Below are 72,089 nucleotides of genomic sequence, written 5' to 3' on the forward strand. Positions count from 1 at the left end.
TATTATTGTTTAGATTTGTTAGAATGAATCCAACGTGTTTTCGTCAATGCTAGAATAAGGTCTAATTACTCATTTATCCAAGTATTCAGAATTCGAGAGAAACAATATTTGCATAGCTTAACAATTAGCACGCCTATTTCCCCACGCATAATGATTTAAGAGGGAGCGGTGTCATACCGATGTTGCTTGAGAAGACGAATTTTTATAGACAACTCATGCATATGCTTAGCAACTCGATGATTCTGACATAACGTTTCGGAAAGCTTAAAAAGAAATTGTTGGAACGCATCCAATATACCTTCATCGGTGCTACGAATCAAGTGTACATACTTAATCGTCTAAGATTCAGATCTTAAAAGAAATAACATTTGGTTCTATATCATAATCAGAAAACAAAAACTAACTATTTCAACTACGATAGTGAACTCAACAACACAACACAACACAACACAACACAACACAACACAACACACATGTACAGGAAAATTTGAACAAAAGCATGTTATGAAGGCTTTAAAATTCTCATATATTTTACAGTATTGTTCTTGTCCCCACTAAAATGGGCACAAAATTACCTGTTTTTGACTTCAACCCCTTAGAATATTTATAAACTTTTTTCTTATAAAAATGTTGAATCAGGGTTCTAAAAGAATTGGCTAAAACACCCACATAAACAAAAAAAAAACATAACAGTTACCTTGCCTTCTTCATATGATGTTCAGAATGGAGTCGAGCACCCGCCACATGTCACGAAACTAGACACGCCATGTTGCAGTGACCATTAATTACAACCTATTACCATCCACCACTTAACAGTCATCTACATTGTCGCGGTCTAAAACTCTCATCCGACAAAAGTGAGTTCACAAGAATCTCGAGCCTCTTCGCCCCACTTGTAGGCTCAAACCGTGTAACATTCCCGACAACCGAGCACGGGTCCGAACCGTTTTCGCGGCTCCCGATGCACCACCCACCGGGAACAATCATACCCGGGCCTCGAAACAGTAGTTCAGAGTCGATCCGGTCAAGCACGGGTTCATCTTGGTGGAACTTACGTGCAAACGGCGCATTGCTGTCAACCATCTTTTGCATGTCTTCTAATGTGAGGTAATGAGGATGTTGTTTTGGAGGGTTGTCCCATGATATAAAGTGAAGGTCACTGTTTACAGTTGTATTTTTGAATTCTTTTGCGTTACATATGACGGTATGAAAATAGCCTTCAGGTGACGAGATGAAATTTGCGTAGTACATTAAGACCGTTCGAGGTAAATTGTCCCATCCCCATATGCAGAAGTCGATGAAAGAGCGGGATAATACCATCCAAGCCGATCCTGGGATAAAAATATAAATGCAAAAATACATTAAATGCAAATAAACTATGCATCATTATATCATAGGCATATCACAACAAGCCGATGTCTTAAAACATACGACAATTCATGTGAAAAATAAAAAGCATTTGCACAAAGTTGAAATTTTAAAGGTTTCTAAAGCTGGCAAGTTGAATGCGCAAGCACATATGTGGGAAAAGCCCTACAAATCCTATAAAAGATATGAAACCTGTGTTGACACACGGGTAAATCACATACCATAACCCTATCATAAGAATTATCTCATGAATGCAAATCTTGTGAGATGGGCTCTTACTGTTTCAATGGGTCAATGGGTTAGAGTGGGAAGTCATTGGTAGAATGGTAGCCCACCAGCAAAGGCTTGTGAAACTGAAAATGGGTTAGGGTGAGCATACCACAACCAATTAATCGATAACCGAACCGAAACCAACCCACTATTAAGCGATAACCAAATTAACCGATGGGTTGGTTTAAAAGCAAGTGATTAACCGAATAATCGGTATAGGTTATGGTTGCATTCCATAACCAATGTTAATAACCAAACCGAACTAAAGCTATTAAACACACATATAAAATGTCCATGTTCCATGCACGTATGCTCAAATTTGTATATCTTAAGCTGGTAGATGACGACAAAACTGTATTTATCTTCTAGCTTGTGTACTGTTGACTTGTTCATGATGTATGTGCTTGATTTTTTTGGTACTTCTGTATCTATATTCTTTGTAGCATTTTTCATCCATAGGTGAACACCATTATTAAACCAAAAGGCATGAACACAAAAAAGCATGACTAGTTAACCGATACCCTAAGCAGTTAATGCGGAAAAATATCGGATATCGGTCCTTGACCGATATCTGATATATCGGTTATCACAGTGAGATATCGGTGGGATATCGGTAGTTTTAATATCATGTAAAATTCATATACATAGCAATTTAACACTAATGATTCAGTATAGTCTCCTACCATTAACAAATTAACCTTTTGCAAATTGTAAAACACTAACAATCGTAACGAGTAAGAATTGATTAAGACTTAAACACACTAACATTGAACACTAAAAGTTGATAATGAAGACCTAAAACAACGATATCGGGAATATCAGTGATATATCAGTCAAATATTAGTCCAATAACGGTCACTATCGTTGATATTATCGGTGCCGATATTCTGAACCGATATTCTGACTTATATATCGCCAAGGGACCGATAACCGATATATCACTGATATATCGGCGATATCGGCTGCATAGCCAATACCATATCCAATTAACCGAATAACTGATCGGTTAAGAGAATGTCATAACCGAACCGCTCGGTTTCAACGGAGGGTCAAAACCGAACCGAGGTTTGCACACGCTAAGCGTGGAAAATTGGGCGGGTTCCAGTTACGGGTCAGAATGAGATCGGTTCAGAAATGGGTTTAGGACTTTAGGTTTCCAAGAGAACATAAATTCGGATCAATACAGGTTGTTTTGAAAAGTACCCATCCACCCCGGGTAAATATGAGACATTTAGAAAAAAAAAAAAAAACAGAAAGAAAAAGTACCTCTCCACCCACTCGCGGGTTAAAATGAGTCGTTTCAGAAAAAAAAAAATAAAAAAAAAGTACTCACCTGGGCCAGCCCTGACCCACCCAGGTGGTGGTGGCAGTTGGCGGGGAAGACGGCAGTGGTGGGTGTGCTGGTAGTAGTGGCAACAGAGGCTGCAGTAGTGGAGGGTCAGCTGCAGCGGCGTGGAGTGTCGGTGTCAGTGGCGATGGTGGCGAAAAACAGGTGAGGGTGGACAAATAATGGTCATGGGCGGTGCTAACACATTTGACATTTGGACTTTTTTAAGTTAAAAAGTTTTATAGTAGTTACCCGCTTGGGCCCAACGACTAATTTAAGGTGACCCATTTTGACCTGTTGACTAATTTAAGGTGACCCAAATGAACCCATATACAATTAGTTTTGCCCAAATTAACCCATGATTGCCACATATAATCACAACCAATAATAAAACCAGTGTTACAAACTAGCTCTACCCTTCCTTAAGATCCTAATTTTTTATTAAGGAAAACACTAGAGCTGGCAATTTCTGACACGGCCTGTTAACACGACACAATACCACACCTGGACTGGGTTTGAGCTTAATAGGTTTTGTGTCTTAAACACGTTCACCTGTTTAAATTCGTGTCCACAGGTTAAACATATGTTAACCTGTTAGTAGTTAGTACATAGACCCTGCTTATATTTTTAATTTAAAAATAATATTTAATTGTTTAAAGTATGCTATGTATTAATGAAGACTTTTGTGGATTTTTTTATTCAAATATGTTAAGGATTATTATCTGAAGTATTATGTAATTTACGTATTAACTAAAACTTTTATGAACTTTTGGCAATTTTTGTTTCAATACATATGTATAATTTATCATGTCCTTAAACAAGTTCCTAACACAGGCCGTGTCGTGTTAACGTATTTCTAAACAGGTTCGTGTTTGTGTTTGGAAAAAAATGGCACAATTGACTACCCTGTTCGTGTTTCTAAACTTGTTCGTGTTCTTTCAAAACACTACAGAATCTAAAAGTCAACATACCAAAGAGATGAACAAGGCTCAACCTTTAGGATCTAATATACCTCAGTAACATTCCATGATAAAAGACAGCATGCGCATGGTTTAGCAATTGGCTTACATCCACGATTTCACTGAAATTCTTACTATAATCTCATGAAAGTTGAATAATACTCTCAAATCAAAGAAAGACTAGTTCCATTTATATTGAAGAAAGCCAAACAATAAATGGAATAAGACAAACAAAATTCATCCCAAGTTAATAAACTATCGTAAACGTTCTCTTTCAAATTTCAAGCGTAGAATCCTAGACCTGAACTAGACCTCTAAAACATATATCAAATTGCCCATAAAGAATTAATAGATGCACATTTATAAGCATTTGACCTTTTTTTAAATTTTAACAAACTTCACATGCAAAACTGAATGATTTGGCAATGCCATACCTACATGTCAATATCCCAATGATTTATACTACCTCAATTGAACTAAACAACAAAGAGACAACCAATATGCACAGGCAATTACCATAATTGGCTAATAATAATAATAATGATAATAATAATAATAATGAATTAAGAGGCTCCTGTCACTAGAAAAATAAGCCAGAATCAGACAAACCTGTAAACAACTTAAAAGCTGTAGGCACACTTCTTCTCTGTGTTATCCAAAACACATCAGTCTTTTCAGTCATATACAATCCAGGATCCACTATCACAGGCTTAGCTCTTTGAAACCTGAATCAACCAACACACATTCAAATTCAATTACATAAACCACATTACAAATTAACATCAATCAATCAATCATGACATCTTACTCTTTCCACCCGATATTACTCGTATGATCAATAAAATTAAGATCCCTAGGTAACGAAGCAAACGTATGCAGCAGATCTGAAACAAACACAAATATTATCATTATTAACAAAATAATAATAATCAACAACTTTATCGTCTGCATCCGATGCTCTTATACCGTCTTGAGTAACGAGCGGATAATCCGAGGCGCTAAGATTAATAAACCAATCCCAATCTCCCCCGTCTCTCAACAAAATGGCGGCTGCGTGGAGCGTATTCGCCACCATAGTCGGTCCACGATACGTCACGAGATTCGCCTTGGTGATCATCACCACATTACCAAATCTCACAAACACCGGATGACTCTCCACAAACTTTTGCAACTCCATTCGCTCCTCGGTGGACGATTCGGCGTCCAAGTGGACAACGTATCGGTTATTCGGGTGGTACAGAGCAAGAAGGGTCCGCCGGAGCATCAGGCCGTCATGATTGGACCCGGAAATTAGGTAAGCAAACCTCGGTGGGTTTCTGGTTTGGGAGAATCCGATGGGTTTTAACTGATGTTCGACGAACACGGAGGTTTCCGGTGTCGGGTAGTAGAATATGTTACTTGGGTTGCCGTAGAGTGAAGTTAAGGTTAGGAAGAAGAGTAGGAAGAGAGATACGGTGGATCCGATTGCTAATGGGTAGATCCATTTTTTCTTAATTGTATGCGGGTGTCTCAGATGCATATAAAAGCTCTTTAATTTATTCATTATAATGTATGGATTTGAAGTGATTGAACTCCAGTCAGAATATTCCGGTGGCGGTGGAATGAATTGACGGCTGAATTGAGGAAGCGTGTGGTTGAATGAAGTGGATCAATGGCGGCGTTGAGAGTGGATTTGGAAGTAGAAGAATGAAGAAGAAGAAGAAGATGGAGGAGGTGAGTAAAGAAGGAAGTTGAGATTAGAATATTTTGTTATTAATTCAACCTGTCTGAAATTTGATATGACTCATTGTTTTATTTAAATATTACTAAAATAATTACTAATAACAATATTATTATACACTATTTTATAATTATAATTATGATTATAGGTAGGGTTGTTAACAGACTTTGAAAAATGATGGTTTGAGATCAACTGGTTAGAGTTGACCTGACTCGGTTTGTAAACAAGCTGAGGTCGAGTTAATGTAAACTTGAGTAACAAAAATTGTGTTGCGTAGGGTGGTAAGACTGTTAACAAGCTCTGATTGATGGACTTTATTATATCAAACTCACGTGATCATTGAAAATATGTTATCAGGGCGTCCGTGGTGAGAAGATAAAAACGTTTGTTACACCAACACCGCCCAGACGTTTTGTTTCATGTATTTTTTTTATTATTTCACGTATTAATTATTTTTTAAGTACATTTTCTTTTTAAGAATTTAATTTAATGTTACTTTATTACATTTAGTTTCTATATTAAAAAAATATTTAAAAATATAAATGATTAGAATGTACTTCAACCGAATGTACTTCAACCACTACGTATTAAATGTGGCATAAAATTATTTAATATGTATATGTAAATAATTGAAGTTTAAATAAAAAAATTAATAGATAGAATAAATTGATACAGATAATCGGGTCTTCTAGGACATCGACCCGTGCATTCGCCAGAGCCTACTCCTCCGTGCGTTTTTAGCTAGGGAATGGCGCACTAAGATGCCCTTACAGTCAAATTCACTTTGGTTGTCCAGGTGTTCAACGTCGTCCTTATTTCCCACTTGTCACCATTCATACAACTTCAAAGTGTATTAACATTTGATCCTTACTAATGATATTCTTATTCAAACTAGGGTGTAGAAAACAATAAAAATTGTAGTTTCTTTTTCATTCAACTTCAGACAAACTTCACTAGTTTCTTTGACGAAAATCGTATCATTTTCTTATGTCTTTGTTTCTATTCCAAAACAATTTTTCATAAATACAAACAAATCTTTAAATCCCATATGTATTCTTTAAAAGATGAATTGGATAGATTATATAGGAATTGAAACAATGCGATGATCATCACATGGATTCAACAAATTACATAACTGAACAAACGATATTATTTCAACCCTAATAGTCTTTTGGCGACGATATGAATTACTCGGCCTATTTGGTTGGCTTGTGACCCAGACCATATGTATTAGGTCTGAAATTTAACTAAATCAACCCATAAGAGGATTATAAATTACAGTCTCAGCTAGGTGAAAGACCATCAAATTGTTGGTTCTACATTTTTGTATTTCATTTATTCATTACCTCATTCTATAGATACAAGAGAAAGTTACATGTTTCTGTCAGCAAACTTGCCTACCCATGATCAATCATGATATGTCATAAATGTTTTATCTTTACTTGTTAGGCTAAGGGTATATATTCCTCAACACCATTTCTCTTATTTGACACGTCAGTTTTTTCCCATCATTCAACATCACCCTTCAACCTAAGGGTATACACCCTTAAACACCATTCTTCATCGTTCTTCTTTTCCTATATTTCTCTTTTATTTAATACAATTTTTATATTTAAAATATATATTTGAAATTATAATAATTATTAAATGTGTTTCCGGCACCCGTTCAAAAAAAATGTGTTACCGGCACCACCTCTTGAACATCGTCATCGGTATGAAGGATTTGAGTTGAACTGCCTTGTCGTTGGAGGTATTCGTTATACTTGATTCATTCGTCAAAAGCTAATGCCGCATCTTGCGTTACCTCCGGGGTAAAGTTGAGATTCATTTTGGGTAAAAATGTTTTTGAAATTAGTTGAAATATGGAAGATTGAAATGGGTTTAAATGGTTTGAAATGGGTTTAAATGGGTATTTAAAAAACTATTTTGTTTACTAAAACATGTATGGTTATTATCAGAAATCATATAATATCCGATATGAATTTGATTTTTGAATTCTTCAGACGTGTGTAGTATGCATATTATATATACTAGCTTTTGAACCCGTGTATTACACGAGATTTGTCAAATAATAAAAATAGAAAAATCTATTATCTAAAGGAAATGAACAGAATTATAGGTAAAAAGAAGAAAAAATATATAGTATAAACAATAAGAAGTCTAAAATCTCAAATTTACAAATTTAATTTTTTTATATACAACATTTAAATAAATTGTTTTGACCAATTACACGTGGATAACTATGACAAATGAGATGAAAGATTAGAGAATTAAAAGAGAAATTATAACCAATTTCTCAAAACTGCTTTGTCTCATGACCCATGGATATGTGGGATAAATAAGTTGAAAAATTAGATAATTGGAAATGAAATTATAACCCATTTGCCAGAATTATTTTGGCCCATGACCAATGAATAGGTGAGATAAATGAGATGATAAACTAGAGAATTAGAAATGAAATTATAACCCATTTGTTAATATGGTTTTGCTCCATAACCAATGGATCAATAAGATGAATGAGAAGAGAGATTAGGCCTAGAATAAATGTGGAATTGACACATCATCCTCATTATTTTCTTTTATTAATATAGTTAGATTCATTGTTTGATGATGTATACTTGGTCATTTTCCATCACTAAATAATAAAATTTCATTATTTATTAAATAAATCACACTAACATAATCATTAAGTTACATAATCACAAACCAACATGTATTAATGATTTAACATAACATCTACATATAGGTTTATCAAAATGATTTAAAAGTTTTCAATTTCAAAATCATATATATGATATCTTAACCAAACATTTCAATTTCAAAATTCTCGAAACAACATATAAGATAGAGTATTCCAAGACCCAAATTAACCAAAATCAACCAAATTAATTGTTTTGTTTAAAACCCTAAACTAATGACATACCATAACACCACAATATACGTACGTACAATCAACTGAACAAACTAACAAATTAAGTATTAAAATCACAATATCCAGGCCGGTTTTCGCCTCTTAAACAACAATTAACATAAACCAAACACGAAACTCACTGTTTAACTAGTGATCGAGGAGATCTCGAGCACTCGCACAAAGCCCTTTTATCATTTAATCACACAACGAATTGAAAACCCTGAAACAGTTTTTCATCAACTTACATGTTTCATCTCTCTAGGATCAATCAAATATGATGCAGCATTCAACGATGATGATGATGATGATTCCAAGCTGCAAACAAAAAATAATAATAAACCAACATTAAATCAAAATCAAGATCTTTCACAAAATAAATTAAAATAAAAAATAGGGTTTTTTTAGCTCAAATTACTTGAACTCATAAGCTTCTTTTGTTCCCAAAAAAGATTGCTGACCACCAACATTACAAAACTGTTGAAACTCATCAAACAACTGCGGCTGATTTGCGGTCATATCAACCGCGGTTTTCCCACGATCATCATCCCACACATAGCCAGCATCATGATCACTCGTTTGATTATAATAAAACCCTAAATCATGTCCTCCGTTAATCATCGAACTAGCCCAATCACTTGACCCTTCAACATAATGATCATCACCAACCACATTATTATGCGAACTTTGTCCCGAGTTCATACTCCTCTTATACGCGTCAAGAACGGCTCTAACGTGTCGAAGTTCTTGAACCGATTCCGCCATCTTTTGCTGCAAATGAATGATAACTCCATAACACCCATGAACACGATGAAACTGGCGTATGTTGGACTCGTACTGGATGGATTTCATGGCTTCTTCTTTCTGTGCATCGTTGGTCAGCTTGCTTAGAATCTTGAGGATGTGTCCAACGCCGTAAAGACTGTGGACGTTCTGGAAGAGTTTGGGTTGGTTGGCTGGGAAGAAGGGGGCGAGGGGGCAGTCGGGGGAGCAGCGGCGGCGTTGGAAGCGGCAGGCGGCGCAGGCGGGGCGAGAACCACCCTTGACTGTCATGGGGAATGGATGGAAGGGTTAAAGAAGATGATGTTATTAACTATAAGACTGAAAAGTAGGCTGAGAATATTGATGGTGATTAGTGAATTTGAATTCCACTTTTATAGGGATATTTCGTTTTTAATTCTTAATTATATTGGGGTTTAATAACTAATTGGATTGACTTCTTTAACTAACTTGTTGAGGTATTTGTTTAGTCAAGTATTTTAATTGGTGTTGAATCGAATACAACTGAAATGCTATTTAGTCAAAACTTAATTATCATCGTAGATTTAGGGTGCTGCTAAACGTACTCTTTTACACAATTTTTACTAAATATACACCCCTTAACTTATTAGATAAATTACTATTACCCCTTAACATTATTTATATACATGTTAGTCCATACAACATATTTTTCACTTAATAATCTTCACTACATATATCAAATTAAAAACTATCAAATATTACTATTAATTTATTTTTTTAGTATTAATATTGTAAATATTTATATATATATATATATATATATTTTTTAATTTTAATAGTATATATATTTATAATATCCTTAATTTACCTCTTTATCTTTTACAAAAAAAACCCGAAACTCGAAAACCTTAAACCCGAACCCTAAACCCTAAACTCTAAACCGGAAACCCAAAAACCTAAACACGAACCCTAAACCGGAAACCCGAAAACATAAACCCCAAACCCGAACCCTAAACCCTAAACCCGAACCCTAAACCCGAAACTCTAAACTCGAAATCATAAAAAAAATGCAACTTGTAAAAAAAATATGAAATCCTTATTTTTGTGCTAATTTGGTAATTATATGATTTCAATGGGTAATATTAAAATAGGTTTTTCCAGGGGGGTATGACAAGCAACCAGGGGGGTACGTTTAGCCTAACCCTAGATTTAACAACCAAAAGGTTAGATAGTGAGCAACTACCATCTAACTAAACGAACGTGCATGAACTGTTTGATAACATTTGTTGATTTCTCGTCGTTTATGATTGTTTACATCTTCGTTAAAATAAATCTATCGCTTCAGTACTAATAACACTAAGTGTAGTCGTGTAGTGGTTTTAACTAAAATGGGTGTTTGAAGTCACTTCACTTGTCATGTGTACGGTTGTGGTTAACTAAAAAATTAAATAAAAGAAACAAATAAAAAATAATATTAAAGAAAGTTGGTGATTGGTTAGAATGTTGTACCCCATCTCAACTTCAACATTGACATGCATGCTAGTGGTGTTAATGGCATGATCAAGTGAGTTGGCATAGTGGTAGCGCTCCACCACACTCGGTCTAAGTTAAGTACATCCCATTTTCTATGCAGTTAATTGCGGCGCTATAGCAGCAGTCAAAATAGGGTCAAAATAGCTGAACCGCTATTTGCGATGCTATTTACCGCTATTTGACGATATTTAACAACCGATATATCGGTTTACTCATTGAGTTTATCGGCCCAATATTATTGACCCAAGTTTGTTAGATTTTTGGGCCAAAATCGTTTACCTTATTAACCCATAGCCCAATTCCATCTTATTTTAACCTAAATCAGTATATTATTGAACGTTAAAGACTAATACATCAGATCTTGGACTCGGAGGATGATTTCGTGGCTTTCGATTAAGTGATTAAATCATGTCTTAAATTAAAAATATTGTTACTTTGTGTTTTGAACTATTGACTTTTATGATTTTGGTATTATTGTATTAAGACTTAAGTATTATTATTAGATAACTTTTGGTGTTATATATATATATATATGTATATATATACCGCTATCCCACCGCAATAACCGATATCTCAGATATCGGTCATTGACCGATATCCGCTATTTTTCGGCATTAACTGCATAGCCCATTTTAAGAGCCACACATTAGTCCGTTTCATATGTTGGTTAGTTATTTGATTTTCTCACTTACACCCTAATTAGCTTTTGACTTTTCAACTTTTCCGCTCTAGGGAAACACAATCAAAACCCACGAACACCGTCACTAGCAGCTAGCAACCGAAATCAAATTGAAACTCACAACCCTGGTCTCTCTCGACACTCGAATATCAATCTCATAAGTTTAGGACATTTTCAAAATGGTTGTTTTCTAGTAATCAGTTTCTAGTAAATGTGTGCATAGTGTGAATTCAATACTTCAAAACATATCATATCAAAGTTTTTCCACTGGCTTCCACTCTGTAAAATATATAGACTTTCATGATTTCTTTTTATATACTTTGTAAAACTCATTTTACTTTTTAAGACTTGTTTAGTCATCATCATTTGTAGTAGATCATCATCTTTCATCTTATATTTTGATAATGTATTATTTGTAGTAGATATTCCACATTTGTATTTGATTTTCAATACCTTTTCTTCATTCTTTAACCAATTGACTTAAGATTGCAAAGTTCGAGTAGTTTTTTTTATATCAAAAATAATCATCGAAGATGAGACTTTGCATCAACTATTCGTCTTCTGTTTTAAGATACTTCAGCTTTGAGTCGACCATTCTTTGATTTGCATAGTCATTTCATATTTTTCACGGTTAGAACATGCTTCTTAAGTCTAATTTATGGCTTCGCTTAAAATGTTTTGAATAATTAGCATACTTGTTAAAGATTTAATAGTGAAATATATGAATAATTCTATTTAGTATTTGTTTCACATGTTAATATATATCATCAACCTAACACTTGCATACTAAAATAATATTTATAAAAAACTTAACTCCATGAAATTCAAAGTTTCAAACGGAAGACTTGTACATCAACTATTTGAAATCCATGAACCAGAAGTAGTAGAGAAACAAATGGTAGTCTTCTGAGAGAGAAGAAGGAACAAAAAAAATAAGGCACAGCCTCAGATTATTAAAGATCATATAAATCATCTCTTTTCCAAGAATATGTCATTAACTGATGTTAAATAGTGCAAAGCAATAAGAGACCAACTGGTTCTTGGTTTACAAAACTAGAAAGTTTATTTTGGGTCTGCAAAGAAGGAGTTGACATTCGGCATTATTTCCGGGCTCTTGTTGCGAACAAACTTCCTCAACGCATGCTCCGTGTACTTTTCACCTTCAGCAAAGTTATCCAGCACACCAGCAGCTCTATTTTCCTTGGTCACTCTATACATGACAAGCAAAATAAGTCAATCTATCCGTACAAATCAAAACACTAATAAATGGCTTAACAGATTGTTCATGATTTCAATATCCAACAAGTATACAAACGTGAAAAGTGTAAGCTATTATGTATAACCTATAACACGTGATCTGCATTTCTCTTTTTAACTTTTATGTTTTGCATATATGATAAACTATGACATAAAACACATTTCAAAATAGCATCACTAAATAAACGATCTAGACAGAACCATCAAGGTTGGCCGGAACCTAAAACGTTTTAGCAACATGAGGTTGAACCTGAAACTTAACCAAATTTGTTTAGCCGGATATTTCGTGTTAGGTTTGTGTGTATCAGAAACTTATAGCCGTCACACACATAAAAAAGCTCACAGTATATCTCAGGCCCTCGTTTTTTTGGGCCTAGGCTCTAGGCGAGGCCTAGGCGCTTTGGGTGCGCTTACCGACTTTGATAACTATGCTTATAACTTTAACCTTCTTAGATGAAAGTTTTGAAAGAAAAAACTAGTAAAAACTTTGACTATAAAATTTTAATTCTCAAGTACAGAACAAAATATAGTTAAACTTCTTTCCAAATCTGTATAATTAGAGGCAAAATAAAACAAGTAAACAAAGCATACAACATATTATCATGTAACTTTGCAAGAAAGCATTTGTCAATTATAATTTTTGTTGATTATTTGTCTATCCATTCCTACTAATCGTAAAGCAGCAAGCATGGGTGTAAAAATCTCGCCTAGGCTCCGCTTAATTACTAGTCCATACCTCGCCGATTAATTGCTATTTCGTTAAATGCGGTTAAAATTGAAAATTTCATATATAAAAAAATTGGTATAAACTTGTATATTCCAAAAACTACAAATAAAGTCCAATCCTATTAATCCCACTTTCTCGATATTGAGTTGTACAAGACTGCCTGCAAGTTTCTACTGTGCTATTAAATTGTAAACTAAACTCTAGACAGTAGACACATGGTACAATCAATCATCTAAAAAACACAAAAATAATATCGGCCTAGAAGTGTAACAACTGGCATCGAAAGCAGATTGCAAACACACAACAATCCAATTATGTTGAATTCGTACCTGACTTCAGGATTGCCGCTGATGTTGCGAACCAATTGCATCCCGCAGATACCAACAGCAACGCCAAGAGCAGCAAACAGAGGGTACACCTGTTCCCAAAAAGAAACCATAGATCTATTAGATCTGATTCACAAAACTAATAATAATAATAATAATAATAATAGCATCGATCAGTATGAACCTCAGGCCTCAACCACCGCTTGAGAGTCGAAGAAGACATTTTTAACAACGACGGCGGAATGAATGAAAAATGGGACAAGTAGTAATAATAGTGACTTGTGAGCTTTAAAATAACGCTATCCAGGTCATCATCCAATGGGCGTGCATCTCGATAACATACATGATACATGATCTCCTCATGCCCAACAACCCTACATTTATGCAAATTTGTTGTTTAACATCCTCAACTTTTTAAAATTACAAGCAAATGCCATTTTTTAAAAAATTAATGCAAACCAAGTTCAAAAAAAAATGGATGGTGGTTTGTTGATAAAGGTAAGAAGATCTTGAGTTCAAGTCATATAAACGATAAGGAATAAAGAAATTTGTTGTTAAAATAGAAAACAAAAATATTAGTGTGATAATATGTGCATACTTGTTCCCTTTAACATTGATTGTGATACACTTTAACATCTTCAATGATATTAGCTTAAAAGCAACCTAAAGGGGAAGTAAAATGGTTGACTCTGAATATTCATGTATTGATTTAGATGCTCATTTGCTTTTATTTAGACCTTCTACGGATGATTTGAAGATGAAACATAGTCGATGGGCGTCTTGAAGGGGCGATTTGGGTGGGGTGACATGAGGATGGAGGTGGGGCATGGTTAAAGTGCAATGGTCATATGATTGTTTGTTTAAAAAAAAATAATTTAATTAAATTATTCTATTTAAACCCAAAAAAACCATCTTCTCCGTCACACATTTTCTTATCCAAAACACCTATTCTCTTCCAAAAATTCTCAACATCTTACAAAAATGAACCCTGATACAACTCCAAACCCAATCCCAAAGCCGAACCCTAGGATCCCACTCAAATGTGGTTGAGTAGTTTGCTTGCAAACAACGACCATACTAACCCTTTTATGACAACCAACAAGGTTATCGACCCACAATGCCACCCCCGCAAACGTCACGAACATGCTCCGATATGTTATTACAATCGGTAATGCCATATATCTTCTCAATTACTTGAAACCCAAGTACCCGAACCACAAGTAGCTTCTACTACATAAAAAACGGCGTCATAAAAATACTCAAAGTGAAACAACCAAAACTAAAGGGAGTAATATTCATAAAGATGTCACATTATATAGGGAGTAATGTTCATAGGACGCTGAGTTGGTGGAGTATTGTTGTTAAGTTTATGTTCAGATTATCTAACTAGAAAGCTAATTTGTTGTCTACTAGAAGCAGTGCACGCTAGTTAAGTCTGCTCTCGGACTTTGGGAATCTATGTATGTCACTTTTTTCTTATGCCAAATTTTGTTGCTCGAACACTTGAAACTATTCGCTCTAATTTTTATAAGGGTCTACGGAGAGAAATAGGAAAATTGTGTGGGTTAACTGGTATCCTGTCATGACGGAGAAACAAAAAAGAGAGGCTAGGAATTTATATCTTAAAAGCTTCAATTTGGATCTTGTCATGGAGGTGGTTTGTTTTAGTAGACCCAATGATTCATGGGTAACAATTATTAAAACTATTTGTGGAAATTGGCCTAGTGTCCTAGAAGGGTTAGACATTGGGTCGGGTAACAGGGTTTGGCATCGTATTGTCATATCAAGTCTATTTATTCATGATAAAGATAACATTCGTTGTAACAATTTAAATTTTTAAGTGGAGGATGGGAGGAGTCCAAGTTTGGGTGGATACTTGGTTAGCCGATTCTCTATTATGTAGCAAGTTTCTTTAATTTCACAACTCGAAGTTAGTTAACAATTGTTCCGTTGCTTCCAAAATAGGAGTTGATATGTGGATTTTGTCGTGGAGGAGACAAATTAGGGGAGGAGTTGAATAGGAGCAATTAGAATCATTTATAGAAAACTTGTTAGAGGTGGTGCTTAATGATGATAGAGATTGGTGGATATGGGATTTTGACGTGGATAGTTCTTTTACGGTTAGCACTCTTCGGAAACAAACCTAATAGGATTGTAAATTCTCTGCTTGTTATGTAATTATATCTTGTTTCTTGCCAGTTCTTATTTAATGTGACAATCAAAGAAGGTATTCATGCTAAATTCAGTAGACAATGACTTCGAATATGGGTACTGAATCACCGGTCATAAAACAGTCCGAAATATACATTATATAAGCATTTTATTAAGCTGGTTAAATTTGACTAGATACACATTAGAAAAGTAGTAGTAAAGTAACCGCGAACTCCATGAAGTGATGAAACGTATAATACTATAATTTTTCGATTAGTTTTACTGCATACGCTTGAACTTGGGTCCATTAAAGATTGGCCCGCTATGTCAGGCCCAATCACCCCTAAGAAACGGACTTGATCCAATTTGTTAAAAGCCTTTATTTTTCTCCCTATTTTCCAATGCAACTCTCATAGTCTCATGTCTTTGATCTCTGTTCTATCTATTTCTCAAAAAATATGTTTTGTTATGGCAAATTACTTTCATTTGAAATACCACAAAAAAATATAATAAATAGTTTGAAAGGGATAAATGGTTAAACATTAAAAGTAAAATTGCACTAATTTTGACGTTATTTTACTAATCACGTGAAAATAACGTTAAAAGTGGCGGAAGGTTAATCAGGCATCATGTGGTGGCGTTGATAACCGAAAGACAAGGGCACATGCACCAATCAGCCGGTGTCCCGATGATTGAGTGTTATGTGTCTTATGTCCAAGGCTTGATTCAAAACTACTATCGAGCCGAGGGTCTCACCGGAAGCAGCCTCTCTATCCCTATGGGATAGAGGTAAGGCTGTCTACATCTTACCCTCCTCAGACCCTACCATAGCATTGCTATTGGTGGGATATACTGAGTGCGATGATGATGATGATGATGATGATGATGATGATGATGATGATGATGATGGTTAAACATTAAAAGTGGGTGATCAGGATAATTAAGAATGAGAAGAGATAATGATGTGGTTTATAGAGAATTAATAAAGTTTTTTATAATTGTTCATTTAGCTTGAACAGATTTTATGTATTTAGCTTGAAATTAGAGAAAGTGAGTGAAAGGAACACAAGAAAAAGAAATGAACAAAGTAGTTAGAGATTATATTTAAAGGATAACAATTTTAAAAATAGAATTGAGTAATTCACTAAGTCACTAGGTATAACTTATATTTGTAAATGACATTAGACATATCAACTCGAACACACGATTTTAAATGTGTACCACTACACAAATAAGTATATAGGTCTTGTTCGGGTTAAAGAATTAAACCTGGCACAATTAACACCTCTAGTTACACACATATGTTTGGATCTATAAAAATGACTTTACTTTTGATTGATCAACCCAAATGGCTCATTTGAAACTCAAGGTTACATATGGATCTATAAAAATGACTTTACTTTTGATTGATCAACCCAAATGGCTCATTTGAAACTCAAGGTTGGGTTTCGGACGACGAAAAACATCTCCACAATCCACTTGATCATTTACGGTCCACTTTACGTCATTCTATAGAGTTTCGAAATCAGTGATGGATCTAAAAGAAAAATCTAGGGTATTATAAAAAACTGAACCAAGGGGTATCCTAATCGTTGCTAAGAAGATTCCCATACATAAAACCGAAATACAAACATAATAAATTTTCACCGAGTAACAATTTTTTCAATGAAACATAACTCATTTAATTCGGTTACACGCCAACATCATATTTCAATCACCCTGTAACAATTTCTTCAATTAGACATAATTACGCCAGCATCATATTCCAATTAAGATTGATGACGACAGATATTAAGTTCATACACATGGTCATGCAAAAAGTTAAGATGACCATGCCAGCTAATTTAAACGCCTCTAGCGATTAAAACACTTGCTCTAACTTAACTGAACCAAGAAGTAATCAAATCAAAACAATTCATATATGACGATGACAGATGCAAAATCTAATTCATATGCTTCATACATACACGTACCACCTCGTACGTAAGCATAAACGGTGTTGTCATAGATAAAGATGAACATATCAAGTATGCAGCATTTGTCATGTAGTTAAAAACAATGTACTACAGGTGTATATGCTTTAAGCTATATCTAGTCAATAGGTTTGGACCACACATGTTGGCTTCTTGTGATCATCCAAACACAACATAAATGCGTACCATATGTTCTTTTACAACTTTCCATTTGATGTTGACAACAAAGATACCAAATTCCAACCTAGAGGTATCATTCATGTCGGCTTGGTCCGTATTTACCATTCATGTCGGCCTGGCCTATATGTTTGTAGGTTTTACAGCCCAAGCTGAACATGAATATACCTCAACGTATTTGAACTACGTTCTTAAGGTACCATTCATGTTTAGCTCAGCTACATATTTGTAGGTTACACACTTACACATATACAGTCTGAGGCGAACATGAATGTAGCTCCACTGGAACCACGTTCTTAATCGTAACATAAAATCGTGTTTATACTCGTATTCATGTATCTATATACAAAACGAATCGCTATATGCAACAAAATTAATACAAAATATACACATAAAAAAAAGAAAAAGAATAAATCAAATTACATTACAACAAACATAAACACAAATCCTAAACCACCACCACCACCACCACCACCATCATCATCATCATCATCATCATCACAATTGTTGCTTAGAATGTCTATAAAGATCATAAGGCGCCCATAGCTCATCAACCGGACACGGACCACCCGCGTCAAGTCTCACCCACGGTTTCCCCTTCCCGCTCCAATGCAACAAACTAATCGGACCCGGATGCAATGACCGACAACTATGAACCCGATTATTCCCCCCAAGCCCATGCTGGTTCCACCGATGATCGATGGCCTCCACATCACCACCAAACACCAATAAAAACGGCGGAAGCGAACCCAACTCGTATATCCTCTCCTCCTTCTGAACCCTCATCCATTTTTCAATCCGGCTAATATAATCTTCACTCCTCCATTTCACTAAGTCCATCACCATCACACCCGTGTTAAAATAACACGCCTTCTTGTTTTTAAAAACGCTTGATAAACCCGAATCGGACCAAAACTTATCGGTGAAGTATTTGGTAAAATTCGCGTGGCAATAAACCGGAGCTCCGACTGCGGTAGACCCGGTTAACGAAACGGACCATAGCTTCTGTATATCATCCACAACAATAATATCCGAATCCAGATAAATAACCCGGTTCACACTCGAATCAATAATATCCGCCAAATAAGTCCGCGCGTAATTCAACGGGTCTTCAAGCGCTTCACGGATCGACCCGGATATCAAATCCTTCACAATCCGATCATCGAACCGGTAAACCGTGAAACCCAGAAACGGAAACACGGATTTGATGATTCCGGCGAGGTCTTCCGGAGAAGGTGACTTGAATTCCGATGCGATGAAATGGAAGTAGAGGTTTTCAGGGCATGAAGTGTGTTTGAGTATAGAGTGAACGGCAGCTACAGATCCTCTTAAATAGTTGAAATCGAGGGTCATTGCTACATGGGTTTTAACCCGATTGAAGCATTGATCTCCGTTGCGATACTCCGGCGCTTCGATGTAACCGTTGACCTGCGTTTCAGGAACTGATCGGATCGCATTTGAGTGAAACAACAAAAAGGGTGTGATAATCAGCAAAAAAACAGCTGAAATGGGTTGGATTTGAACCATATCGTTGAAGTTATTTTTGGCCGGAGGTTCGCCGGCGGTGAGAGACGGTGGCCGGAATAGTTATGAAGAACGAAGAGAGAGAATGAGAGATGTTTTGTTTGTGTATTTATTAAAGGGGGGAGAATTAGAAAGTGGAAACGCGTTTTGTGTGGAAGGCGGAAGGTGTGAAGTGGGAATTGTTGAATAGTTTAAGGGGTGAATTGTAAATTGAAAATGATAAACGTGAAGGTTCGAGTATATTAGGCTGTGTGTGTGTATAATTGATGTCCATGTTACCACGTGCCTTGTTGTGGAAGTGTTTGTATTGTTTAACAACTAAATAGTTGTAAACAAGATAATGATTGGTATGGATAAAAATAATAATTTGTGTTTGATAAAAGTTAAAAAAGTTTTTGTGTTATCGTAAAACACTTATTATTATTATTATTATTATTATTATTATTATTATTATTATTATTATTATTATCATACAACGTATATACACATAAATACAGGATGGCAAATTGGCAATCACCAACCAAGTCCAATTAAAACGTAGAAGAATGTAAGCTCCTACGACAAAGCGAAGACAAAAAAGTAAAAAAGAAACATCTATTTAAAATTCTTAACTTTAATCTTACATTTTCATAGACACAATGATAAGCGAATAGACACAATGGTGTGCGAAAAGACAAATTGACGAAAAAAGACACAATGATAAGCGAAAAAGACACAATGGTGTGCGAAAATACACAATGAGGTGATTTTTGTTTTAAATTTTATATAACAAAAATCATACTCATATTAAAGATAAAAAAACGTTTATTATTATGATGATTTTTTTTTTAAATATCATACGAAAAAGTTATAAACGTTCTAAAATGACTGGGGTATTAACATGTATCTTGCATATGAAGAAAGAAAATGTATACAATTACCTTTATACCCTTTTTCTTTTGGTCCTCACTTGACACATGTAAATTATTTATGGCTTCTTACACTTCTCATTTTTATTACTCTTTGTAGAATAATTTGACCCTTACAATTATATGTATATTATATTATAATGCCTAAGCATGTATAAGTAAATAAGAGAGAAAGAAATAAATTAGTTTATTGGTTTTCTACGGACATAACCTATATATGCTATATACATACATGAATAACTCTTTATATTTCATGTCAACATGTCAAACTTATCGAATGCCAAACTTGTACGTCAAATGAGGAGGTCTAGGATAACGCCATAGGATTATAGGAAGCACGTCCCCACTCCCTAAACTAGAGAATTGAATGCTTTCACACAACATTAGATTGCAAGCTATAAACTTCTTAAGCATTTGTGTATACAGAACATTAGAACTAGCACGACACATATCAAATATACTATATATTACTTCTTATGACAGTAGACTATGGGTAGTGGTTTTAATTAATTATATAGTTAAAATGTCATACATACGCCATATAGACACATATAAATTAACTAAAATTCATGTTAAATAAAGTGTAGTGGTTTTAAGAGTGTTTTTCCCAAACTAATGTTGAGGGGAAAAACTATTTACCAATATGGTGTTCCTTAAAAGCTATTTATCAAAATATTGTTTTCATTTATTTTATCTTTTATAATTTTAATAAACAGACTTCCTTTTTATTTCCTTTATTATATATCTATATTTTAATTGGTGGTGCTGTATTTTTTTTTCTCTTTATGTAAAATAAAGACAAAAATACGAATATATATAGAATCATTCTGTAAAACAAAGACAAATAATATAATATATATAGATTCATTGATATCCTTGATTTTTTTTTTCTATTATAAATACAGAATGTAAGGCACCCACTAGAAGTATTACAAAAATATGATCTCATATAGAGAGATCATTGACTTCTTGTTACTTTAATTGTGATATATGCGAAAATGTTACAAGTAGTTTTGAAATATCCATACTGAAGAAACACGGATCCACTCCTTAAGGTCTAACACGTTAGTTCGAGGGGTTAAGATAAGTATTTCTCACGATGGGTTATAAAACCTTCCTGGCGTAGATGAGTGTATCCTGCAAAACAGAACATCGTGAGCTCGTTACGAGGAATGGGGGGATTCTCTCGTAACCACCATTCGACGTGAGAATCAGTATTTGATAGTATGGAATATATTTAGTGAATATGGGAGAGTGTATATATCATTTACCATTTGAGGATCGACAGGTATTTATAGCCAGAGAAGAGAGAGAGGATGGTCAACCACGTTGTCATGTCTTTCCACCAATAATATTCTTCATTCGTGCGATTGTGGAGGTTGGTGGAAGTTGGTGGGCATCATGGCCTTTTGACAAGGACGTTTCGTACTATTTTGTACCATCCTTCGTGTGTTGTCCGGTCCCCATTGGTTGGGTGTTTATTCCCATGTAGATTGTACCTTTTTGTCCCATGCTTGTGAGACCTTTGCGGTACCATTCCCTAGGCGTCAGGGGATGTGTATTATTTTAAGGAACCACTTTAGCGCCATTTGTTATCTGGCGCGTGGCGATTACTCTCGCCGTTTGTTCCGCCCAGCGCTTTGGTTGCGCTTGGTTTGGGTATTATACTTATTAAATGGTGGGTTTAATACCCTACCTCTACAAACGAAGATTATTAGACATATTTAATGATATAAGAATGTTTCAAACAATCCAATCAAATACAAAAACTATTTTATTTCAATCATCACAAACCGTAATACTTCGAAATCTGAAATTGAAATACATGACAATTAGCTTTGTTTTATGAAAATTGAACTACGAAAATCAATTAGTAAAATACTTAGTTTCGATCATCGAGATTAGTTCAATCAATTCGAAGAGAGGGATGGTGAAAATTGTTGAACAGGCTTGAACCGAAACGGAATTCGATTTTTTTATGAACGGCTTCGTCAAAGTGAAGAACAACCTAATTGGAGATGTTATTAAAGATAACAATTCTAATATTAAATATGTTAAAAAAAGTACAAGATTAACTATGGAGGTTTCTGATATCAGGTAAATATTTTTCATTAATTTATATGTCCGTTTGTATTAATATTTCTTAATATTTGAACACTATAAAATTTTACTAATATAAGTTTTGTTTACAGCGGTGATAGTGTTTACGTCACTCTTTGGGGGGATTACGTATCACAGTTCTCTAAGTATGTTGTTGAGCATTTTGGATTAATCACATATGATTATTCTCATGCAATTTGGTAGAGTTAAATACCATAAATGTTTGTTTTATTTTTTTTAATATGTAATTTATTTTTTCTAAGACTTTCTTATTTTAATACTATATCTTAATGACTATATTGTTTTTATTTTTATAGAGAAACCGTATGTGTCTAATTCTTATGGTTCTGATGTTACTCGTGTGTTCATCAATGATAGTATTTCTGAGATTGAAGATTATAAGACACGGTAATATTATTATTAGATTTCCTGATTGTTTGTTCAATAATTATTTTCTTTGCATTTCGAATTGCTTTTAAAATTTTTTTGCAGTTTGTTTGAATTTTTGGACTTCAATGTTGATGGTGCTGTTCGTAGGCCGATTCCTGTAAAATTGATGTTAACTCTTGATGAAGGCGGTTTGTCCGAACTCAGAATGGTGCTATGTCGGTTGCAATAGTTGTAGTCGTAAGGTGAGTGTGACTGTCGTGGAAGGCGAAGATGTTTATGAATGCAAGAATCAGAGATGTAACTGATGTCGGGTATTTTGTATATATATTAATATATTAATTATGTAGTTTAATTGAATATATTGTTAGAACTTTGGTACTTCATACGTGCTTTTGTATTTCAGGTCATTGATCATTAAAGATGCTAAATTGGAGACTTGTACGAGCATGGAATGATATTTCGGGAAGACCGAAGCATGATTTGTTGTCTTGGGAAGTGTTACAAGGATTCGGGAAGAGTATGGATGAGAAATCATAAGCCGATGCTAAAACTGAACAAGATGGGTTGACAAAATGCGACCTTGAAGTAAAACGAGCATATCCTGAGCTAGGAAATGAGTTACGGGAGCTATAATATATGAATTTTGGGTTTCTCGACGAGAGGAATCTGAAAATGAGGTTTTCTTAGGTCGCGATACGCGATGGGATGGTCAAATGGCCATTGCTAACGCGATGGACATAAAAAACGGGAATTTTAGGTTTATATCTCATTCTTCATAAACAAGAACCCTAACTCCGTATTGACGACCAACAGCATCTATAAGGCGATTTTTGGTGAATTCCTGGGCTATCAATCATCTCTTGATCAATCCTAATGGCCTTCCTCATCATAATTGAAGATCTATCGATTACGATGCTCGGCTAGTCTTCTCCGAATCATACCCGGGATGTATAGTTTGTAACTTTTACAGTTTTTCTCATGTGATAAGAACACTATGTATAATTGTTTATGGTTGATATATGATTATTGATGTTTAGTATTTCTGTGTGTTAAGTCGGTTTAGGTTTACGTTGGTCTGAACGATTTGTTACCAGTTGCTAGATAATTGATCATATGATTGTTTGATTAGATTGAATACGATAAAACATATAATTGCCCTTAACTGAGTCCCAATGGCAAGGACCGTTTGATAACCAGTGCCGTGTGTAAAGCGATTATTGATGTCTAAGGTTTTGTCTGATTGATCAGTCTGTAGTTAACCAGTAATAATTAATCTGTTAGGTTGCATGAGATTACTATAAGTTGCTTACTTGAATTCCCGGGTGTGATTTTCTTTGTTAATTGATTGAAACTTGTTTACTCGTTTGCTTGTTTAACTCTAAATTTAAATCATTGCTTGTGTGATCAGTACTAAATCTGTTACTTCATAATATTAAAGTTGTTTACACGAATCACATTGACCACATACTCCTGGTAGATACGATACCTTACTTATCCTATCTAGATAGTTTAATTAGGTTTTTGATTGACTCAAACGACGGTCATTAGTAACACTTTGGGTGTTACACTTACTCCTAGGTATATTGTATATTGTATAACTAAATATTTTAGATAATAAATGTTGCTATGTTGTTGATTAAAGTTATTACTTCAGATATAAGATTAAGTTAAGAGTTCTAGATGGCAGTGGTGTTGTTTCGTTGACACCTTTTGATCGGGAAGCCAAACTTATTATCAACAAAACATCATCTGAATTGCTTACTACTAAAGATGAGGTTATGTTATTATGTATTCATATTCTACTGCTTACTTTTTTATTTATACCAAAAATGTTGTTTATGTAACACATGTTTTTGTTATAATATTTTAGGATGATGTTGGGCATAGTGGATTTCCCAGTGAGCTGAACTATTTGTTGGAAAAGAAGTTTGCTTTTAAAGTTGAGATTGCCGATTTCAGTTTTAGGAATAATGTTGAGGTATACGGTATATCAAAGCTAACAGATGATCAACAAATAATTTCTGCTATTGAGAAAAGACTAATGCCTGAGTTTATAGTGATAATTCATCTCACTGGAAATTGAAGTATCAACTAAATTATAGCCTTATATTTTATTTTTTTGTATTATATTTATAGCCTTCTGATTCCGGATCTCTAACATTTGAAAATTCTTTAACTGATCTTCAATCCACCAGCTCGGCTTTTTTAAAGGTTTTTTCCACTTCTATCTATTTTTCATTATTTTGTTTTTTTGGTTTGTTTTTATATTTGTTTTTACACCTTTTTTGACAGATTTCTAAGAATGGGGATAACAAGACTCCAATTTCTTATCCTTTGGTTGATGAGGAAGTGAATGAGATCAAGTTGTCAAGTAGTGATTCCGATGACAAATTGAAGCGTAAGCTTGTGGATGTTTTTGATGGTGATCAACCATCGGCGTTTTCTTCTACTAAGTCGAAGACAAGCGATGTTCAAGGTGATTCTGAGTTGGTTAGCGTTGTTGGAACAAGCAAGGATGGTGTTAAACTTCTTACTCCAAAGGTCGAGAAGTGACTTCAATATTTCTTTCACATTTTAATAATAAATACATCTGAGTCTGTTCGGTGTTATTTCTATTTTAAGACTTCATTTTGGTGGTGTTTTTGAAGACTTGATTGTTGGGTTTTTATTTTGTTCACATACATTTCTTATTTATCATGGTGGTTTTTTATTTCTTTATATTATCATTAACCTTATTTTGTTTCTATTGTTTATTGCAACTCACAATTTTTAGTTTTATTATTTTATGGTAGGTTTTTTAAAATTTAATTCTATAAATTTGGTGGAATTGTATTAGGCCTCTCAAAAATGTAATTACCTTCTCCCAATATTAAAATTTAATATAAATATAAATATTAAAGATATTCTACTTAGGTTATACTCCACTTTAAATATATTCCAATAATTAAATGTGATGTTTATATTTTTAAGAAACCTGTTTACCATATAATGACCCGAGTTTAAAACTGACTTTTTGTATCATTTATAACCAATTTTAAATTGTTTTTAATCTATTTCTACAATCCGATCAATATCAACATCAGTATTTGATTATTCTTCCATGTTTTTAAGGTAAGTTCATTCCTTCAACCCTAATTAGTTTTTGATTTTGTCCCAAATAATCCCTATTTTTTAGTTTTTTCTTCAAAATTACTCATATTCTTCATCATTAATGTTAATTTTTTAGTTTTTGTCTTTCTCACCATAAATCTAATAACCATTGATATTTGTCAGTCATATGTATTATCCCGCATTAGCTGTGTTGAGCATATTGTTAGTATCTACCATTTAAAAGTAGTCGTTATTATCATGTACTTCAAAATTTAGGTTAATATATGCTAATAGAGTTTCTGTTATATTCTATAGAAAATTCCCAAAAATTATTTTAAGCTTCTTTTTCCACATTACTCTGTCAATGAGACTGTTACCATTACGCATCTAAACCAATAGTGGACTGTTGATATTGATTTAAGCATTGATAAGTATGTATTTGGCAATGGATGGTTCCCATTTGTAAAAGACAACGGTTTCTTATTTGGTGATGTTTTTGTTTTCTTTCCCACTCGGCCACACGAGTGGAGGTTGTTATATGTTCCAGAACATCCCGATTGGCAGCATAAGTATTTTGATGTCTATGTCTTTTAGCCAACAATGAATAAGTTGGTATGTTAAAGTGTATTATTATATAAATTTGAAACTTTTTTTATATTTAATTTTTTAATATGTAAAATTTATCTTTTACATTTTTGTTAACAATGTTTACTTAAATTGTATGTCAGCAAGTAAGAGACGATCAGCTTGTATGTTACCTTCCATATCTGAAGCGTGGAAGATCATCTGCTAACTGGGATGTTTCTGCAGTTGATGGAAGTAGATGGACTCTTGTGTTTAAAATTTTGAAAAACAGTATTCCTGGATACGCATTTGTTGGTGAATGGCCCAGTTTAAGGCATGTTAACTTACAAGTTAATGATTATCTTGTGTTTTTACCGGTTGATGAGAATACTCTCAGGTTATATGTTTTTGATAGTCGTGGTGTTGAATGTACACACTTTGTTCAACAAAATTTTGCTGTTGGTCTGTCGGACAATGTAGATATAGTTACTATTTCAGGTTAATTTCCCAATATTCACCTAATATGTATATGAAAATATATTTATTTGTTAACTTTTGTTTTATGTTTTTATAATTAGATGATGAAAGCTTTGGTGTTGTTGATCTACAAGGTGAGCGTGTTTGGATTCAAGATGAGCATGTCAGTAACACTTTTGTTGAAGTTGTTATTAGGGATCGTTTGGTAAGTTATTTTCCCATGTCATAAATTGGTTATGGTATACATACGTATTTTGTATTTAAGTATGTATTATTATAAATAAATAAATACTTTTGTTTATATATTTTACAGCGTTTACCTGTTGATTTTGCACGTGACAATGGGTTGAATAAGGAGACTCAGTTGGTGTTGATAAACCCAAATGGTGAAGATGTGATGACTAAAATCCACATGGAACACAATCATCGTAATTACAAGTTTAGAGTTCATGATTGGCCAGAATTTGTTCGTCTTAATTCACTCGAGTTTGGGAAGAAATGTCTACTCGAGTACAAACATCCCACTCATTCTCTAATCATGTTCCAAGTATTTGAATATGTTTAAACTAAGTTTTTTCGGTATCAATGTTAGATTTCATGAATATTATGTTTTGGTTTTTTAAGTTATGCTTCCATTGACACTATTAATGTTTTGTGTTTAATATCTTTATTAAGTATTAATGTTTTGTATAAACTTAACAGATCTTATAGAACCTATGTTTATCATATCTTGGGCTTTGTCATACATGTTGATGTGGTGTTATTGTTATTATAAATGTTATACTATCTTATGTTTTGTATATATTAATTTTAAATTAAATTTACTTATTTACTAGATGTTATTGATTTTCATAGTATATGTTTTCCATATTTGATTATAACTAATAAATATAGTTTTCATAGTATATGTTTTACTTATTTACGAGAATGAAAATTAAAAGGTGTTTAATTTGTTAATTTTATATGATTATTCTAGAATATACTTTTCAGTTTCAATACCCGCCCCTCCTATTTTCATTTTATGTTAATTTGTATTTTAACAATATTGCCGCTTATTACCTAAGTTAGAATGTTATTTTAAAAAGTGTTATAAATACCTAATCATCTTTTAGGTTTAACATCTTCTTTTTTATTCTCGCTGCCGTCTTTCATGTATGTCTCAATTCCTTAATTTCTAATTTACTTCTTATAATGTATAATTAACTTTTGACGATTCTTATAGAACTTATATTTCTTAGATTAATACGTCAATAACTAAAATTTTAAATTTATATTATGGTGTTTCATGTAGAAAGATTATTTTTGTAATGACAACTTCTTTTCCCATGCTTATCGAAGATCCCAAATTTCCTATTCAGGTATTTTTAAAATTCTATGATAATATTTTTCTCTAAACATTCAATATCTAATTGTTGCAAATCTTAATTTTGTTGTTAGGAAATTCCAAAAGAATTTATCTTGCAAAATTCTTCGATGTTTAACGTGTTGCCTAAAACAGTAGAAATTCATCATTACAAAGGACCATCGATAGTGGAGTTAAAAAAGCATGAAAAAACCGTTTGTTTGGGTGATGGAGTTATTGATCTAATGTCTTCTTTGAAAATTCGTCCTTATCAGAGGATTATTTTTATTTTATTTGAAGATGAAAGTAAATGGTTAGTTAGAACTCCTTCGAAGAAGGCAATTTCTAATGGGCATCGACAGACATTTGTTTTATACGATCATAACAGAATGAATGATAAATTGGTAAAATTCATATTCTCTGTTATTACTTAATAGTCAGTGTTAGAAATATATATTAAAATGGTTTTAACATATAGTATGTTTTCCTATTTTCTTGAAAGGCTGTTTCAAAGAAGAATATTAAATCCCAGTTTCAAGACGCGCTTCATATCGAAGTAATTAAATTTATTTTTTATCATAACCATTCATGGGAGATCAGTTTTAAATTTTACAAAAAACACTATTTGTTTGGTGAGGGTTGGAAACAGTTGGTTTAAGATTTGTGTTTCAGAGATGGTGACGTCATATGGTTAAAGTATGTTAACAATTCTACCATTGATTTAAGAGTGTATGACAAGAACGGTATTCCTTTATTGTTTCCACATTTACTACCAACTGTTTGTTATCAGTTAATAAACTTCAATCCGAATGGTGAACATACCGTGGATTCTCCATATTGCCAATCGGTAGTTGGTTATTCTCACAATCCCGTTTTCAATCATGGTAAACAAAATAAGGCTGAAACTCTAATTGTTATCTAGAGTTCCGTAAGAAGATTGAATATCGTATGGTAATAAATATAATTACCCTTTTATTTTTTGTTATGTTTTTTTAACTTAAAAAATAATTATATAGAATTTCTATATTTTTTTCTTAGCGATTACCAGCTGAAGTCGGGAGGCTTGTAAATCTAAAAAATAAACGCTTAATTAAGTTCAGGAGTTTAGTCGGGTCTGAAACAATCTTCAAAGTTAAAAATGGAGGCGAAAAAGAGAAGGGTCGTTTTTCGTTAATTGGATGGAAGGATTACGTAATCAACAATCGATTATGTTTTGGCAAGAGTTTAGTTATTCGTTATTATAAGGACGATGATGTTTTGGTTGTGGTTGAAGTTGATTGTTGATGAGTTTTAGTTTTCATTTTTGTTATTTTGTTAATTTTGTGTTTATTAAAACCTTTTTATAAGAACTATGCTATTTTAAATTTAATTTTGTCTGCTTTTGGAATAAAGTGTTATTGTATTGTTATTTCATTCATTCATTTGTTAACATAATCACAATAACCAAAACTTGTATGTAACCCTAATCTAACATGATTTAAATATTATATGTTAAGTCTTTTATACTTATTAAATTTCATATTATTAGAGATATATGAATATTTAACATTTGACTTACATTAGCTTATTTATATTAAACCTAATACTGATTTCCTAAATATTATCCTAAATTTAACAATATAAAATCGTTTTCAATTATTAAAGATACTTTCCAAATTATTATCATAATAACATATCAAAATATATGTAATATATTGTGACAATCGTCAATTTCAGGTTAACTCCGTTAACTCAACTCCGTCAATTCAAACTTAAGATCATTGAATCTATAACGCACACTTCATTACATTTAAACTATGGTTTAAATGACGCTTAACACTTACTACATGTGTAGTCTTTCGGGATTTGCACCGAAACGCAAACGAGTTGACGCAAACGGTTGATAAATAAACGAAAAACGTCAACATAATAATTATGTGATAATTATGTGTTAACATATGTGTTACTTGATTATATTGTGTGTAATGCTAGACAAGAAACAAGAACTAAGTTAGTTAAGTTAGAAAAACAACAATTGAAAGTGGAGGGACTTGAGTGTAACTTGTTATGTTTATAAATATATCCTTAATAACTTAACCCTAACTATTATTATTATTCTCCCAAGTCCCGATCGGAACCTCTAACCCCAAACCCTTTGCTGCCGTCGATCTTACACACACATACAAGCAAGAAATCAAGTGTTTGATTGAAGAACTAGGTGCTAGGAAGGTATAATTGATTATCCTATACATTCTTATTACTTGATTTTGATGTTTGTTGGGTTAATTGTAAACCCTAAGCTGCCGATTTCATGTATACATGTAATCAATATGGTGGTTGTTGATTGAGTAATGATTTGATAAGTAGAATTGATATTGTAACATGTTGATTGTTGTGTCTTTGATTTGAGTTCAAACAAAAACCCTAATCTTGTATGTAATGTGTAATTGATGTGCATGGATGGTGTTTATGGAGTCTAGAGGGTTATATGAATGCATGACAGTTCATAGTTTGTTATTATGTTGAGTTTGGATGCAAACAGTTTCTGGACAGAATGTATTATTGATGTTTAAGTGACTGTAACGAAGTGTAAAGGTGAAAATTGGTTGAGATTATTGATACTACAGTAAACTAGGTTGAGTCTAGTTTCTAAAAAATATAAACTTGTAATTTTTGGACAAGTAGAAGTTAACTTTTATGATTTTACAAAAACGTTGTGCAAAGCTGAGCTGTTAGACCTGCTGTTAGGTTGTGTTGTAAATGTTATATCTCATGAACTACGAGACCAATTGGGTTGGTTCCACTTCTGGAAGTTGACCTATTGAGTTAGAAACCTAACCCAAGTGGTCTTGCATTTAATGGATTTTTCGTTTAACGGGAATTGCAAATAACATTCTGTTGCGCATGAATTTGACTGTTATGAGTTTGCTGCAATGATTTGATGATTGTCAGAAAACTATGTGGAATAAAAATATAATAAAATATGTTCTGGAAACCTAAGACATATATGCTTCTGTGATGATTTTTGGTAAATTAATTGAGATGCTATGATCGGTGGAATAGTACAATCTTTTAAGTAGAATTTCTGTCTCGGTGAAATTAGCTGCTGAGTTTTGTGAAAATGCATGAAATATGATACTTGCTAATTTATTATCGTGTTTTGACCAAATTGCCCTTATGGGGAATAATGGCTAGTTAATTGTCATGATTTGACCAAAATGCCCTTACGGGGAATAATTGCTAGTAATGTACGTTATGAATACATGACACGTATATGATTGCTTACACATGTAATGTGTCACGAAAACACTTGTTAAAGTCACACACGATTCACAAACGAAACACGAAACATGTTATGTGCATAGGTATTATGTGCCAGGTCTAGAGACTCGATAATATTCCGACACTTAGAAAAATCTCTTTATTGTTTTAGAACGCTAGAGAGAGTTTTTCGGTGACGCGCATCTTGGTGATTTAATTTGGGAAATTCTTCGCAAACAGTGAGTTTCACTTTCCCCTCTTTTAAATTGTTTTAAAAGCTTTTCACTTGGGGGAGATAACATACTCCGATAAACGCATTTAAGATTTTGTTAGTAAATTATATATCACTTGTAAAGGCTAAGTGGCAAACAAAACAATTGAAGTCTTACACATCGAACCGGTTAATATTTGGAATAGCGAGTCACTGTTGAGTAGTACTACTGGGTTTGAGAAACCCCACCCAACGCTAAACTCGACTGGAGGTCGAGTGGGTGTAATTTTGGCTAACACGTACCATGGTCTGGATGACCTGGTGACAAGGCACTTAATAAACGAGTCAGCTTCGGTGTCGAACACTTAGTAATACTTGTTTTATAGGCTAGCTACCTATAGATATATAATTGACATAACACTATCTGGTAACGCAAAACGCTGTAACGCAAAACGCTGCAACGCAAAACGCTGTAACGCAACACGCTGAACGCAAACGCTAATCACTTTATTTTTATATAACTTGTGAACTCACCAACCTTGTGTTGACACTTTTAGTATGTTATTCTCAGGTAGCCGAGGCGGGCGCGCGGTTTAGGAACATGCGTTGCTTGAAAAACTTTTAACCATGCAAACTTACTTTTAACTGTTATCATTGGTTTTAAATCGTCCTGCGTGACGTAACATTGTTTCTATGGTTTTACGCTTCCGCACTTATTTTCATTTAAACGTTTATATGGTTTGATTATAACTGATGATTCCGATCCTGTTAGTTCACACCCTCTGACGGTAAAACTCCGTTAGTGGATTTTGAGGGTGTGACATATATTATGAAATCAGTTAATATTCTATTATAACTATATTCCATATTTAGCCTTTTGTATAATTTATTAACATCTCTTCCACCATTTTTCTCTCTTATTTCTCTAACCATGTCTTCATCTTCAAAGAAACGAAAATCTATTCCCTCCACCTCAAAGATCAACAACCACGATCCAAACGGTATTTCAGTTATTCCTTAAGAAGCTATCAACCAAACATATTCTTTAGCGGTATTGCTTTTTTGATTTAAACTGTATTTTGTATTTTTCGTTTAGGTAATCTTCCAAAAAAACCATTGTCTGATGTTTCAAACAAACCACAACCAAATAATGTTTAAAGTGTTCATGTTAATCCACCTAACACATGTTTCTTGAACCGATACTCATCTCCAATCTATCATTACAATCCATACGGTATAATCTGGAGACGTCAACTTTTTAATCATAATTATAATCAAGTTGAATATGTTTGTTTTGTAATATTAATTTTGTATTTTACATTTTTCTTAATTTATTTTTGTATTGTATATTTGTTGAAATAAAGGTCAACCTCAAATTGGGCAGTTAGGTTATGTTTCAAACAATTCACCAGTTACTATATTCCAAAACAACACACCAAGTAATTATGTGTGTAATTTTCTTGCAAGTAAATTTATATGTATTATGCTTTGTTATTTGTTTAAATTTATTGTTATTATTTTGTTTGATTTATGTAAAAATCCTAAATGCAGGTTCTAATAACAGAACCTATACTCCATATGAAGTTCAAAGCGGTTCTTTGTCTACATATTACAATGGAAAGGAAAACTTATATCCGTATACATTACCAAGCGTTAACAATAATTCGCTATACAACAAACGTACGTATCTATTTGCATATTTGTAAAATATTGTAATTATCTTATTATTGTTATTTTCATTATTCATTTTACATTTTTCATTATATATATATATAGAGAGAGAGAGAGGAGGGATATTTTGAGAACTTGATGAGTTATAAGAACTTTAAGAACTTAATTTTGGACCACACATTTAATTAATTGAGTTAGAATATGTGGCTAAGATTAAATTTGATTAAAAATTGAATCAGGAGAGAGAATAAATATTTATGTTGATTACACAAGTTTAAACTTTAGTTACATATGTGTAAAAATTCGATTCGGTGTGTAAAAAAATACGATAATTTTTTATATATTACTTACACTTACGTATTACACATGTGTAAAAAAAATTCAAAAAAACTTGGTTACATTGAGTTCTTTTGAGTTCTTAAAACTCAAAGCAGTTCTCAAAAGAAATCAATCATATATATATATATATATATATATATATATATATATATATATATATTTGTAGATGATACATCTACTCAACTTGAAAGTTCGTTTTCATCAAAACGAAAACAAAGAAATAATATTCTAGATGGGAAACATGATAAAATAAAAAATTCTTTAAACAAAAATTCCCAAAGAAGCCAGTCTATAGTATCACCTATTTTCTTTTAATCGTTTTTTTATTTGTTGTGTTAGTAGTTTTACTCCGTATAATATTATGTTGAACAGGTTGTGTTACTTCTTCTAACATCAACACTAATCCAACATCAAATGTTAGCGCTTCTGTTTCTACCTACATAAATTCTGGAAGTATCTCATCAAAAGGCGTAATGGAAGACCAAGGAGAACAACCATTACTACTCCTATAGCTATGCAGCCGTTAAACGATTTTGAGCTTGTTGTTGATGTTTTTAAAAGGCATATCATCAGGTTATTGGTTAATACATTATATAATTCTACATAGTATGTTCTAAATCTATGTCATAACTTATTTTGCATTTGTTGTACAGATTACCTTGATCTTGGTAATTAAACTTTCCAATGTGATTCATGGAAAGCCTGTTTATGGGAAGCCAAATCTAGGAGAGGAAAAAATAGTAGTGCCGATTCAAATTTCTCTTTATGTTGTCGCAGCGGGAATGTTCAACTTCATGAATTAAAACAGCCTCATGAAAGTTATGTTAAGTTATTTCGTGGCGAATATCCTTTAAGCAAGTATTTTTTGAAAAATATTAGACGATTCAATTCAGTGTTCTCCTTTACATCAATGGGTGGAAAAATTGACAATTCCATTAATAGAGGAAATGCTCCATACACGTTTAGACTAAGTGGAGAAAACTACCATTCTATAGGAACTCTTCTTCCATTAGATGGTAAGAAACCTTAGTTTGCTCAACTATATATTTATGATACAGAGAACGAAGTTTCAAACCGACAGGGAGTTTTTGGGTAAGACTTACCTTAACCAGTATATGTTTTTAATTTTTCTAAACATATTATTTTCTCATATATTACATCTATATTAACTTTAGAGTGTATTTTTTCCTTTGTTTTTCTTGCAGTCAATCATCATCAGATGCCAAAAATTTTAATGATTATATTATTAATTATCTGAAGGAAATGTTAGACTCACAAAATCCATTGGTTTAGGCATATCGGATGGTACGTGATTCTTTCAAAGAAAATCCTCAGAATGATTTAAAACTCCGCATTGTTGGAACAAGGAAATATGATGCTAGGACCTATAACTTACCAATGGCCTCTGAGGTTGCTGCTCTTATTGTTGGAGATATTGGTGATGCCTTGGACAATAGAGATATAATAGTTAACTCGAGGTCTGGTGGTCTTCGACGAATTAGTGAGCTTCATCCTTCTTATACTCCTCACCAATTTCCTTTGATTTATCCTTTTGGTGAGGATGGTTATAAGATAGACATTCCTCATAGGAATGTCGATCCTTCATCTACTACTGCCCGTAAGAAGTGCACCATGCGAGAGTTCTTTGCATACAGGTTACAAGATAGGCCGAACCAATTCTCACTACCCTTAAATGGTAGGAGGCTTTTTCAGCAGCTTTTGGTAGACAAATACACCATGGTTGAGAGTCAAAGGTTGCATTTTATACGTTCTAAATAGAGTGAACTTAGGTGTGACACATACGAAAGCCTTAGAAACCTTAAGACATCAGGAGCTTCAGATGTTTCCACATCTGGTCAGCGTGTAATTCTTCCATCATCTTTTACTGGCGGAAGTAGATATATGATGCAAAATTATTTGGACGTCATGTGTCTTTGTAGATGGTACGGTTATCCATATTTTTTCTTAACCATTACGTGCAATCCCGGTTGGCCAGAAGTCAAGCGTTTTTTGAAGGATACCAGTTTAAATTCTGAAGACAGGCCCGATATATTATGTCGTATTTTTAAGATGAAGCTTGATTCAATGATTAAGTTGTTGAAGGATAAGTCTTTGTTTGGGAAGGTTAAAGCAGGTTCGGTTCTCAATTAAATATTATGTTTTCATATTTTGTCCTGCTAATTTTGAAGATATTTATTTTATTATTTTATGCTAATTTTTCTTTTTAATTCCAAATGCAACCGTTTACACAATTGAGTTTCAAAAACGTGGGTCTAACTCATGCCCATATTTGCTTATTCATTCATCCAGATAATAAAATTCATAATCCATCAAATATAGATAAGTTTGTTTTAAGTGAAATTCCAGACAAGTTCACCGAACCAGACCTATACTGGCTTGTGTCCGATCATATGCTTCATGGTCCTTGTGGTGAGGCTAACCTGAGCTGTAGCTGCATGATTGATAGAGAATGTTCCAAGAATTTTCCAAAAAGATTTCAAAGTGAGACAAGTATATATTCAAAAGGTTTTCCAATTTATAAAAAAAGAGATAATGGACGTTACGTCGTTAAGAAAGGAATAAATTTAGATAATAGAAGTGTTGTCCGTTACAACAAAATTCTGTTAAGAAAGTATCAAGCCCATATAAATGTCGAGTGGTGCAATCAAGAAGGATCAATCAAGTATTTGTTTAAATATATAAATAAGGGTCCAGATCGTGCTACAATTTCCCTTGTCCAAAATAACAGCCCCGATAATGAAGATCCTAATGCAGACGGGATTTAAGCATTTTACGATTGTGGATATTAATCTGCATGTGAGGCTATCTGTAGGATATTTGCTTTTGATGTTCATTACAGGGTCCCGGCTGTTACGAGACTTCCTTTCCATTTACCTGGTCAACAACAAGTAATTTATGGTCCTGAGGAAGATATTGAAGACGTTCTTACGAAGCCTTCCAATGCCGCTTCAATGTTTATTGGTTGGATGGAAGCCAATAAAAACTATAGGCATGCAAGGAAGCTATCATATGCTGAGTTTCCAACAAAATTTGTATGGAAAAAAACAGTACCACCGAAATGAGTACCAAGACTAAAGGGATTTGCTATTGGTAGAATTCATGCCGTTCCTGCATCTTTTGATGAGGCCTACTACTTACGAATACCTTTAAACATGGTTAAAGGACCCAAATGTTTCGAAGATATTCGCACGGTAGATGGTGTTGTTTGTGATTCTTTTAGAGATGCATGTTATAGAAGAGGGCTTTTAGATGATGATAAGGAGTACATAGAAGCAATAGAGGAAGCAAGCCATACCGCAAACGGATATTATCTAAGAAATTTTTTTGCAACAATGCTTATAACATTCTCCTTATCAAGACCTGATTACGTTTGGGATAATACATGGCAATTCTTAGTCGACGAGATTCTTTATTATCAACAAAAGAAACATAAGAATCCAGGTTAGTTTTGTTATATATGTGAACTGTTGTTTTTGTAGTTTAGTTTAAGGTAAATTAATTAATTATTTTTCAGATTTGTTTCTTAGTGACGAGCAACTTAAGAACTTGGCATTACTTGAGATTAAGGAGTTTTTGGTATCAAACAATTCATCTCTACGTAGGAATTCGCACATGCCGTTTCCAGATCAGGAACTATATCTGTCTCACTGAATCCTCTTATGATGGAAGAACTAGCTTATGATACCGTTGCTTTGACAAATGATTTTAAGCATTTATACATATCTCTAACTTCTGAACAAAAACACGTTTACAACGAAATATTTAACTCATGGAAACGTAAAAAAGGTGGTGTTTTTTTCGTTTATGGTTATGGAGGCATTGGCAAAACATACTTATGGAAAACTTTATCCGCCTCAATTCGGTCTAAGGGAGAAATTGTTCTTAATGCTGCTTCAAGTGGAATAGCATGTTTATTTTTAGAAGGCGGTAGAACTGCTCATTCAAGATTCTTCATTCCAATCAATCTTACCGAGGACTCCCAATGTTAGGTATGTATTATAAATTTTATTAGGTAGTTATTATTTTACAGTTAAATTTATGTTTTTTAATTATTTTATTTAATATAATGTTTACATATTCAAAATTTTCAGGTTAAGGGAAATACTGATGTTTCTGACTTATTGAAGAAAACATCATTAATAATTTGGGACGAAGCTCCCAAGATTCATAAAAATGCGTTTGAAGCGTTGGCAGAACGCTAAAAGATGTTATGAAAGATGATTTGGCCAACACTTCTGAATCATTGTTTGAATGTAAGGTAGTTGTTCTTGGGGGTGATTTCAGACAGATTTTACCTGTTGTACAGAATGGAACAAGAAACGAGTGTGTCAATGCCACAATTAGTTCTTCTTACATATGGTCAAAGTGTAAGGTTTTGAAACTAACCAAGCACATGAGGTTGACTGTTGGTTCTCAAATGACAAACACTTTAGAGATTAAAAAAATTTGCTGATTGGTTGTTGGGTATTGGTGAAGGTAATCTTGGTGGTCCGAATGATGGTGAAGCAACTATATCAATTCCAGATGATCTTCTAATAAAACATTCCCTTGATCCTATGTCTGATTTAATAGACTTTGTTTATCCTTCTATGTTAGAAAGGTTTAACGATTTTACTTACTTTCAAGAACGGGCGTTGGTTGCTCCATTAAATGAGGTGGTTCAAGAGATTAATGATCGTATGTTATCATATTTTCCTGGTCAAGAAATGGAATACTTAAGTTCAGATAGTATCGATGAGGTTGAAAGTGTCTCAGAGGATTTTGATCCCACGTTGTACTCTCCTGATTTCCTTAATGGTATAAAGATGTCTGGAATGCCAAACCATCATTTGTTACTTAAGGTGGGAGTTCCTATTATGTTACTAAGAAATATTAATAAGAAAAAAGGTTTGTGCAATGGAACTAGACTACAAGTTGTTAGTTTGGGAAAACGCGTCATTAAAGCTAAGGTTGTTGTTGGTACAAATATCGGATTTCGTACATTAATTAGCAGAACAAGTCTTACACCGTCTAATAAGAAGCTTCCATTCAAGTTAAAGAGAAGACAGTTTCCTATATCCGTTTGTTTTGCAATGACTATAAATAAAAGTCAAGGACAATCGTTATCGCGTGTTGGATTATATTTAAAAGACCTGGTTTTTACACATGGCCAACATTATGTTGCTTTGTCTAAGTTAAGACTCGGCAAGGTATTAAGATTGTTTTACTAGATAAAGAATCCAAGCTGATTAACGAAACAAAAAACGTTGTGTATAAGGAAATATTTGGAAACCTTGTATGAGTTTTTACATTTCATTTTCATTTATGTTTGAAATGTTGTAATTACCTTTAACTTTTTTTTTATAAAAGGATTGTGTTAATTTTTTATGTCTAACTATAGGTATATGTTTGTTTATTAATTATCCATTTATTATTCTTATTTTTTATAATTTCACTTTTATCTTGTACTCAGTATTTTTTAGAAATTTAATTTTCAAAAAAATGTATTTATAGGATATTTTATTAAACTTTATATTTTTAGCCTAAGTTATTTGATATATATTGTATAACTTATCTATTTACCAGATTTAAAAAAAAACATAAATAGGTATAATGTTTAAAACAGTCTGAGACTATATGGTTAATAATTAGTTTTCTTGATTCAATAAACCGCCATTAATTTTTGATTAATTTATACGGTTTTTGAAGATGAATAATCACACCCTAACTTCTTCAATTAAACACAATAATTTTTTCATCTTCTTCCACAATGTCGACAATTGTTAACTAGAAATTTTCCACCGATTACAACAGATATGAGTTCCTTATTAGTGATCTTTCGGTAATTCACAAGTATAACATCCACTCTGTTATGTCTTTTGGTATTCTCAACAAGTACCAAATATTCACCGTTGGCAATCGCAAAGTAATTCTAACAGATGAAGAGAACTCCATGATGAATGCTATACGAGAAGATATTGTACAACATGATCAAGAAGTACTTTCGGTTGTCAATGCTAGTGAGTGGTATTTTTATCCTATCCAGAATTTAGTTGTTATAAAGTATGTCAATGGCCAACAGAAGACTGTTAAGCCAAAAACAATATTGCAATCCAATGATCTTTACCTATTAAGAGATTTGGATGAGTTAATGCTTTCGAATGAGAGAAAACACAGGGCACATTTTGATTTGGAAGAGGAGGTCGGTCAGAAAGTTAAATGGTTGTTAGATTGTCAAAATTATGAATCCGATTTTGATGATCTTCAAAGTTTTTTGGATTCTGATGTTGAAGTTTAAGGTAACAGTTATTCAATAAGTTTTTTATTTACTTAATTAGTCTATATATTTAGTTTATTGCTTGCTATGTTTTGGTTGTTTATGTTATTACATTAATTTATAAATACAAATTCCAAAAACGTAAATAAACTGGTAAAATCGTTTTTTTTGTTTTGTAGGTTGTTATGGCAGTTTGGTTTTTTGGTGGATTGTAGATGAAGCTGATGGTTGGTAAGTTTTACTTCACATGTTTAGATCTTCTTTTGTTTTAGTGTTTATGTTTAATATGTTTGTTTCAATAATATTATAGTTTCAAAATTATATGATTTTTATAACCAGTTTTATGCATTTGTTGTGACTATAAAGTTGTGTTACATTTTCACATTTTGTGTGTATTACAACAAAAGTATTTACATATTTATGTTTACATAAAGTCTTTATGATATATGTTAGTAACCTTTTTGTTTAATAGTTAATTGATTTCCATGGTTTGTTTGTCTTTTTCAAGTTTTATTGCCTGATGATTTTGTTTGATGACGGAAATTTTGAATATCATGTTGGTATAAGAATATTAACATCTAATTATTTGTCATGACTTTTGTTATAAACTTAAGTTTGTGTAATTAGTAACTTTTTATGTAGACAATCTTATTATCTATATCTCCAATATAGAGATATATGATATCTTTTGGGTTGTAAATTTGATAATATCTTATGATTGTTTATATATATATTATGATATTGTATGGTAGCTTATATACATTTTGTTACATATCTAATGTCAACCCGTGTAACACGGGTACTATCGTAGTTAATATATATAGAATCATTGATATCCTTGTTTTTTTTTCTATTATAAATACAAAATGTAAGGCACCCACTGAAAGTATTACAAAAATATGATCTCATATGGAGAGATCATTGACTTCTTGTTACTTTAATTGTAATATATGCGAAAATGTTACTGGTAGTTTTGAAATATCCATACGAAGATTATTAGGCATATTTAATGATATAAGAATGTTTCAAACAATGCAATTAGATACAAAAACTATTTTATTTCAATCATCACAAACCGTAATACTTCGAAATCTGAAATTGAAATACTTGATAATTAGCTTTGTTTTATAAAAATTGAACTACGAAAATCGATTAGTAAAAATACTTGTTTCGATCATCGAGATTAGTTCAATCAATTCGAAGAGAGGGATGGTGAAAATTGTTGAACAGGCTTGAACCGAAACGGAATTCGATTTTTTCTATGAACGGCTTCGTCAAAGTGAAGAACAACCTAATTGGAGATTGGTTTATGAACTTAAACTTCGGGGGTGTGGTTTAACAAGAAGGAAAAGATAAAAGATAAAATAACTAATGAAAACATTATTTTGACAAATAATTTTTATAGAACACCGTATTGGTAAATAGTTTTTTCCCGAACACTAGTTTGAGAAAAAAACTCGTGGTTTTAGCCAATTGCATTTACTACTCAATCATTTTTTATTTATTTAATACTTTATTATTCAATATTCATAACACTTTAAATAATATAAAACCACACAATGAGCACATAGGAAAAAAACGATACGTTACATAAGTAACAAAAACAAAAGATACCTGAAAAAAAAGCAGAACATTTTTTTATTAAAAAATGATTACTCGTTGACATGATAACTGACACGGATTTCGTTTTTCCTTCGCCCGAATATAGCACGGTCACACGAATTTAACACTATCTCATCCATCTCCCAAGAAGATAAATTATTAAGTCATTGATCCATTATTTTATATATAAAACATGAGAAAATTAGAAAGTGAATTATAAGAAATTAGAGAGTGATATATATAAAATATATATACGTAAAGCACTTTCTTTTAAAAAGAAATTAGCAATTGAAGTTATGCATTAGCTGTACCCACCAAATAGAGCCCGTTAAGGCTTTGGCGTACAATGAGAATGACAAAATAATAGGAGGTGGTGTAGTGGTATTTAACAATTACATGGCAATCAAGTAAGCATTGTTAACGCCTCTAAAATGTCCACTGCGTCCAGTCTTATCGATCTTGATAATTAAGTGTGTATATATCAAAATTTAAACATGTGTTATCTTAACATTTATCCACCACTAGATCTAGCATGTTATTATAAATAATATTAAAAAGCATATATTAACTATGAGGGAGTTTTATTGTTCAATTTTATGTTCTTTCATTTCACTTGATTATTCACTTTCTGAGTTTCTTAGCTGCATATCCTTATTTACCCAATTTTTATTTCTCTCTTCTCGATCCTGGTCATCTATTTCTCTATTGTACTCTGGTCGTCTATGGCTGCGGATGGTGTACTACATTCTCACCGATTGGCGCCATCATTGTTAGTGGTCTGGTGTGGGAACATGCTTGCTGTTAGCCCTAGGGTTTCTGAGGTGGTTATCGCCTTCCTGACTATCCTTTTGCTTTTGGTTGATTTTAATTGTAAGGGAGTTTTAGTGTTCAACTTATGTGTGTCACACCCCGAGTTAGGGCCTAGGCGTGTGACCATAAGTTGGTACATGTTTTGTAAATATATAAGAGTTATGGGTTAATTTTAGCGGAAGACTTTAGATTTGAATATAATATTAATTTACATTGAAAAATTACTTAGGAATTAAATACCCAAGTATTAGTTTACAAAATATATGTTTCATATTACAAGGATTTTAGTTTATCAAAACGGAGCCATCTCGTAACGCACTTCTATCTTCATTAAGACTCCAGTCCTTGCTATTGCTACTTATGCTTAATCACCTGCAATGGGTTGGAAAAATACGTCAGCTATATGCTGGTGAACACGTATGACTCTATAAAACATTTGAATGACATTACAATACAAATATAGTTTTCTCGACAAGCTCAGCGGAAGCATTTCTACTTCCGGTATATGTATCACTGCCTTACACACAATTATTCCCGAGCCACGTAGCCCTTAATGGAAACTGGTTATGACCGTTAGCCCGCGGTCACGTAGCATTTGACTGATTAGGCTGAACAGTTATGTTTGGATCCAGATACATGTGTATTCGGTCTAAGTTGATTTTATTCTCTACTTTGTATTATAACATTTTAGAGAACACGTAATCTCATGAAAATGTTGATTGACTCGTTAAGACGAACACCTGTTCATCTTATCGAGTATAAATATGTTTTGACTGATTGTAAAGGTTAACGTATTCACCTGTATCGTCGGTGTTGGAAACCTTGACTGATTGATTGAGAATGATATTTAACCTATACATAATATGTTCGTATAAATATTTGAATGGTGTTTTGATTAAGCTATATCTCTTATGCTTAATCTTGAAATCATTTATCTTTGATTGTGAATGAAAACACTTAGTTTTTATGTGACGTTTGATGTAGCATGCTTTGGCTTAATAGGTTATAACACATTGGTAAGTTTCTCCAGGTAAGTAAACGGGTCCCTCGGTTGATTGGGATTTGTACGAATTACTTTTCCTTAGGCACGAAACTTACCACTAGTGATATCACCCTTACAGTTTACTACATGCCTGTCAAAATATATCTTTGTTTAACATTTCTTTGTTATGAAGTAACGTTTATGAAAACTCGTTTATGAATGTGAAGGTTTACAAAATACTTTCAAGGTTAAAGGCCATATCCTCGATTGATTGACTAAGCTATAATTCAAATAACTTAAACACAACTCCTACCTTAGATCGGATACTTAGAATGATAATAAGAAAAGGCAGGATCTTGATCTTCTCGTTTATATGATTGCTACTTGATTATGACCTCGTTACTTGCACAAACTTCACGAAAATGGCACGTCGGCGTGTTTCGGTTATGGGCACAGTTCCTTATGCTTAAGTGTGTGAAATTGAGTGTGTTTTGGGATGAAAATGGGTTATGCCCGTCACCCCCTTTTATAGGCGAATTTTGGTACCCATCGCAATACGGATGGGTTTTCTCACACCCGTCGCGTATCGCGACGCCGCAATTTTACGTCGCCATACCAGCTCGTAAAATGTGGCCTGTCATATCGTGCCACGTGTTAACACGTGGTTGGACACGTGTCCAGTGACTCAGCATGGTCATCGTGATACGCGATGAACGTTGTGGTTGGGCTGTAGCGTATCGCTACGCCGCCCATTTCTGGGTCTGTGTGCAAGGCCATCACGCTACGCAATGAGATTATGTTTCCCTCGTCGCGTATCGCGATGGGTGAAGTTTCCAGAATATTCAAGTTTGGTCCCTATACTTTATAAGTTAACTAATTTATCTAAAATTTTATAGGGTTATAGACGTGGTGTTACATCCTCCCCACATTTTGAATGATCTCGTCCTCGAGATTTATTGGAATAGATAGGGATATTTCTTGTTCATTTTTGACTCGAGCTCCCATGTATACTCGGGTCCTCATCTTGAATCCCATTTGATTTTTACGAGTTTGAGATGCTTATGGTTGAGGAACTTGATCATGCTATCTTCTATTTGAATTGGTTGTTCTACAAACTTAAGCTTCTCGTTAATCTTAACATCTTTTAATGGCATGGAAAGAGTTTCGTCAGCTAAACACTTGCGTAGATTGGATACGTGAAACACGTTGTGGATACCTTTCATTTCATTGGGTAATTCCAATCGGTAAGCAACTGGTCCGATTCTATCAAGTATCTTGAATGGTACAACAAAACGTGGACTCAATTTTCTCTTCTTTCCGAATCTTACTACACCTTTCCAAGGCGATACTTTCAATAATACTCTATCGCCTTCTTTGAACTCCAATGGCTTGTGGCGAATATCCGCATGGCTCTTTTGTCTATCTCTTGCTGCCTTCATTCGTTCGCGGATTTGTATAACTTGATCAGTAGTTCTTTGGACAATTTTGGGTCCTGGCAACTGACTGTTACCTGTTTCAGACCAACATACAGGTGTCCTACACTTTCTTACATACAAAGCTTCAAATGGTGCCATTTGGATACTCGTATGATAACTATTGTTGTACGAGAATTCCATTAAAGAGAGATGAGTGTCCCAACTTCCTCCTAAGTCGATGACATAGGCACGAAGCATATCTTCTAAGGTTTGAATTGTACGTTCACTTTGGCCATCAGTTTGGGGATGGTATGCAATACTTAAGTTTAGTTGTGTCCCCATGGCTTTTTGAAAACTTTACCAAAAATTTGAAGTAAAACGGCTATCTCTATCGGAAATGATGGATAGTGGCACACCATGCAAAGATACTATGTTTTCAACGTATAATTGTTCTAACTTATCCATGCTAAATGTTTCTTGTATCGGAATAAAATGGGCAGATTTGGTAAGTCTATGTACAATAACCCAGATTGCATCATTCTGGCGAGAAGTCTTAGGTAACTTCATGATGAAATCCATAGTTATCATATCCCATTTCCATATTGGTATTTCAGGTTGTTGTAGTAATACTAACAGCTTTTGATGTTCGGCTTTTACTTTAGAACACGTCAGGCATTTGGCTACATATAGAGCAATATCTTTCTTCATACCGATCCACCAATAATCATCTTTCAAATTGTGATACATCTTGTCGCTTCCTGGATGCATCATATACGACTTATGAGCTTCTTCAAGAATCTTGTCCCTTTAATTTCCGACCATTGGTACCCAAATCCTTATACCAAGTCTAAGTATCTCGTCACTTCCTTTGACCAGTTGATCGATTGTACCGTTCTCTTTTTCGGCTTTAATGTTTCCTTCTTCCAGTGCTAACTTCTAAGCTTCTTTGATTTGACTAGCTAAATCTACTTTAAGTTCCAATCTAAGAGCTCGGACTCTCTTTGGTTTCTCATGTTCCTTCCTACAAGGTAGCTGTGTAGGCGGAATATAGTATCCTTCATCGGAATCAGAACAAACTGAAGAAACGAGACAGCACCAGATCAGCTTTAAAGAGCAAGCAAGAACCACTGAAAGAGGCCGGCACCTTTCGTATAAGAGCCAGCAAAGCTACTCATGCACCTGGAGCGAGCCACGTGGCGATTGAGGGGCAATCATATGCTTCTGTGAAAAAATGATCCTCTCATCGGTGTTCTACCGAACTGAACTAATAATAGTTTCATTTAGAAAGAATGGCGAAAGAGGCCTCCTTGCATTGCCCAACTAGAGCGAAAAGCCTTATTGCGTTGCGGCCCTAAGTAGCTATGGGGTGTTGATGTACTTGGAACCTAGACCGGTTACCTAAGTATGGCGGTTCGGTAGCCGTTCAATGATAGCATGAGATCCTCGCTTCGGTAAGTTACAAGGATGAATGCAAATAGCAAGGCGCTGTGCTGTGTGAAGTGAGACTGGCTGCCCTAAGTTAAGTGCTTCCTTATTAATATTAATGAATGATCTTGCTCAGTAAGAGGGCTTTCCCCCTACTGTGCAGCCTGATTCTCTCTCTGGAAATGAGGGTACCCTCGATTGACATTTATCATCGAATAAGGAATCCTTCCATGGATGACAAGGTTGAGTTACAGTACAGAAACATAGGAGATAAAGTCGTGAAAAAGATTCTTTCCGGACGTGAGCCTCACCCAAGAGGGAAACTCCATTTTGTGCTTGATCTCTTCTGTCATGCATCATGGCTGGGTGAGTTGTCCCATTGCGAAGGAACCTCCGTGCTTCCAATCTGGTCATGCACTTCTTTAAGATGTGGAACCTGGGAGCTTTCCTCTTATAAAGAGGGCTAAATATTTTGTAGGGGGGTAAGGAGGGTGCCGAGGTCTTAATAGAAAGCGGTTGATAGTCCCGTCTGCTAGGCTTTTCCGAACTTCCCTTTGCCTTTCTATCTCTTAGTTAAGAGAGAATCATCCGAACGAGATAAGGTTGTCAAATGGGGGAAGAGGAACGAGAGGCGTCCCTGGCTCACTAGTAGGTGACGAGGGTATTAAAAAAAGGGCTCTAGTTTGCCTTGTTGGCATGCTCAGTGGTCATAGCGCCTTTGATTGAAATTCCATTTGCACCCGTCTCCTTCGGGGATCCATTAAAGGGATTGGATTGGAATGGAAATTCCACCTATCCGCACCCTATTTTGCTGAAATTTAGATTTGTGAGCCCGGAAACACATTTTCAAATACGCCTGTCAGCGCAGCTCTTTTTGGAACGGTACGAGCAGACCACTTAAGCAGATACCTAGACTTCCATTTTGAACCACCAAGCAAGGTAGCTGTGTAGGTGGAATATAGTATCCTTCATCGGAATCAGAAGAAACTGAAGGAACGAGACAACACCAGATCAGCTTTAAAGAGAAAGCAAGAACCACTGAAAGAGGCCGGTACTCGGCCTGGTATCCTGCACCTCGCGTTCATGATATCTACATCCAACTGTGCCCCGGAGACACGGTCGAAGGACGCCCGCCCAGTGTGCTTCTTTCACGACATGCTCTGGTCCCGGGTGTCTTCCAGTGGTCTTCTAGCGTTAGAAGGAGTCGTGTCCGTCCCGGACATCTGCAACGCCCTTCCCGCTTTACTTTTTTGAATCTGGGGTGAAGGAAAAAACTGACCCCTTTACTTTTGGCCCTTCATCTTTCTGAATCGAGACCCAGCCCGGCTCGCGTCGTTCCAACAACCGGCGGGGAGCACCTCAGTATACGATCGCGTACAGTAACTGGGAGTCCTATTACACCTAAGGCCAACTTCAATTCACCAAACCAAGGTTCATCTCGTGTAGTGATTGTGGACCCGTACAATGCGGTGAGAGTCGCACGTACGGTAACGAGGGGGGTTCGTGTCTATACGTGTAGTGTGGTGGTTGGGCCTACCTACCCTATTTGTTTCATGATCTATGGGTCTACTGGAGCTACCCACTTTGATCAATTAGCCAAGATTTTGACCGGATACGAAATCACTGGTGCTCGATCTAGTGGTATTTTTATGGGGATTCTATCTATCGCTGTAGGATCCCTATTCAAGATCACTGCAGTTCCTTTTCGGGCGGCTGTAGGACGGACGGCAGCCTATAGGTGGTAGGGTAGGGTGGGTGGTACCACTCACTTTGATCAATGTTTTATTATTATTATCACATGTAGAGCTTTCGTGTCACCGGACATATGGTTAATTAGATTTGTCTTTGAACTTTTAGTCTTGTTTAGCTTACGTTCTCGTTATATGGATCAAGATCGGAAGGGCTTATGTTTATATTTAATTCTCCTTCTCTTTCTGTGCTGTCACTATCAAAATTTTACCGGGAATCATATTCATCTCGATCATCTCATAGTGGTTCTAGTTTTAGCGGCTGCAGGGGAGGGAGGTATCCAGTTCATGTCTCTCAGTAAGACTGAACGGGGAGAAACCCTTGGATTGACGCTTTTTTTAATCAATAATATTATCTTGGGCTTCCTTCTTAGAAATGATGACGAGATCTTACCCATGATAACAAGATACTTTCTTGTTTCCATTCTTTGCTTCTGCATCGGCTTATACCTAATAGGAAGGATAAAAGAGCAATCTTTCTATTCCGTTCTTTCTGAATTCAAGAGCAAAAGACAAAAAGATATTGAGACTTGGGAAGGGAAGATCCGTACTATTGTGACTTCTTACCAAACCTATACTATATATTTATGCCAAAACAATTACCCTGGGCAGAACCATGCTCAAATTGAACACTGTCTTCTTGCTTATCGAGATAATCTGAACAATTTCAAGTTCAGAATGGAGTCTCACTAATTATATACGCTTACATATACGTGTATACAAGAGCGAAAAACGTGAGTTAAACGAGTATTATAAAGTCGGTTTTCACTAAAACAATTTTAATTAGTTATTATTATTAATATAATTATTAATTTATTTAAAAGAAAAATATAACAATTTGGCAGATGCGATTCCTGGATGTAGTTGGATGTGACTATCGGTGAAAGCAGAGAAGGATCTCCTGTCAATAGTCACAGGGAATTACACTATAGCTTTAGGATCTGACCTGTAATAGGTGGTGTAAATGTCCTTATTTATTATAGGATGAAGATGATTCACTCACCAAGAAGACTGTCTACTCGAGCAGTAAGAGTTGATTCAATTGCCAACAGAAGACCGTCTGCGACAACAAGACCATCAGCAGCAGATGATTGAACAGCGGATGCGTTGAGGAGATCAGCCCTAATTGAAGACCCGATACTCTCAACCAAGAACTTCTATATATAACACCAACCGCGGAACAGGAGCATGCGTTACACACGTCGTCAGCTAGCGGACGCAAGCAGAGTGGGACCTTCTCCCCCCCCATTCCCTTTTACCTATGCCATGATGCTCATGGGCAGCTTATCTCTAATTGGATTTCCTTTTCCAACTGGATTTTATTCTAAAGATGTGATCTTAGAGCTCGCTTACACTAAGTATACCATCGGTGGGAACTTTGCTTTTTGGTTGGGAAGATATCTTTTTTTGTAGAAAGATTCCCTTTTGGTAATTCAAAAACGAAATACTAAATAAAGGCGCATACGCGGGAAGGGCCTTACTACTTCTTCATTCAGGGGGGGATACCAGCCTCATTACTTCCCACTGGGCGAGAGGTGCACCTAACCCACCTACCCACTCATCAATCACGGTGTTTAGCTGACTTGCACTGATGGACCCCTTTTGTAATGGAAATAGGCACCCGTCTTTTGACGAATTGTCCTGAAGTAGCCATAGCGTTGATTGCTCTCCTTGTTCTATTGTATGGGCGAATTATCTTAACGAAAGCTTTCTTTTTGGCCCTCGTGTGAGGGTTGTCATAACTTGTGTCTATCCGTTGTTAAATGACTTCACTTAATAGAGTCCTAAGGGCAGTCTCTTTGAGAAGGGGCCGTATTAGTTTTTATTAGATGTCCCAGGGAAAAGAGTAAGTATTGGCTGTTGGCATGTCCGAGCTAAGATCGGTTGAGGCGGGTAAGGTTGCCTAGCTTACTTGGTAAAGGACTCCTTTCTTTAGTTTAGCGGTCATGGATAAAAACGAGGGCATAATAATCACTAATGAAGAATTTATTCAAATAAAAGATAAAATAGAATGTGGAAAGTATGTTTTCAATTTTCATATTAGTGAAATACACACTAAAGATTTAGATTCTGAGTTGGCTTATGAGGCACGATAGCGAGACCTAGCATCTCTCAGCTCAGATTCGGCATATCTGGTCTATTGTAGAAAGACTGTATAGAAAGGCGAAGGGAAGTTCGGAAATGCCTAGTAGACGGGACTATCAACCGCTTTCTATTAAGACCTCGGCACCCTCTTATAAAGATTTAGCCCTCTTTATAAGAGGAAAGCTCCCAGGTTCCACATCTTAAAGAAGTGCATGACCAGATTGGAAGCACAGAGGTTCCTTCGCAATGGGACAACTCACCCAGCCATGATGCATGACAGAAGAGATCGAGCACAAAATGGAGTTTCCCTCTTGGGTGAGGCTCACGTCCGGAAAGAATCTTTTTCACGACTTTATCTCCTATGTTGACCTTTCTCTATATTACCTTATTTTGGAATTCACTTGAAAGCCCCTTTTCTGGTAGACCTGGGCATGTTCCATGGCGCGAAGTCTCTTCTCATCTAATAGCTCTCATTTTGGGGATATATAAAAAATATGTTCTCTATCATCCGCATCCAAATCTTTTTCAAGCTGGGCCCTGATGTTTCATGGAATGGCGGAATCCGTCTCTAGCAAGAAAGCTAGATCCACATGAGGTGTGTAATGCATAGCTAAAAAAACGCCAATCACTATCTGAATGACTAAACAAATACCAGCTAACGGACCGAACCCCCACCAATAACTAAGATTGCTCGGGGTTGGATAATCTATCAAATGCTGATTCAGTGTGGAGAAGATAGGTTGCTTAAGAATCGAGAATCGTTGGTTCCTTATAGTCACTTATTTTTCTTTTTATTTTTTAGAAAGGGAACTTGGGTTCCCTCACCGACAAGATTGGAATGGGCATAGGAACATGTATTGATGTACCATATCGGCTAATGCTCCCAGGTTGATGCGATGTATTCCACCAGTTGACTGAAGACTTGATTATGGGTATATCGATCGGTCCAGCACAGATTGAAATAGGATCCGGTTCGATAGGAAGCTTTGGAAAACGCAATGCACCCATGTAAATAAGGAACGAGATTAATACAGAGGTTAAACGAGCATCCCACACCCAAAAGGTGCCCCACATACGTCTTCCCCGAAACCCCCCAGTAACTACGAGCCATGAATGGCCGTTAGTGGACACCCACCTTCACCGGTTAGAGAGGCCCTCTTTAATACATTAAGAAAAGCTGTTCACAGGGGCCAGAAAGACTCGGTTATAGGAACTTAGACCACCTACGCGCTGGTGAAAACCACCTCGACCGGATCAGAGTAAACAACAATGTCGAATCAGGCCGCTCCTCACCTTGAAAGAATTCACACGCGGCCACCAGCTTTCCCAAAATAAGGGGGGGATCTGCTGCTTACTGCTTAACTAGATAGATGGTGGGTCTAAGGAAGAGAAGAATATGAACTATATTTTCATCCCCCTTCAGTTCCTTTCCTTCTCCTTAGAACAATAGGGTTTGAAGCTGGCAAAGTCAATCAATCCAGCAGTCAAAAGGACAAGTGCAGTCACTCAGACAACGCCATTCAAGCAATATCTTAAGTAGGGGTAGGGCTCTTAGGCAGCAATAGAAATGACTCTGACAACCTGTCTCAATCTTTACCTCTCCAGGATCAAGAAAGACCTCTTCTTCTAATTAAGATGTTTTCTCTCTGGGGAGTTTTCAAGCCAATCTATAAGTCTGTAACTAGTTAAAGAAGAGAAGAGCTAGCACGAATCGTCTTTGCGGCGTAAACGAATGCCTTTGATTTTGCTTTGAAAGTCTTTCTGTTCCTGATTCAACTCCTTCATGCTATTGATTCATGCAAGTCTTTTTCCTTTTGTGTAAGAGATATTCCATCAAGTTTATAGAGACTGAAAGCTGCCTAAACTGGATCAATATTCAGCCAATCCCTTGCAGCTTTATCTCACTTCTACTTCTCGTGGGGCATTGCGATAGGAAGGAATGCACAGTATACTACTTGAGCCGAGTGATCACAGGTCTGGGGACAAGGTACTCAGTTGTGGAAGGGCACTGCCTCACATTAGTCTTTGTTACTCAGAAGTTGCGTCACTACTTCATGTCCTTCACAGTTCATATTGTGACAAGATGTGACCCAATCAAACACTTAATGTCTCGAGCTATACTATACTCATAGGGAGAGCTGCTCAGCGGTTCCTCACTCTAGCAGGTTATGACATGAAATGTGTAACTCCCAACGCAATGAAAAGTAAAGCCTTAGTTGATTTTCTTGCCCATTTCCCGAGTGGATAATATTCATATGTACCTCCATCAGAGCAGAACTCTCAGCTGCCGTATTGGAGGAAGCCAACAAATTTCAGAAAACTTGCCTCCAATGTAAATTCTACCCATGTCCAGCAGAATGTACCTTAGAGCATTCTATTATGAAGACTTCTCGCGGTCAGGCAAGCGTGGCAGAGCGTAGCATGTATCCAGCCATCCGAACTACTTACTGAAGGGCAAGCACCAACGAATTACTCACTTCATTCACAGTGCGGGGTAGAGACAGAGAGGGGTCAGTAATAACTCACAGCCGGGGTAAAAAGGTCCTACTTCCTTACTCACCACAATGTTTTCCTTTCCTTCATGGTATATGATCTCACAATCATAATCATTAAGCATTTCCATCCAACGCCTTTGCCTCATGTTCAATTCCTTTTGATCAAATATATGATTCAAACTTTTGTGATCAGTGTATACGATGAACTTAACACCATATAAGTAATGCCGCCATAACTTCAACGCGAAAATTACAGCGCCTAATTCAAGGTCGGGTGTGGTGTAATTCTTTTCATGAACTTTTAACTGTCTCGAAGCATAAGCAATTACTTTCTTTCCTTGCATCAAAACACATCCCATTCCCGTGTGCGAAGCATCACTAGTAAATCGTAAAGTTCTCTAGTCCTTCTGGCAAGGCCAGGATAGGTGCATTGGTTAACTTTTGTTTGATTGTTTCGAATGTTTCTTCTTGCTTTGGTCCCCATTCACACTTAATTGTCTTTCTTGTGAGTGAAGTTAATGGAACGGCTATTCGGGATAAGTCTTGAATAAATCTTCGGTAATATCCAGCTAAGCCTAGAAAACTTCGGACTTGAGTCGGTGTCTTGGGTTTCTCCCATTTAGTTGTAGCTTCTATTTTTGCTGGGTCTACTTGAATACCTTTTTCATTTATGACATGACCAAGAAATTGAACTTCGAATAGCCAAAATTCACATTTGGAAAACTTGGCGTACAATTTCTCGTTTCTTAGGGTTTCAAGTATGATCTTGAGGTGAACTTGATGATCGTCCTTGGATTTTGAGTAAACAAGAATGTCATCAATGTAGACGATAACAAACTTGTCGAGATATGGCTTACAGATTCGATTCATCATGTCCATAAAAGCTGTCGGAGCATTCGTGAGTCCAAATGGCATAACGTGAACTCATAATGTCCGTATCGGGTTCTGAAGGTTGTCTTCGGTATATCTTCTTCTTGTACTTCCAACTAATGGTAACCGGATCTAAGATCAATCTTTGAAAAACAAGTTGCTCCTTGGAGCTGATCATACAAATCGTCTATTCTTGGAAGTGGATACTTGTTCTTAATCGTGACCTTATTTAGCTCTCTATAATCTATACACATCCTCATCGATCCGTCCTTCTTCTTTACGAACAGAAATGGAGCTCCCCATGGTGACGAACTTGGTCGTATGAATCCTTTTTCTAATAACTCATCTAGTTGTTTCTTCAATTCTTTCATTTCCGTAGGTGCTAGACGATAAGGATATTTAGCTATTGGTGAAGTTCCTGGCATGAGGTCGATCTTAAACTCTACTTCTTTATCTGGCGAGGCTCCTGGTAACTCGTCAGGAAGCACATCTTAGAATTCGGATACTATTGGCACTTCTTCCATCTTCTTGGGTTCAGGTTCTTTAGTTACATAGGCCATGAATGCAATGCATCCCTAACCTAAGCAACTACTTGCTTCTATCTTAGAAATGATTCCTACTTTTCCTGCTTCTTTGTCTCCGGTGATACAAATGGTTTTATTGTTAGACTTTCGAATGTCAATGGCTTTATTATTACATAAGTTACGGGCTTGATTAGACGATAACCACTCCATACCTAACACTACATCAAAACCTACTATCGTCATAGGTAACAGTCGTACAGGTATGATGTGATCGGCTAACGAAATTGTGGCATTATTTAAAGCTTCAGTTATTCTACTCACATTTCCATCAGCAGTTTCGACTTCATAATGTTTATCTAGTTTAACTAAGAGTTCATTCAATAGTCTACAGAATTTATAATCTATAAAACTTTGGTTCGCACCTGAGTGAAATAAAACCCTAGCATAAACATTATTAATAGGAAACGTACCGGTGATCACATCCGGTATATCAGCTGCCTTCTGGTTGTCTAGCATAAAGACATGAGCTTTTCCTTTCTTGGCATCGGTCTTGGCACCGCTGCTGTGACAACTGCCCAATCCGACCCGACCCAGGTACCCGTTTTCGAATCCGATTCTTTTTATGATTTAAAATTTGATTATTAATCTTTATAAATTTAACATTAAATAAATCATATATATATATACATATTTTTTTATATTACTTACTAATAATAATAATTTCTTTTCCGCCGACCCGTCCCTTTCTTTTTCTCTCCGCCGTCCCGCCTCCCTTTTTCTCTCTTGTCGCCGTCCCGCCCCTCTGCTTAACCCTTAAGCCTGAAACCCCTTTTTCTCTTAACTCTTTGCTTGTCCTTTGGTTCTTCCCGCCTAAGGATGTCTGCGCAGCTCCACGCGCCAGACTCCTTACAAGGAAGCCTGCGTGAAGACCAGCTGTTCCTGCGATTCGCGAGACGAACTGTTCCCGCGGCGCGCTAAGGATTTGTAGTTCTTCCCGCGGCGCGCTAAGAATTTTAGTTCTTCCCGCGGCGCGCTAAGAATTGTAGTTCTTCCCGCGGCGCGCTAAGGATTTGTAGTTCCTCCCGCGGCGCGCTAAGGATTGTAGTTCTTCCCGCGGCGCGCTAAGGCTTGTTCTGTCTGCCTTCGCCCTCGCGCGCTCGAGTCTTCTCGCGCTAGACCTTGAGTCTTTTCTTCAGTTTAGGTCAGCCTGTATGCTTTTGAAATATCTTATCTTTTGTTTGAGCACTGTAGGTCAGTTCCGACATCTGTCCGAAAAGCCACTTCCGGCGCAGCATGCGCACCAATCCTATTGGTTGACAGAAAAAGTGACTGACATAATCTTTTGAAATCTTCTTTTGCATGTCTTGAACAGTGCTTTATCTGACTCCTCCCATGCTTTGATCTGTAACCTGTCAGCTTTTCCCCATCCCCTGCAGCTGCCGGCATATCTTTTGATATCTTTTGCTTTTGGTTTCTTGTACTTTTAATATCTTTTGCTTGATTTGATAAGATCTTTTCCCCCTTTCAAGGGATTGTGTTCCCTTGGATTTTCCTATAAATTAAGCTAATTTCTTGTAATACTACACACACTACACTTAAACACTCCCCAAGTCTCTCTCCCTTGCTCTCTGCCGTAGATCCTCAGCTCCTCTCTTTGCCTCCGTCTTCTCTTCTGTTCTGCCCAGAATCTCGGTAAATATAAATATATATATTTTGTTTTAATTTGTTTAACTAACAAAAATCGATACTTACTGCATATATTCAAGACATAAAAACTAATCGTTAAACCAATAACCTCTTATTTATCGGTTAACTTTTGCTTGTTTAAAAATTGGATTCTTGCATTATCTTTCAACGCACCGTTTACAAGTGAGTAATCTCGTACTTAATCCCCTTTTATTTTTAACGTTTTGGGATGTTCATGTGTTCGTACAACTTGAGTCTTAAACTTGTTTATGAAATTTATGTGCGCAAAACCCCATGTGTTATGGACGTTTACTTGGCTGTTTATTTGTATGTGTGAATCATTAACCGCTTTGTTCGGCCTATTCCGAAGTTTTCATGGATCCATTAGATGAACACGGGAGACCTATCGTTTACGGTTTTCTTGTTTTGTTTACACATGCACGTATGATTTCTCGTTTTTGTGCTCAATTGGGAGCACGGATTGAACTATGAGCTATGATCTATTTAGGCTTGATCACAATCTGATTACACCCTATGTTAAACCCCAGTTAAGCACATGTTGCGCGCAGTGGTTGTTATTATCTATTTATATCTATTAAACTTGATTTCTCACCGACACGCAAGTGTTGACGTTTTATTTTAACACATGTTCAGGTTTGCTGTAGCTGCTTTTGGGAATCTCAAGGACACGTAGGATGTTTTCTTTTTCTTTGGACCTAGATTAAAATGTAACAAGACAAATTATGTTATTTGAATATTTTAAGTTATGATATGATTTATGTTACTTTACGATTTGTGTCCTGCGCGTGCGCAATGAAAATGTATTTATTAAATATTGACACCCAAATAGTGTCACGAGTAATGAAACAATACGTGGCGCCCCGATGTATAATCCGCCATCGGTCGGGGTGTTACAGATTGGTATCAGAGCTCCGTGACTTTAGGATAGGTGGTTAGACGTAACGACCTAGAATACCTAAGAGTCCCTTCTCGCGCATGAGAAATATCTCATGTTTGCGGGCTAATTGTTAATTACTCGATATTTATAAAATATGCTTGCGTATACGCAGCACATGATTTCGTGTTTTATCCGCGATCTTTCGATTTTATTTGTTAAATTTCAATTTATTTCTTTACTTACATATTCGTTTGTTGTTGGGACTTAGCATTGAAAATCCGAAAAGTCATGGTGATACATGAATAGTTGATTTTCAATCCCCATTAACTTTATGTTTTAAATTGAAGATTTGAAAAGTCATGGTGATACATGAATTGTCAATCTCCAATATTCATTTACTTTATGTTTTAAATTGAAGATTTGAAAAGTCATGGTGATACATGAATTGTCAATCTCCAATATTCATTTACTCGATGTTTTAAATTGAAGATTTGAAAAGTCATGGTGATACATGAATTGTCAATCTCCAATATTCATTTACTCGATGTTTTAAATTGAAGATTTGAAAGGTCATGGTGATGCATGAATTGTCGATTTTCAATTCGAATTCATTACCTGTATTAAGTTTGCATTTAAATTCATATTTTACTTCAAAGTTTGATAGCATTTAACTCCGCGAAACAAGCTTTACAACGATATACCTTGCGCTAAAACGATTTCCCATACCAAGATATTAACAAAAACTAAAACTTTATAGAATGCCTCCGCTATCTCGCCGTCATCAGAGGAGAGAAGCCGCGCGCAGACGTATGCAGCGACGTTCCCAGGAAATGGCCGCCGCAATAGCCCAAGCCTTAAACCAAAATAATACCAACCCCTCCGGATACAATATTAAATCCTTTAATGCGGGTAACCCTCCGAAATTCACAGGGCTTGAAGGAGCCACCGTAATACTCCAATGGCTCGAGAAAATTGAGAACACCTTCCTCCATACCCAATGCCCTCCAGACCGACGAACCTTATACGCCTTAAGTGTCCTAGAATCACGGGCGCTTACATGGTGGAACGGAGTAGCTCACGCGCGTGGCGCAGAGGCTGCTTCTAGCATGCTCTGGGAGGAATTCAAGGAACTTTTGACTAGAGAATTCTGCCCTCCCAACGAAATAAAGCGCCTTGAGGAGGAATTTTGGAACTTGAAACAGTACAGTGGCGAAGCGCGCGAGTACGCTACGCGCTTCCACGAACTAAGTATGCTTGTCCCGCACCTAGTTACCCCTTCCCGCCGAGCCATCGAGAAGTTTCTTGGGGGTCTCCCCATGGAAATTCAAGATTCTGTATGGGCCAGGAACCCAGCAACCCTCTCTGACGCCATCGAGTTGGCCGCTGTGCTCAGCGACAACCATGTCAGGGCAGGAACTCTGTTCCTGCGGGGAGCCGAGAAGACCAAACTCACCAAGACTGTCCCAGAACCAACAGAAACCAAGCCAGAACCCTCAAACCGTAACAACCTCAAGCGTAGACGAAGACCCAACCATTAAACCTACGCGCTTACCAACCCGCTCGTTGTCCAGCAACCCGCCTACCAACCTCTAGTACACGCTCCTAACCCACTGTCAACTTACCCAACACCCCCTGTAGTCCATAACTATGCCTTAACCAATCCCGCACTCCCTACCCCGTCAACTAAGAAACCTTACACAGGAAACCAACCCTTTTGCCCAACCTGTAGACTTCACCATCCAACTCAAGTTCCGTGTCGACAATGTAACCGATGTGGCCGTACTGGTCACACTGCTGAGAACTGTAGAGTCCTTCCCGCCAACCCAATCGCGCAAACACCACCAACTTACCCGCTAAACCCACAACCAACATACCCTAATCCACGACCCAGGTCGTGCTACAACTGCGGTGACCCTAGTCATTTCCGGAACGCGTGCCCGAGACTGCAAGTACAAATTACGCAAGCTAATCCGGTTAACCAAATTTCAAACCAAGTGACGAGCGGCCGAGCTTTTAATATAACCGCGCACCAAGCGCAAGCGAATAATGACGTGGTTAATGGTACATTTTTACTTAACGGACAATATGCATCTATACTTTTTGATACTGGCGCCGATAGAAGTTTTATTTCTCGCGCATTTGAACAAAAACTTGCGCGACCACGAGTAAACTTAAACGAAAACTTTTCAGTTGAATTGGCTAATGGTGAAACTATTTTAATAAACTCCGTGATCAAAGATTGCACGCTTAACCTTAATGAACACGATTTTCTAATCGACCTCATTCCCATGCCTCTTGGAAGTTTTGATGTGATTATTGGAATGAACTGGCTCTCGCAAAATCGCACCGAAGTAATCTGCGCCAAGAAGTTGATTCGCATTCCTCGGGAAAATGGTCAAGATCTTCATATCTACGGCGAGAAACCATCTAACGGTCTTAAACTTATGTCATGCTCTGAAGCCCGAAGACTTTTGCGGAAGAATTGTGTCGCGTTCTTAGCTAATGTGGTCAAACCCGGTGAAGGAAAGAAGAAACTTTCTGAAATCCCCATCGTGCGTGACTTTCCTGAAGTCTTCCCCGATGATCTTTCTGGTTTACCTCCCGCTCGGGAAGTCGAGTTTCGTGTTGATCTTGTCCCTGGCACATCCCCTGTAGCCAAATCTCCTTATCGACTTGCACCCGCTGAAATGCAAGAATTAGCAAGTCAACTTCAAGAGTTGACCGATAAAGGATTCATTCGCCCTAGCTCTTCGCCGTGGGGTGCTCCGGTGTTGTTCGTTAAGAAGAAAGACGGTTCGTTTCGCATGTGTATCGATTACCGCGAGCTGAACAAGCTCACCATTAAGAACCGGTATCCCTTACCGCGTATTGACGACCTCTTTGACCAACTCCAAGGTGCCTCTTGTTTCTCCAAAATCGATCTCCGTTCTGGCTATCACCAGTTGCGTATCCGCGAAGAAGATATTCCCGAGACTGCTTTTCGAACCCGCTACGGTCATTTTGAATTCTTGGTCATGCCCTTCGGTTTAACCAACGCACCCGCTGTCTTCATGGATCTAATGAACCGGGTGTGTAGGCCTTTCTTGGACCAATTCGTGATCGTGTTTATCGATGACGTTCTAGTGTATTCCAAAACCAAGGCCGAGCATGAGCAACATCTTCAGATGGTGTTGCAAAAGCTTCGAACCGAACAACTCTATGCCAAACTCTCCAAGTGTGAGTTTTGGTCGGATGAAGTACAGTTTCTTGGTCATGTTGTAAACAAGATGGGTATTCATGTCGACCTATCCAAAATTGAAGCAATCAAGAACTGGATTACACCGTCCACTCCTACCGAAATCCGTTCCTTTCTGGGCTTAGCTGGTTACTACCGGCGATTCATTTCGAACTTCTCAAAAATCGCCTTGCCTTTAACAGCATTAACGCACAAAGGCAAACCGTATATTTGGGGCTCTAAGCAAGAAGAAGCCTTTCAATCGCTCAAGCAATTGCTGTGCGAAGCTCCTGTTCTAACGTTACCAGAGGGTACTGACGACTTTGTCGTTTATTGTGATGCCTCCAACCAAGGTCTCGGTTGTGTACTTATGCAACGAGGCAAGGTTATCGCTTACGCGTCTAGGCAACTCAAAATTCATGAAAAGAATTATACGACTCACGACCTCGAACTTGGTGCAGTTGTATTTGCCTTAAAAATCTGGAGACACTACCTCAATGGGACTAAGTGTATCATTTACACAGACCATAAAAGCCTTCAGCACATTTTTGATCAAAAGGAACTTAACATGAGACAACGCCGATGGAACGAACTCATCAGCGATTACGATTGTGAGATCCGATATCACCCTGGAAAGGCTAATGTGGTAGCCGATGCGCTCAGCCGCAAACCCAGTCAACTCAACTGTATCTTGCCGCGCACGCAGCTTCACTTCGCGCCGATCCAAAGCGATCTTGAATCGCGCATTCGCGACGCGCAGCGCGCATCGATCAGCAAAGGCAACCTACGCGCCGAGTTAGCGTGTGGTGCAGAAGCGCATCTAGTCCCTAACCTGAATTGAATTCTCTGTTATCTCAATCGCATCTGGATCCCCAATAATGAGATTCTTCGCTCTGTCATACTGAGTGAAGCGCACAAAACTCGGTATTCTGTTCATCCTGGTGCTGACAAAATGTACAAAGATTTGCGCCTTTCTTATTGGTGGCCTGGTATGAAAAAGGATATTGCTGTGTTCGTAGCTAAATGCCTAACTTGTTCTAAGGTAAAAGCTGAACATCAACGCCCATCTGGTTTGCTCGAACAACCTGAAATTCCTACATGGAAATGGGAAAGTATAGCAATGGACTTTATCACCAAGTTACCCTTGACCGCAAGCAAACATGATAGCATTTGGATAATAGTGGATCGATTGACCAAGTCTGCCCACTTTCTGCCCATTCGTGAAACCTACCGTGTTGAACAACTTGCGCATCTTTATGTCAAGGAAATTGTCTGCCGTCATGGTACTCCCTTGAGCATCATATCCGATCGCGATGGCCGTTTTATATCTCGCTTTTGGAAATCTCTCCAATCTGCGTTAGGAACTCGTTTGGACATGAGTACTGCATATCATCCTCAGACTGACGGACAGTCTGAGCGAACCATCCAAACCCTTGAGGATATGCTTCGATTTGATTTTGGAGGTAATTGGGATTCACACCTACCTCTGATCGAATTCTCTTATAATAACAGCTATCATTCCAGCATCGGTATGGCCCCATTTGAAGCACTTTACGGTCGAAAGTGCCGTTCACCGATTTGTTGGAACGAAGTGGGTGAAGTTCAAATCACAGGACCCGAACTAGTTCAAGAGACAACCGATAAAATCGCCAAGATCCGTGATCATCTGCTGACTGCCAGAAGCCGACAGAAGAGTTACGCAGATCGCAGGCGGAAGCCTCTCGAATTTCTAGTTGGTGATCTTGTTCTCCTCAAAGTGTCGCCCTGGAAGGGTGTTGTCCGCTTTGGGAAGAAAGGTAAGCTTGCACCTCGTTATGTTGGTCCATTCAAGATTCTTGCGAGGGTGGGAAAAGTTGCCTACAAGCTTGACCTACCGCCCGCGCTCAGCAATGTACATCCAACTTTCCATGTATCCAATCTCAAGAAATGTTTAGCTGACGAGAACCTCCACATACCACTTGATGAAGTTCAAGTTGATGAGTCTATGCACTTCGTTGAGAAGCCTGTTGAGATTTTGGATCGCGAGGTAAAGCAAACCAAGCGCAGTCGCATCCCTATTGTTAAAGTTCGTTGGCAGTCCAAGCGCGGAGCCGAGTTCACTTGGGAAAGGGAAGATCAAATGAAGATCAAGTACCCGCACCTTTTCTCTGCGCAACCTACTTCAAGATAAATTTCGGGACGAAATTTCTTAAAGTAGGGGAGACTGTGACAACTGCCCAATCCGACCCGACCCAGGTACCCGTTTTCGAATCCGATTCTTTTTATGATTTAAAATTTGATTATTAATCTTTGTAAATTTAACATTAAATAAATCATATATATATATACATATTTTTTTATATTACTTACTAATAATAATAATTTCTTTTCCGCCGACCCGTCCCTTTCTTTTTCTCTCCGTCGTCCCGCCTCCCTTTTTCTCTCTTGTCGCCGTCCCGCCCCTCTGCTTAACCCTTAAGCCTGAAACCCCTTTTTCTCTTAACTCTTTGCTTGTCCTTTGGTTCGTCCCGCCTAAGGATGTCTGCGCAGCTCCACGCGCCAGACTCCTTACAAGGAAGCCTGCGTGAAGACCAGCTGTTCCTGCGATTCGCGAGACGAACTGTTCCCTCGGCGCGCTAAGGATTTGCAGTTCTTCCCGCGGCGCGCTAAGAATTTTAGTTCTTCCCGCGGCGCGCTAAGAATTGTAGTTCTTCCCGCGGCGCGCTAAGGATTTGTAGTTCCTCCCGCGGCGCGCTAAGGATTGTAGTTCTTCCCGCGGCGCGCTAAGGCTTGTTCTGTCTGCCTTCGCCCTCGCGCGCTCGAGTCTTCTCGCGCTAGACCTTGAGTCTTTTCTTCAGTTTAGGTCAGCCTGTATGCTTTTGAAATATCTTATCTTTTGTTTGAGCACTGTAGGTCAGTTCCGACATCTGTCCGAAAAGCCACTTCCGGCGCAGCATGCGCACCAATCCTATTGGTTGACAGAAAAAGTGACTGACATAATCTTTTGAAATCTTCTTTTGCATGTCTTGAACAGTGCTTTATCTGACTCCTCCCATGCTTTGATCTGTAACCTGTCAGCTTTTCCCCATCCCCTGAAGCTGCCGGCATATCTTTTGATATCTTTTGCTTTTGGTTTCTTGTACTTTTAATATCTTTTGCTTGATTTGATAAGATCTTTTCCCCCTTTCAAGGGATTGTGTTCCCTTGGGTTTTCCTATAAATTAAGCTAATTTCTTGTAACACTACACACACTACACTTAAACACTCCCCAAGTCTCTCTCCCTTGCTCTCTGCCGTAGATCCTCAGCTCCTCTCTTTGCCTCCGTCTTCTCTTCTGTTCTGCCCAGAATCTCGGTAAATATAAATATATATATTTTGTTTTAATTTGTTTAACTAACAAAAATCGATACTTACTGCATATATTCAAGACATAAAAACTAATCGTTAAACCAATAACCTCTTATTTATAGGTTAACTTTTGCTTGTTTAAAAATTGGATTCTTGCATTATCTTTCAACGCACCGTTTACAAGTGAGTAATCTCGTACTTAATCCCCTTTTATTTTTAACGTTTTGGGATGTTCATGTGTTCGTACAACTTGAGTCTTAAACTTGTTTATGAAATTTATGTGCGCAAAACCCCATGTGTTATGGACGTTTACTTGGCTGTTTATTTGTATGTGTGAATCATTAACCGCTTTGCTCGGCCTATTCCGAAGTTTTCATGGATCCATTAGATGAACACGGGAGACCTATCGTTTACGGTTTTCTTGTTTTGTTTACACATGCACGTATGATTTCTCGTTTTTGTGCTCAATTGGGAGCACGGATTGAACTATGAGCTATGATCTATTTAGGCTTGATCACAATCTATTACACCCTATGTTAAACCCCAGTTAAGCACATGTTGCGCGCAGTGGTTGTTATTATCTATTTATATCTATTAAACTTGATTTCTCACCGACACGCAAGTGTTGACGTTTTATTTTAACACATGTTCAGGTTTGCTGTAGCTGCTTTTGGGAATCTCAAGGACACGTAGGATGTTTTCTTTTTCTTTGGACCTAGAATAAAATGTAACAAGACAAATTATGTTATTTGAATATTTTAAGTTATGATATGATTTATGTTACTTTACGATTTGTGTCCTGCGCGTGCGCAATGAAAATGTATTTATTAAATATTGACACCCAAATAGTGTCACGAGTAATGAAACAATACGTGGCGCCCCGATGTATAATCCGCCATCGGTCGGGGTGTTACAGCTGCCACTAGCACCAGCCGCCACTATCGACGTCTTCTTCGGACACTCATTGCTAAAATGCCCCTTTTCACCACAATCAAAACATACCACTGCTTTCCTCATGCAGTCGGCTTCCACAGGTCCCGGTCTCTTGCAGAAATTACATGTGATGGTATTACTTGGTCGAAGACATCTACCGAAATGTCTCCTTCCTTAAGATTTGCATACAGGGAGACTATACACAAATGCCCCTTCCATCTTCTTCTCAATTTTTCTCACTTTACCTCCAACTGGCATCTTGCCATTATCTCTCTTTTTCTCATCTCGATTTCTAATCATCCCATCCATCAAATACCCGGCCAACTCCATAGCAGATTCCGTTGTGGACGGCATATGTGAACGAACTAAATCACGAATTTCGATTGGTAACCTGTAAATGTATCACGTCACTTTGTTAATTTCTGGAGCGACCAAGTGAGGTACAATTCTGCAGTATTCAAGAAACTTGGTGTTATATTCCTTGAGGTTTGATCCCACAACCTTATAGTTCCACCGCTTAGTTTGTATTTGATCCATTTCATTAATCGGGAAAAACTTCTTTAATATCATGGCTTTAAATGTTGCCCAATCCAAATTATACAGGTTCTCTCTACCTTGTTTTCGATTAGGTTATTCCACCATTCGAGTGCTTCCCCCTGAACATCTAGGAGGTATATTGAACCTTCTCCCTTCCCGTGCACTTACTAATCATTACTATCGACTTCATTTCCTCCAACCATCGGAGGGTAACTATTGCTCCTTTATCTCTATAGAATTCTTTGGGATTATAAACTTTAAAGATTTTGAAATCATAATCTTCGTGTATTTTAAGTTACTTAGTTTTATCACGGAGGTCGTTTTCAGTTGTTGAGCTTTCACCACTTGCTTCTTTCTTTTTCTTCTCAGTTTCTCTTTTATATTCTCTTTTTGAATTAGCAGTTTCACTTTTGCTTCGATTCGCCCTTTTATTGGAATGTTAGGCGGTTCGACTTGGGTCATTTTTCATTAAATCATAGAGTGGGGTTACAGGTTCTTTTATTAGATCGCGAATACCGAACACATAATCCTTTGATATCGCTTGAATGTTCTCTGCTACAGTCTTTTATTTATTGTTATTCATTTGTATATCGAGATTACTGTTAACTTTATCTTGTCCTGACATGCTGTTACATGAATAAGACAAGATTCAGAGAAAAGACAAACTTTCTTTATAATACATTATTTATTTTACATAAGAGAGCATAACATTCAACAACAATACATAACAACGATTCCTAATCCTTAATCCACTTTTTAACAAGATTTTTTCATCTTGTCACATTTCTTAACTATCTTCTTTTCTATTCTCTTTTTGTCCACTTTCTCGTTCCTCAGCTCATCCATCATTGAATTTGTGACATTCGTCAAATTCGGGTATCGTTAGTAATTGTTTATGTATTCGTTTGACATGTAACCAGACCCGTTTTGTATACCGAAACTTATGAAATAATCAAAATGATGGATTTTATGTTACAACATTGTTTTACACTTGTTGGGTCTTGAAAGCATCATTTACGGGCTTTAAAATGCGTCAAAAACACTTAAAACGAACTTCGGGGGCCAAAATTGTCATTTTTGAAAAATTGTATAATATCACTAGGCACCCGACCGCGCCACGAGATGGGGGGAAGACATCTTGTTCGCGTAGCGCGATGGGCTACAGACCAGATTGTCTCCCATGCTCCCTTGTTGGTTCTTTGGTCCGTTGAATCCGAGTTTTGACCTTTAAATCACTTGTTTAACCAAATTTAACTCTTCCTATTAATACAAGGCCCTCCCTAACATAAATACCTGCTCATAACTCTTAACCTCTCTCAAATTCTAAGATCATACAATTTTATTTTCATGTTATTGTCGGGTTTGACTTTCAAAGTCAAACTGAGTTTGTTCTTACATTTTAATTAACTTACTAACTCTAAATCATTACTTTTATCATATGGCACAACATATATATAATACAACCCTTGTTACCTTTGGTAGTTACTTATCCAGCTTCGGTTGGTTAAGTTTCAGGCCTCGTAAGGCAAGGATACATGGAGGACTTTCATGGTCTTTGTTATATATTTTCCGCACCTAACAATCTAACTTTATTATTGCTTACTAACCATGCTATCTTATACTTATCTTGCTTATTTATCAAGTTCCATGGTTATGGGTTTGAAGAGTCTATGCCTCGGTTTAACCGTAAATAGCTCCAAATCGTAAACCGAACTTTGTTTACGAGTTTTGTTAAATAATTGTTTAAACATGTTTTATATAGATTTAAACTTCAAAAATCATTTATATAAGTTCTATGGTTATGGGTTTGAAGATTCTAACCTCAGTCTTAACCCGAACCTAGATCCGAACCGAAAAATGAACTTTCGTTTAAAGAATTTATTATTAACTTTTTGGTTGTAAAACTTAAGTTTCATCATTTATAAGTTATTATACAAGTTCTTGATATTTGGGCATGAGGAAACCATCTATGAATTTATTGTGAGATGGAAACCAAACCAAACCGAACTAAACCGATTTTCACTCGCTTAAGACACACAAGTGTGTTTTTAGCTATCAAGATTTCTATATTTATTTAAAAATACTTTACAAACTGATTTTAAAAATTTTATTAAAGTACTTGAAATGTTGAATCCAACTTGATCTTATAACAAAGTTTGAACCGACAAAACCGAACACTCGTTTTAAGTGCGTTTTTAGTTCTAAAACAATAGAACTATATACTTGGTTAAGTGTTATATATTTTTATGAGTTATCTCATAATATTTAATATTCTGGAAAGTTGACTTTGGGTTTGACCAATTATCAAGACCCGAACCAACAACCGGAACACTCGTTAAAACTTGTATTAGAATCTATATTCCAAAGGGACTTGCATTCTTGCATTTTTACCCACCTTATTTCTTAACATAGGTTGAGTAAATATTAAGGTTAGATACTTTAACCCGGTTTCGAGAAAACTTACATTTTTAAAGGGTTATTATAATTTCTAAAATAGTTACTTTATAAACCTTAAACTTTAATTGTTTACATTTCGTGTCTTTTATTTTAAAGTTTTCATAAAACAACCTTACTAATACAGGGCTTTTTTTTTTTTTTTTTATCTTAGGCGTTACTCGATAGACCCGTCCTTCCGTTTACCCGACTTTTTCCGAACCAAGTTTTATACTTGAATGTGAGTACTTTCATACCTCGTTTTCCATCTTTTGTTTTGGGGTGACTGTCACACCCCTACCAAAGGCGGCGGAACATGCCGGGGTGCAACCGATTGCCCAAATACACAAGACACTATTTAAAGTGACAATATTTAATCAACTTATTTTATTTCATAAATCAATAAACAAACACATCTCCTTCATATAAACAAATTTGGAAACAAGTAGTAATCATATTGTTCGTTTTACTAATACCCTAATAGTCTTGATAACGTTTTTCATCAAGTCCTCGAGTCAACAAAAGTCAAACCTGTAACATTTCATAAAATAAAGTTTGTCAACACAATGGTGGGTGAGCCATTCATAAGTTTGAGCATATAAGTATATAGTAATAAAAAGCCACAAAACTTGTATACAAAACAACAAAATAAAGCTATAAACTTGGATAAAATAGTTATCGCTAAACAAGTTAGCGACACCTAGCTATAAGGGGATGCCAAATAGTCTAGGATTTTATTGACAATTGCTAAACACGTTAGCACCACCTAGCTACAGGGGGTTGCCAAGTAGTCTAGGATTTTATAGTAATCGTTAATTGCATTACGTTCACGACACCTTGCCATGAGGGGTTGCCAAATGGTCTAGGATTTATAGTTCCACCATCCAAAAGCGATAAACACATAAGCATGTAAGCATAGAACACCAAATCGAGCAATTATTTAAGTAAACTATACAATCACGTTTGTGGGTTTAAAAATTCAAGTAAATGAAGCATTTAGTTTGATAAGTATGAAATGTCACCCCAAAACGAAAGATGGAAAACGGGGTATGAAAGTACTCACCTCGATTGACGAATCGGGAAATAATAAATGATCGACAAATAGAAAGCTTGGGAACGAAACAAACGAATCCGACTTGAAAGCTAATTGAAAACGAATAAAGAAAATATATTAATAAACTTGAAGTTTAGTTGAAACTACATTTGAAACATTGAACGAGAAGGTTCGGTTGTTAATCGGGTTACCGTTTAATTTGTTAACGATTAGGGACTCGTACTTAATTGATAACTTAAAATAAAATAATATTATTTCATTGGACTTTTAAATAACTAAACCAATATTAAATAGAAACAAGACGGGTTTTAAATTAAGAGCTCGGTTGTATAAAAATGAACTGTGATAATAAAGTTTATAATAATATTATTAATGTTAAAGATAGAACTGGTAATAATGATTTTAAAATATTATATATATATATAGATATATAAGATAATGACAATAACAATGACGATTACTAATAATACTAATATAGTATAATAGTTATAACAAAAAAATTATTATTAATAATACTAATAATAATAGTTAAAGAATAAAAATCTTGGTATAAATTTAAAGTGTTGTTGATAAAAAAATAGTAATAATAATAAGTAATATTGATAGTAAAAATGATATCATACTCGATGTTGGTTCGATTTCTAAACTAATTCACAAAATAAATATAATAATATTATTGTTAATAAATAAGTGATAGAAATATGATTTTAATAAATATTAATATGATCCTTATTAATAATAATAGACACTTTAATATTTATAATAATAATGATAATAATAATAATCGTTATAAATAATGAGTTTTATTTATTTATATAGTTTTATACTAATTATACGACTTTTAACAACGATAACACAAAATCGGTTTAGGAGGAGACTCGAACCCGAGACCTCTAGTCTAACAACTAAAGTACAAACCAACCGAGCCAAGATAACAATTGTTAATTAAAACCATAAGAAAATTCATATATCCTTTACCCGGCTATTCATCTTTTCCCTAAATCAAACCGATTAATAACACCATCTATAAACAATTTGGATCCGATAAATGATATACGAAAAATTAATAACAGTAAAACCCAATATTAATTTACCTTTTAGATGTTTATGAGGTCGTGGCTCTACACAGGGAAAAACCCGAGCCAAGACCGCTGGAGATTGAAGACAACCGCCAGAGAGAGAGAGAGAGAGAGCGGCTGAGAGAGAGACGGAGTAAGAGAGAGAGACGGAGAGGGAGAGAGAGAGAGAGAGTGCGTCGGAGAGAGAGAGAGAGAGAGAGAGTGCGTCGGAGAGGGAGAGAGAGTGCAGCAAGGGGGAGAGAGAGCCGGAGCAGATTCCGGCCGCCGGAGGCGCGCCGGAAAAACTGGGGAGGGAAGGAGAAGGTGGCCGAAAAAACGCGAGGAGGTTACGGGGCCGCCGAAAAACGAAGCCGAAGAGGGGAAATAGGAGGTTTTGGGTGTGAGGGTTACCGGAGGTGGGTGGTGTTCGCCGGAGGTGGGTGGTGTTCGCCGAAGGTTGTCGTCGAAGTCACCGGTCGCCGGAAAACGGCGCCGGATTTGCGAGAAAGAAGGAATGTGGCGGCTGGATATGTTTATATGTTAGGGTTAGGGTTAGGTTTTTGTTTTGTTTATATATATATATTACATATTTTCAAATTATCCCCCTTAAGTTTCAGTCAAGGTTTAAAATGAGTTTAAAGCTTCTTAAAACTTATAACAACTTTACGAAAACCAGTTTGGACCCCTTATGTTTTTCTTAACAACACTATATTATGACAAACATCGATTTATTTAAGATTGGGGTCTATATTAATATTATATAATAATTTAAGAAGGAAACAAAAATGTTGACTCGGGTTTACATAATAAAAGTTTACAAAACTAATACAACTCGAGATCTGAATTTGACGAATGTCAAAGTGACATTTCATACTTATTCAACTAAATTCTTTATACTTGAATCTTAACCACAAACGTTATTGTATACTTTATTAAATAATTGCTCGATTTGGTGTTCTATGATTATATACCTATGCGTTTATCGCTTTTGGTTGGTGGAACTATAAAATCCTAGTCTATTTGGCAACCCCTTATAGAAAGGTGTCGTTAACGTAATGAAATTAACGATAACTATAAAATCATAGACTATTTGGCATCTCCTTATAGCTAGGTGTCGCTAATGTGTTAGCGATATCTATTTATCCAAGTTATTACTTTTATTTATTGTTTCGTATACGAGTTTTGTGGCTTTCCTTATACTAATATGCTCAAACTTATGAATTGCTCACCAACCTTTGTGTTGATAAACTTTATTTTATGAAATGTTACTAGTTTGCATTTAGGTTGATTTTGGAGCTTAAAGAAAACGTCACAAATACCTCTAGGAAATTAGCAAAAATGAACAATATTTATTTGCTATATTTCGTTATATTTATCTTATGAACAAGTATGTTATGTGACATTTTGATGTTGTGAAATTAAGTGAGTTGTTAAATATTATCGCTTAAAATAGTGTCATGCGCTTATGGGCAATCTGTTGCATCCCGGCATGTTTCGCCGCCTTTGGTCGGGGTGTGACAGATTGGTATCAGAGCCGTGACAATAGGATAGGTGGTTAGACGTAGAATTGTTATGCTTTAGGGTCCTATACGTGTGCTCATATGTGTTTACTTTATAATTGATTGTTCATTTCGCATGTTTATTTATAAACTTGTTTAAAATTCACCAATATTATAAATGTTCACATACACACACTTTCATAGTACACTCAAGCTATCCTTACCTTAAAACGCAAAAGTTAGATTTTTATTGTGTTCTATGGATTACAAGATTAACTTGGATCCCGTTGTTTCAAATCCCTTAAAGGTTGCATTTATATCGGTTTGTAGCCATCATAGGAAACGAGACATTATAAAACGACCATTTGAAAAAAAGATTCCAAGAATCGAAGGTGATTTACTTACCTGGGATGGTTGAATTATAGTGCTCGTTTTCTAGGTCAACGAACTGTGTTATATATGTCAATACTTTAAGTAGTCGAATGCGAGCGTTCCGGTCGCCATCCTAATTTTCGGTGTTAAAACAATTGAACCACGGTGGTTCGTGGACTAGTGTTTTGACATGACGTTGTATCTCGCTCTATTGTGTTATTATCGTTATTTGAGTCGAAAACATGAAAAAGTCGCGGTGGTTCGTGAACATGTTTAGACTCCAATATGGTGTTTTATAAAACTTTTTAGTGTCGGAATATCAAATCATGGTGGTTCATGAACGATTTTTCGACTTTAAAAATCTCAAAATCTCAAATTTTCAAGCTTTAACCTCTAAAAAAAATCATTTACATTTTCTTTTCGGATTGTTATTTATATACCAAGTTTTATATATTATCTAACACTAACATCTTCTCCTCACTAACTCTAGGATTCACAATCGAAAATTTCAACTTCATTTTATTTTATTTTTATACACCCTCCTATTCATTTATTTTTACCTCAAACTTATTCCATTTCTTTATAATTTTTAGCATGCCTCCGGTAAACCGCAACCCGCGCAAGAACTCCAACCGACGTATGGCTGCTTTCATCGTCAAGCAAATGGCCGCTGTGATTCCCGAACTTGTAACCCAAATCCAAGCTACCCAACCTCCACCCGTTGTTGCACCTGTTGAACCCAAACCCGCATCTTACTAGTTTAAGCAATTTACAAGTGCTAACCCTACCGAGTTCTTTGGAATCAACTGTGCAACCACTTTGTTGCAGTGGTTCGAATCGATTGAGAGTGTGTTCCGACATACCGAGTGCCCC

General features: G+C 35.9%; 3 protein-coding genes and 1 pseudogene across 3 annotated transcripts; 1 reads left to right on the plus strand and 3 right to left on the minus strand.

The window, feature by feature from the left end:
* Positions 1-465: 465 nt before the first annotated feature.
* LOC143611357 (beta-glucuronosyltransferase GlcAT14B-like) lies at positions 466-5,496 on the minus strand. Its single transcript, XM_077085568.1, has 4 exons — positions 4,891-5,496; positions 4,733-4,808; positions 4,534-4,649; positions 466-1,331 (listed from the first exon to the last, which is right to left on the minus strand). The coding sequence occupies exons 1-4, from the start codon at positions 5,465-5,467 to the stop codon at positions 817-819; spliced, it is 1,284 nt and encodes a 427-aa protein (XP_076941683.1). The 5' UTR covers positions 5,468-5,496; the 3' UTR covers positions 466-816.
* A 7,050-nt stretch (positions 5,497-12,546) lies between these two features.
* Positions 12,547-14,062, minus strand: LOC143611361 (uncharacterized). The gene is made up of 3 exons (XM_077085572.1): positions 14,000-14,062; positions 13,819-13,907; positions 12,547-12,715 (listed from the first exon to the last, which is right to left on the minus strand). Exons 1-3 carry the CDS (start codon positions 14,036-14,038, stop codon positions 12,568-12,570), a joined length of 276 nt encoding a protein of 91 aa, XP_076941687.1. The 5' UTR covers positions 14,039-14,062; the 3' UTR covers positions 12,547-12,567.
* A 4,538-nt stretch (positions 14,063-18,600) lies between these two features.
* On the minus strand, positions 18,601-19,674 carry LOC143611360 (putative galacturonosyltransferase-like 10 pseudogene; annotated as a pseudogene).
* A 17,471-nt stretch (positions 19,675-37,145) lies between these two features.
* On the plus strand, positions 37,146-40,270 carry LOC143611359 (uncharacterized). Its single transcript, XM_077085571.1, has 6 exons — positions 37,146-37,434; positions 37,508-37,569; positions 38,085-38,179; positions 38,278-38,360; positions 38,470-39,182; positions 39,764-40,270. Exons 1-6 carry the CDS (start codon positions 37,146-37,148, stop codon positions 40,268-40,270), a joined length of 1,749 nt encoding a protein of 582 aa, XP_076941686.1.
* Positions 40,271-72,089: the final 31,819 nt, after the last annotated feature.

This window comes from Bidens hawaiensis, unplaced genomic scaffold (assembly GCF_021521415.1).
Source record: "Bidens hawaiensis isolate Kalapana, Puna unplaced genomic scaffold, B.hawaiensis_p1.1 tig00030806_1, whole genome shotgun sequence".
Classification (NCBI taxonomy): domain Eukaryota; kingdom Viridiplantae; phylum Streptophyta; class Magnoliopsida; order Asterales; family Asteraceae; genus Bidens; species Bidens hawaiensis.

What these genes read in the sequence shown, in the direction of transcription:
- LOC143611357 (XM_077085568.1), bottom strand. Translation starts at nt 5,467, where the DNA reads ATGAATAAATTAAAGAGCTTTTATATGCATCTGAGACACCCGCATACA. An exon ending in TCCGCTCGTTACTCAAGACG is followed by an intron (nt 4,809 to 4,890) that starts GTATAAGAGCAT and finishes TGTTTGTTTCAG; the next exon opens with ATCTGCTGCATACGTTTGCT. An exon ending in AGCTTTTAAGTTGTTTACAG is followed by an intron (nt 1,332 to 4,533) that starts GTTTGTCTGATT and finishes TTTTTATCCCAG; the next exon opens with GATCGGCTTGGATGGTATTA.
- LOC143611361 (XM_077085572.1), bottom strand. Translation starts at nt 14,038, where the DNA reads ATGTCTTCTTCGACTCTCAAGCGGTGGTTGAGGCCTGAG. An exon ending in AGCGGTGGTTGAGGCCTGAG is followed by an intron (nt 13,908 to 13,999) that starts GTTCATACTGAT and finishes TTTTGGGAACAG; the next exon opens with GTGTACCCTCTGTTTGCTGC. An exon ending in AGCGGCAATCCTGAAGTCAG is followed by an intron (nt 12,716 to 13,818) that starts GTACGAATTCAA and finishes TGTCATGTATAG; the next exon opens with AGTGACCAAGGAAAATAGAG.
- LOC143611359 (XM_077085571.1), top strand. Translation starts at nt 37,146, where the DNA reads ATGGTTAAAGGACCCAAATGTTTCGAAGATATTCGCACGGTAGATGGT. An exon ending in CATAAAAATGCGTTTGAAGC is followed by an intron (nt 38,180 to 38,277) that starts GTTGGCAGAACG and finishes GGGTGATTTCAG; the next exon opens with ACAGATTTTACCTGTTGTAC. An exon ending in TTCTTACATATGGTCAAAGT is followed by an intron (nt 38,361 to 38,469) that starts GTAAGGTTTTGA and finishes GTATTGGTGAAG; the next exon opens with GTAATCTTGGTGGTCCGAAT.